This window comes from Enhydra lutris, unplaced genomic scaffold, assembly GCF_002288905.1.
Source record: "Enhydra lutris kenyoni isolate GAN:26980312 unplaced genomic scaffold, ASM228890v2 scaffoldscaffold48, whole genome shotgun sequence".
Classification (NCBI taxonomy): Eukaryota; Metazoa; Chordata; class Mammalia; order Carnivora; family Mustelidae; genus Enhydra; species Enhydra lutris.
Window position 1 is genome coordinate 4,488,416 of NW_019154132.1, and position 72,089 is coordinate 4,560,504.

Genomic DNA, 72,089 nt, shown 5'->3' on the forward strand with positions numbered 1-72,089 from the left:
ACCAACCAAACAAAAACCCCAACTAACCAACCCAACAAAGAAACAAGCCAACGAAACCTCTTGGCCTGACAGTGAGAGGCCGTCTGATGGATACTGAGGGCTTGCATCACTATTACGGAGTCATGGCCTCTTACCCATTTCCAGGGACAGTTCAGAGACACAAAACAAGGAATGTCCTACCCTTGAAGAAAGATGCTGCAACAGCGCCATGAGTGCACAGTATTCATCTTTCCTTTGGCCATCCTGAAAAGGGGTCTCTGGCCATCATGAAGTTAACTATCCTGTCATTGAATTTTGGCTCTAGGCTAATGTGGATGTCTGGGGGCCAGGAACATCCCTGTGGTTTGCCAGATAGACAGGGACATATGAAGTTTATCTGACAAAATGTTTTGGATCAAGTATGTCCTACTGAGTTCCTTAATGCATTCTTGAAGTCATCTGTAGCTATTGCCCTAGGGCCTGGGCTGTGTATTTGAAATAGACATTGTGTCTCTAACCTGAGAAGTCAGGGTTATTATAGCAGGAAGACCCAAGTGGAAGCCTATGAAACTATCCCTCCTCCAACTAAAATAATCAAAGGGAAGATATCACCCAAGAGGAAGTTTCAAAGATTAGCACTTGGAAGATGCAAGAGCGAAGATTCCTATCACATCCCTTTTCAAATCACTGTTGGTCTGTGTAGAAGAGAGATCTAGGTCTTGGAGAGCAAGAGTGGGCCATTGTAAAATCAATTAAATGGAGATTCTAATTGCAGATGCTATCGTGGATATAGACTATTTATTGGAGCAAATCAACTTAACCGCAAGAACCTGGTATATAGCTCTTATTGATCCAGAAAACACTTCTTCCTTCTACTATAAACAGAGAATACCAAAACCATTTTTATTTCACCTAACAGAGATAACAATACACTTTCACTGCCTTACTCAAGACTATATCCCTTCTATGCCTCTGTGTCATGTTCAATCTGTAGAGCACTTCACCACTGATCCACTACATTGATTATAAATGCTGATAAGACAGCAGGAAATAGCAGGTGCCTATATACCTTGATATGATATATGTGTATTGGAAAGTGGGAGATAAGCTCCATAAAAATATTAGAGTAGGGTGTTTTAATCAAGTTTCTGATGTATGGTATAGCATTCTGGAACATGATAGGATATCCCCTTTGAAATATGAGATGTGAGTTCTGTGCTTTGCATCCCACCATTAATAAAGAGGTACAAAGTTTTGTATCTTTCTTTTATGAAGATAACCTTTCCAAATATAGTTGTACTAATCCAACTCAGGTATTGGGTAACCACAAGGTTTCCCATTTCAAGTGGGGAAGAAAAATATTTTCCCGCTGGTTAATGCCACAGTACAAGCAACTTTGTCACTTGGGACTTATGATATAGTATCTCAGAATGTCTGCAATAGAACACTGTTGCATCGAGCCTGTAACAAGACCTGGTGGAGGAAAGTATCACAGGTGTTTAGAATAAGTTCTAAACACCCGTGGGTTTAGAACAAATTCACATCTGTCCTTTTGAGAAGCAGCTTTTGGCTTCCTGCTAGTACCTTTTAGAATCTGAATGCACATGAAAGTTGAGCTGCACATCAACTTGCTTTGACTTATGAATCTACCAGTTAGTCATGTCCAAAAGTACTTTGCCATCAGTAGCAGTGAAATATCCAAATTGGACCTGAGCTAGTCCTGAATGTATAAGTGTTTTGCATTCACAAATGGCATTTTATCCCATGGTATCAGGTCCCGCAGTATCCTTGCCCCTCTTTCAACCTACAACTATGGCCTCATGTGATATAATGTAGGACCAGATGACTGAGGAGGAAAACTCAACCTTAGTCTGCAGCTAATTCTGCATGATGTGTGGATTATGGTCAGAGGAGGACCACTATAGCATTATATCCCCAGTTAGAGATGGCCCTGAAGCACAGTGGGGAAGAGAAGTTATCTCAAAGGCAGAATGTTGAATGGTGCATTTGATTTCCACTTTGCCTGAAAGGAAAGGTGGCTGGATATACAGATCCACACTAGTTTGTAAGCGGTACCTGAATGCTTAGCCAGATGGTCAGGGACATGGGAGCTCAAAATAAGAGAAATACTGACAAAGGATTTGGGGGACAAATACTTTGTATTTGTGGATGGAACTCTCAGAAGGGTCCCAGAGCATGGAGAATCTTTTCTCATGTGATATTCACCAAAAGACCCTTCAGTAGAGATAGGTAGCATGGCCCATTCTGTGGGTCCCATTCAGCCTTTCTCTAGTCATCCATTCCTGGGAGGAACAGCCAGTCACCTGGCAACAAGTTGATAATATTAGACCCCTTTCATGATGGAAGAAGTAATATTTCTTCCTCATGAAAATAGATACTTTCAAAATATGAACTTGCTTTTCCAACCCTACTTTACTTCTTCCAAAAACATCATCAGGGGACTTATTGAATTATGTAAAACATCATCAGGGGACTTATTGAATTATGTTTCATCTGGCATTCCACTCAACTTTGCTTCTGACCAAGAAATTTCAGTTCACACCAAAAGAAGAGAAGTGAATTCCCAAGGAATTCACTGGTCTTATTCTGTTGCTCAACACCCAGAAGTAGCCAGTCTTAGAGAATGTAGAATGCAAACTCACAGCATCATGTGAGAGACAACACTCTGTGAGTTGCATTGCTGCCCCAAGGGAGGTAGGAGGTGTCTTGAACCATTGATCAATAGAGCCAGAACTCTGTAAGTGGGAAAGCAAACCTCACTGCTACTCTTAAAGACCATTTGCAAAGGAGTCATATCACCAGATCTCAGACCCTCACACATAAGGTTTTCACCAATCCTACAGGTAAAGAATCCCAATAAACTGATTGAAGACCAAAAAGAAAAAAAAAAAGTTGAATGGGCAGTAGAGGAATTTATACATACCTACCATGGTCTTCTGGTCCACTGTAAAGATGTATGTTGTAGTAACTGCTCATGTAGGGTTTACTTGTTTCTCTGATAGGTATGAACTAACCAACTATATGCATACCAACTAACCTTCCTTTTCCCTTCACTCTTTCCTCTGTTATTATACATACAGTATATTGTCTGTTGTTAACTGTATATTTTGATATTTGGGTTTTGTGAAATTAAAATAAAATTGGAATTAAATCAGAGAAGGAGAGAACATCACCACATGCCAAAGGCTGTCAGGAGAGGAGTTGGGGTCTCTCATTTTGAGGAAAGGATGAGCACGCTTCTACATGCATAGTCGCATTATGTGAAGGAAGCGTGTTACAACTCATGTTGGTAAGAAGTTCAACATAGAAGGGATAGTGTACAGGGATGTTAAGTTGCCCAAGAGAAGGACTGCAATGGGTACCACAGACCAGCTCTCTCGGCCGCCATTCAGGTTTCCTGAAGGTGTGCCAACCCAAGCTGCAAAGACCAGAGAGATAAAAGTTGCATTTCCCATTATTGCATTGCCACTAGGATTTGTCAATTTGATGTATTCAGGCCAGACTTGAATTGGAAACTGAGAAGAGTAGAAAGAGAGGCAGGTGTGAAGCATCCATCTGGGATATGGATCTTGGCAGGTCTTGTTATCAGCAACCTGTTTGAGCAGCTCCCTTCAGTTTGCCTGTTCGCTGCAGGGGCCAACGTACTGACCCTTCACCTTCTGCGGCCCCAGTGGCAAAACTCCCCTGCACAGCAGAAGCTACAAATACGAGTTTGGGGGCCAAGAGTTGTTGGGACTTCCACGTAGAGCCCTAACAGCTGTGCAAACATTAAGTACTGGTACCAAATCCACTTCTGCTTAAGCTAGCTAGAGGATTCCTCTCTCTACCATGAGCCCTGGCTGATACTCTGGGAGAGGGTCAGTGTTGACAATAGAAGCTCCAGAAACAAAAAAACTGATTTCTATTCATTGAGGCACCATGGACTATTTATGGACACTTATGAGAGCTAAAAAGAATATACCAATTGTAGAAGCCTATTATGTAAAGGACATTTTTCAAAAGGCTTTGGAAAATACATCGGTCTAGTGAGTCATTATGACCCTTCACCTCTGAAAACAATTGTATGTTAGGGCTCAAAACACACACTGTATTTGTATTCAACAATGTGAGAGCACTGCAGATATAAATGGGCCCTCATGGCTAAGAGGCAGCATGCCCAGTGGTTTGTGTGTTAGCGCAGGTGGCCTGGGTTCAAATAGTATGTCTGCTGCTTGCCATCTATGGGATGTTAAGCAAGTTGCTTACCCTCTCTGGGCTTTATTTTCTTCTTCTGTATATTGGGGATAATTATAGTATCTGCATCACAGGGGTGCTGCGAAGGTAAACTGAGTTAGTGTATGTAAAGTGCTTGGAGCAGTGTCCAGGGACTAGTAAATAGTCCACCTATGTTTGCTGTTGCCGCTGATGTTGTTATTATTACTACTCTTACTATTATTATACATCAACATGCTGGTTTCTGGACTTAACCCTGGTAAACTTGGACTTAAACCCTGGACTTAACTTTCTGGTAAAAGGAAAATGCAGAAAATATGAGGACAGAAAGAAAAAGATATACTACACTTTATTGGAGACAGTATAATACTTTCAGTGTCAAGTGTCCCCTAGACATCATTATTTTATTTTATTTTATTTATTTGACAGAGAGAGAGATCACAAGTAGGCTGAGAGACAAGCAGAGAGAGGGAAAAGCAGGCTCCCTGCAGAGTAGAGAGCCCGATGCGGGGCCCGATCCCAGGACCCTGAGATCATGACCTGAGCTGAAGGCAGAGGCTTAACCCACTGAGCCACCCAGGTGCCCCCTGGACATGATTCTTATAGGAGTTCCTGATATTGGTTTGTTGGCCCTCGAGGCTGCAGTGCCTAAGGGAATCCTGCTTTGTGGAGAATTTGTTATTTCCATGAAATGCTGCTGCAACCAGGAAGGTCTCTGCCTGGAATCAGCATACCTGTGGGTGAGGCCTGTCTCTCCCAATGCCAGCTACTCACTCTGAGTGTCACACACTGGACTTCAGTTCTAGTCTCTATTCAGTGAATCCATTATGTGGATTCCACCTCCAGGATGTCATCAGGTTCGGTGTAATTGTGGGAGTGAACATCTTCTGTGAGACTTCAAAGGACATGTGAGAATAAGGGGCATCCCTGACGCTTATGGCCATTGATCAGTGTTGGCCTATGCACTGTCTAATAGAATGGCCATCAGCTTTATGTGGCTATTGAGTACTTGCAGTGTGGCTGGTATGACTGAGGGACTGGTTTTTACATTTTATCTTTTAATTGGTTTAGATTTAGGTAGCCACATGTGGCTCATAACAGAGCATTGGACCACAGAGCTCTAGATTGTTAGCTCCAAAAAGTCAGGAAATGTGTCTGTCTTATTCCCCACTATGGCCAGGGTGCTCAGGTCCCTGATCATGGCCCCCCAAAATAATGTCAAGTAAATTAATGTTCAAATGACAAAACATCTGCCTGCCATCATTTCCGTATACATGAGAAGTTGAGGATTCTGTTTCTGTCAGTATTGTCCAAAATGAGGATAACTCCTCAGGACAATGTAGCACAGATGGGAAAGGGAAGAAAGGCAGATGTTATGTCTACTCTAATGGATGCTATCTCCTTGGGTCTGCAAAGGAGAACTCACAAAGGTCATTGTAAGGTCACATGTACAACCTGGCAAGTCAACTCTGGAGAATGACTTTGTAGAGCATAATGTCAGTGCTCTGTCTGATCTCACTGGATCCATTTTGAAGGGCAACCCCACCCCCTTGAGTGTGCTATTGCTTCAATAGCCAGCACCAATAGGTCTTCTTGGCAGGACTGACCTCAGATACCTTTGTTCCACCCTACAGCCCACAGAGAGCTAGAAGTACCTAAGAACCACCAGTCACTTCTCACCATTGAATGAAGGCTACACAAGCATGAAGACTCAGGTCCCTTGCTGTAGGTTGGGAGACTGTGAGATGTAACCTACATTCCAGGGTTCCCTGCAGGGCGCTGAAGCTACACTGAGTAGACTTTGCCTGAAAGTGCATCCTTTATGACTTCCTCCCCTTCCTGGTTTTGCTGCCCCTACTCCCTTACTGCTCTCCCTGGGAATCCTTCCTTGAAAATGGGTTGCATACAAATCCATCTCCAAATATCTACTCCGGGGAATCTGACATAAGAAAACACTTTGCTAAACAAAGTCAAAAAAAGCTAGGTAATTAGTAAGATCACCAATTTGCTAAAAGTAGTATCTCAAGGTATAGCATTTACCACTGGCAAGTACTCTCAGGAAACCAAGCTGAAGTTTAAATGTCACTGGATGAGTCAGAACAGTGTGTGGGAGGATTTCCAGTGATGTTTCCATTTACACCAGGTACTCTGGTAGCTCACCAGTCATCATGAGAGAAATATTATCCTGGGATATTGGTCTGAAATTCTCCTTTTTGATGGGTTCTTTGCCTGCATTTGGGGATCAGGGTAATGCTGGCTTCATAGAAAGAGTCTGAAAGTTTTCCTTCTGTTTCTATTTTTTGAAACAGCTTTAGGAGAGTAGGTATTATTTCTTCTTTGAATGTTTAGTAGAATTTCCCAGGGAATCCATCAAGTCCTGGGCTCTTGTTTTTTGGGAGGTTTTTGATCACTGCTTCAATCTTATTACTGGTTATTGATCTATTCAGGGTGTCAGTTTCTTCCTGTTTCAGTCTTGGGAGTTTATAGGTTTCCAGGAATGCATTCATTTCTTCTAGGTTGCTTAACTTACTGGCACACAGCTGTTAATAATAATTTCTGGTGATTGTTTCTATTTCCTTGGTGTTGGCCATGATCTTTTCTCTTTCATTCATCATTTTATTAATTTGGGTCCTCCCTCTTTTATTCTGGATTAGTTTGGCCAGGGGTTTATCAATCTTATTAATTCTTTCAAAGAACCAGCTTCTAGTTTCATTGATGTGTTCTACTATATCTCTAGTTTCTAACTCATTGATCACCAAACTGTGGAAAGAGCCAAGATGCCCTTCAACAGATGAATGGGTAAAGAAGATATGGTTCATATATACAATGGAATATTATGCAGCCATCAGAAAGGATGAATACCCAACTTTTGTATCAACATGGACAGGACTGGAGGAGAGTATGCTGAATGAAATAACTCAAGCAGAGAAAGAATGAAATAAGTCAAGCAGAGAAAATTCTCTTTCTCTGTAAAACCTGTGGTTTCACTTACCTGTGGAGTATAAGGAATAACATGGAGGACATTAGGAGAAGGAAAGGAAAAGTGAATTGGGAGAAATCAGGTGGGGAGATGAACCATGAGAGACTGTGGACTCTGAGAAACAAATTGAGCATTTTGGAAGGGAGAGGAGTGAGGGGATGGGCAAGCCTGGTAGTGGGTATCAAGGAGGGCATGTATTGCATGGAGCACTAGGTGTGATGCATAAACGATGAATCTTGGAACACTGAAAAAATAAAATTAAATTTAAAAAAAAAGAAAGAAAGAAATACTATCTTGGAGAGATGGTACTAGAACAAGCCTCCTTCCCACGGGCAGGTCTCTGTGGGGACAGACACATTCTTTGGCTCCATTCAGGGTATGTGCCCAGAAGACCCCACCCTTTGTGTTGGATGACACAATAGAATGTCACGCTGTGACCACACACTTAAACTGCAACAGTCAGTTTTCTTACAGTCTCTGCATTCCAGGCATGTTTTCTTAAGGCAACACCCTCATCTTCATGTTAGTCAGGATCTGTAGGGAAACAACCAATAGGATATATAGATAGATTGATTTATTTTAAGGAATTGGCTCATGTAATTGTGGGGGCTGGCAAGTCTGAAATTTGCAGAGCAGGCAGCAAGCTGTAGGCCCAAGGAAGAGTTGACATGTAGCTCAAATCTGAAGGCATCTGGAGGCAGAATTCCTTCTTCCTCAGGGAAAGTCTGTTTTGTTTTGTTTTGTTTTGTTTTGTTTTCTCTTCAGGCCTTTAACTAATTGGAGAGGCCTACCCACATTTTAAAGGGTAATTTTCTTTACTCAAACTCTGCTGATTTAAATATTAATCTCATCTAAAAAAACAATGTCTTTATGGCGGCATTTAGACTGATGTTTGACCAAAACCTAGGTGCCATGGCCAACCAAGCTGAAACATAAAATTAATCATCACAGCCACCTGGACTGAATTGCGTTTTGCACTTAAATTTAGGATGTACTCTGTCCTCCCTAATGGAAATGTGGACAGCTCCCTAGTGTTCCCAGTAAAAAGCTGTCACTCCATGTGGTTGATCTCATTCATCTTTTGTTGGGTCTTGTTGACTTCATCTTTCTGACCTGATTCCCAAATTTGCAAGTCAATATATTAATATATTATCTTACTGATTTTAAATATTGCATACCAAAGAAGTTCATTAGAGACTCAGAACCCCAGAATTTTATTAGGGAGTGGTCATGTAGCCATCCTCAGATGGCCATTTGAGCTTTTTAAATGATGCAAAAGCAATTTAGTGGAGAGAGGGTAGTGTTTCAACACATGGTACTTAAAAATTGGACATCCATAAGCAGCAAAATGAACACTCACTTAATCTCATGTCTTATTTAAAAGTTAACTAGACTTCTGGTTTCTTCTCCAACATCGAAAGAGTTTAGAAGTCATCACTCCCACCCCACAACAAGAAAAATGTTGAGCAAACTGAAAATCCACAACTCTTCTGAAATCTCTCAGAGAATTGGGATCATGGAGCAAACCAGTGCTCTCAAACTGGAGAAGCAGGTAAATACAGATCATAGCTTGAATACAGAGAATTATAGCTTACTGGAAGCAGAAGCCACTGGAGCAAGTAACTAATGGACAGGATAACTTAAATGGTAATTGACTAATTGCTTGAGGCTGAGTGTGGACTAGCTTGAGATCCAAAAACTCCTTGGGGCCTTTGGTGGCCGGGGTAGGGGAGAGGTGGTGGTGTCCACAGTTTCATGAATTTTACCTCTAAAAGCCTCACCAGATTCTCATAGAAGAGAAAACTAACCATATTACTGGCTAGATCTCTTCTTAACAAAAGATTTCCCTCAAAGGTAACTATTTTACTGGAGACTTAACAAATATGGGGGAAAGGAAATATCCAACTCTAGCCCCTCTAGCCTTCCTGTCTCACTTCAGACAGATAAAGAGATGAAAAGTCCTTGTGAAGGCTACAGCCCAGGGACACAGCCTCACTAAAAGACTGAGTCCTAATCATAGGATCCATGACACCTTACCACCAAACTGACAGGCTCCTGTATGTTAACAAGGAATTATAGTTGGAAGAACTACAAGGCTAAGGGTCTAGTTAAGAAGAAGTCTCTAGGAAAACTCCAAGACAACAGAAAGAAATGTAAAACAAGATCACTAGAGGAAATTGAAGACTTGGGTAACTACGGGTATACTACATTAAACACAAAATAACTTCTAGCCAGAAAAACATAAATTTTATATTAAAGACCTTTTTGCCTCAGTTTCTATAGCCAATACACCAGGTCTGGTTTTCAAAATAAAATTAAAAGCATGCTAAAGGGCTTTTTTTTTTAAGTCTAAGAGACAAAGCAAGCGTCAGAACCAGATTTAGATGTGACACTAGTTTTTGAATTATCACACCAGCAAATTAAAATAAATGAATAATATGCTACAGGCTCTGATGAAAAAAAATGGACAACATGCAAAAACAGATGGTTAATGTAAACAAAGAAAAATAAACCCAAAAGTAAATGCTAGAAATCAAAAACACAGTCACAGAAATGAAGAATGCCTATGATGGGCTCATTTGGACACAGCAAAGAGGACACAACAAAGGAAAGAATCAGTGAGCTTTAAGCTATGTCAATAGAAATTTCTAAAACTGAAATGTGGAGAGAAAAAAATAATTAAAACAAAAAGAACATAATATGCAATAATTGTGGGACAATTATAAATTATAATCATGTGTTAACATATACATAATGAGAATACCAGAAGGAGAAGAAAAAGAAGAATGAGAAGAAGAAATATTTGAAGTAATAAAGGTGCAAATTTTCAAAAATTAATTTCAGAAATCAAACTATGGATGCAAAGGGCAGAGAACACCAATTAAGATAAATACCAAAGAATCTATTAATAGGCATAGCATATTTGGTCTGTAGAGAAACAAAGACAAAGAGAAAATCTTGAAAGAAGTCAGGGTTGGGGTGGGGGGAGATATTTTACCTCTAGCAGAGCAAAGATAAGAATTACATCAGACTTTTTACACAGCTGACATGATCATCTAAATAGAGTATCTGAAAGAACTGACAAAAAAAAACCTCTGGTACTAGTAGAAGATCATAGCAAGTTTGTAGGATACAAGGTAAACATACAAAAGTCAATTGTTTTCCTATATAATAGCAACAGACGAGTAGAAATTAAAATTTAAAACCCAATACCATTTATATTAGCATCCTCTAAAATAAAATACTTCTGTATAAATCTAACAAAACATGTACAAGATCTATATGAGAGAAACTACAAAACTCTGATAAACAATTTCAAAGTAGAAATAAATGGAATGATATCCCATAAATGAAGAGATATCCCATGTTCATGGATAGAAAGACTCAATATTTTTAAGATACCAGTTCTTCCCAAATTGATCTATAGATTCAATGCAAAAATCCCAATAAAAATCCTAGGAAATACTTTGTGGATATTGAGGAACTGACCTTAAAGTTTATATGGAGAGGGAACAGACCCAGAACAGCCAACACATCATTGAAGGAGAAGAACAAAGTTGGAGGAGGGACACTACCTGACTTCAAGACTTACTATAAAGCTATAGTAATCAAGACAATGTGAAATTGGTGAAAGAACAGACAAATAGATCAAAGGAACAGAATAAGGAGCCCAGAAAGAAACCCACACAAGTGACAAAAATGCAACAGCAGTAGAATAGAGCAAAGATAGTCTTTTCCACAAATGGTGCTGGAACAACTGACTATTCACAAGCCCCCCCCAAAAAAAAAAAAAAAAAATCTAGACACAGACTTTTATGGTCCTTTTACAAAATATTTACTCAAAATCCCATATCTAAGTGTAAAATTCAAAACTATAAAACTCCTAAAACAAAAAATTGGTGAAAACTTAGTTGACCTCGGGTATAGCAAAGACTTTTTAGATACACTACTGGATGCATGATCCATGAAAGGTTGAAGCGATAAGCTGGATTTTGTTAAAATTAAAGAGAAAATGTCAAGAGAACAAGAAGGTAAACCACAGACTAACAGAAAAATGCTTACAAAAGACACATTTCATAAGTACTTCTTTCCAATTATACAAAGAACTCTTAAAATTCAACAATAAGTAAGCAAACAAAAATTGGGTAGAAAACCTTAACAGAAAAAAAAAAAAAGAAAACCTTAACAGATGTCTCATCAAAGATGATATATAGTTGGCACATAAACATATCCAAACATTGTATGTCATCAAGGAAATAAAAATTAAAACATCAATAAGATACCACTACACACTTAAATTAGAATGTCCAAAGTCTGAAACATTGACAACACCAAATTCTGGTGAGGATGTGGACTAACAGGAATTCTGATCATTGCTAGTGGAAATGTAACATGGTACAGTCATTTTGAAGGCAATTTGGCAGTTTCTTACAAAATTAAAAAAAATGCTACCATATGATCAGCAATAGCACTCCTTGGTATTTACCCAAAAAAGTGGAAAACTTATGTCCATGCAAAAACCGACACAAGGATGTTTAGAACAGCTTTATTCATAATTGCCAAGACTTGGGAGCAACCAAGATGTCCTTTAGTAGGTGAATGAATAAATAAACTGTGCCACATCCAGACAATGAAATATTATTCAGCACTATGAGCTGTGAAATCATGAAAAGACATGAAGGTCCCTTAAATGTATATTAGTTAGGGAAAGAGGCCAATCTAAAAGGGCTGCATACTGCATGACTCTATGACATTCTGGAGACAGTGAAAAGATTGGTGGTTGCCAGGGGTTCGTGAGGGGTAGTGGGGAGAAGGGATGAATAGGTGGAACACCAAGATTTTTTAGAGCAGTAGAAATACTCTGTATGACAGCATAATGATGGATATATATCATTATACATTTGTGCAAATCCATAACATGTACGTCGCGAAGAGTGAACTACAATATAAACTATGGACACTGGGTAATCATGCTGTGTCAATGTTGATTCATCAACTGTAACAAATATAGCATTCTGTTAAGGAATGTTGATAATGGGGGAGGTGATGAATCTGTAAGGGCAAGAGGTATATGGGAAATCTTTGCATCTTCCTCTCAATTTTACTGTGAATCTAAAACTGTTCTAAAAAAATAGTCTTATAAAAAACACATTGCTGTTTATGGGATTATAAACTAAAAATGAAATAGGCCTAAATTTAATAAAATATTTACAGGATCTATATAAGGAAAACTACAAATCTCTGGCAAAAGAAATTTTAAAAAGATCAAAATGCATGGAAAGATATCCATGTTCATGGATAAGAAGACTCAATATTGTTAAGATGTTGATCTTCCTAACATGATCTACAAATTTAATAAAATCACTATCAAAATTCCAGCCAGTTATTTTGTGGACGTTGAGAACATGAGTCCAAAGTTAATATGGAGAGGTAAAAGACCCAGAAGAGCCAACACCATATTAAAAATAAAAAAAAGTCAGAGGACTAGTGCTACGTGACTTCAAACTTACTATAAAACTACAGTAATCGAGACAGCATGATATTGGTGAAAGAAAGGACAGACTGAGCAATGAAACAAAATTGAGAGCCATCAAACAGACATCACAAATATAGTCAATTAATCTTTGGCAACAGAGCAAAGGCAGATTGATGCAGAAAAGCTAGTCTTTTCAACAATAATGCAGGAAAACTGGATATCCATATGTTAAAAAAAAAATGCTGGGGGGGGGGTAGAAAGTAGTATCTAAATGAAAATCCTCCCAAAGTTTGAATTACTGGTATTAGAGGCTTTCTTGAAACCAAATTTAGAAAAAAATTTTGTTATGTTTGGGTGGAGGAGGGGATGGGGACATCTGGGAAGACGGTGTCATTGGAATGAAAAGGAAATGCAAAGATTGGAGACCAAGGTCCCTGAAGAAAGGCATTCACCCCATCCTACCAAGGAGCACTTCTCCCTTACCTCTATCTTTGATGACATCTTTCATGCATCCATCAATTCCAGAAAGCCTCACCCTAGAAAACTCTCCCTGGTACCCCATTTGTCTGGGTGAGCCGGTGAGACACAGTTCAGCACCACAAGCTGGGAATCCTGGTGTTGCATCCCTGGCTGGGATGTGCTGGGAATTCCCAAGACTCCATCCCTTCCTGGTTGAATGTAAACCCAGAGTGCCTGGCTCCTGCAGAGGAGTCTGCATGACCTTCCTGGGCTCCTCTTTGCCTTCTTGGAACCTCAAGCTGCTCCTCTTGGAGCAGGGTCTGCCCATGGGCTCCACATCTGGGTGCCACTGATGGATCTTTGGTATTCAGGTTAATTAATCTCATCAAAGTGTTCACTTTTCCTCAGAGAAGTATTTCTCGCATTTGGGTTAAATAGAACATCAGGTCCAGGAGAAAAAGGCAGTACAAAAAAATGTCTATTTACCCACCTACCAACTGCCTTTCCCTCCAGAAACAGTAGGCTAACAGAGATATCGCCTGCTGTCATTCTGATTCCTTTAGTCCTGAGGTCATGAATAATAATATATTCAAATAGGCCCCCTTCCCTGCCATTGGTCAATAATCTATTTCCAAATAAAATCTTACCTGGAGGCTTCCTCTCAGCCCCTAGTGATCAAATCAGGGTTCTAAACCTTAATTAAACCCTCATTGTTCTGGGTGGTATCTCTGCAGGCAAGACTGTCCTTTGAAATTCAGATTCCTTGCGCAAATAGCATTCTGGCGTGACACCCCCCACCGTGAGTTTACTAGTCCAGCTATCTGAGACTAAATTATGCATTTGTCCAGGTTACAGAAACTAGTAGAGAGTCGGTTTTCCATTTAGTGCCGGTGTCATTCAACTCTTCCTGCACCAGAAATCAACTCCAATTCATTATTTGCATTTATAGATCACAGGGCCAACACAAAGTTGTTAGTTTCCCTCCATCCCCTTCTTCTAAAAAATTTGCCTGGAAGCCTTCCGCTGATGTGACAAATGTGAAAAAGCTGGGGGCATGCTGAAGTTTAAAGTTGGTGCTGGCTTTCATCATGTTTCCAAGCAGCTTTTGAAGCAAGAGGAACTAAGTTTTCTTGACAGAGTACATTTCCCACAGAGAGGTCACCCTTATAACTTGGATGTTGAAACTTTGTAGTCCTGGCTCCACACACATGTTTCCACAACACTGGGTCCTGGAGCTGGGCCTAGTCTGGGGCGCTTTAACAGCCGAAGGGCTCAAAGTTTGAGGACATTCTTAATATGGTACTATTTCTTTCAAACCAGATGAGCTGGCAAGTTTTGTGTTCCTAACATTGTGAGAAGCCCCAAAAGAGATGAAAATAAAGTGACATTTTGTTTAGGTACTATTTTTAGACTGAGGTGACTGGCACCACTATAGGTGGGGCCTCACATGTTGAGGGGCCCACTCTTGCCTTCTCCCAGCTGTGTCCTTCCTCACAAGGCCAGGCATCCCAGGAGTGGAAGGGAAGTTCCACCTGAGGACAAGTTCCCTTTAATAAAGACTGTGTCCAAGGGGTGGCTGTTTGCAGGACAGTAGGGGTAGGAAAATCAATACATATGCTAGTGAAGCTAGAGGTATAGAGAAGAGAAGGGATGCGAGCTACACATCAGGGTGGGATGTCCCTCATTGGGGGGTAGGCCTCTTGAATTCTACTTCTAATGAAATGCCTCTTTTGAGTTGAAAATAGAGACCTTATGACCCAGCAGTTGCACTACTGGGTATTTACCCTAAAGATACAAATGTAGTGATCCAAAGGGGCATGTGCACCCGAATGTTTATAGCAGCAATGTCTACAATAACCAAACTATGGAAAGAACCTAGATGTCCATCAACAGACGAATGGATGAAAAAGACATGGTATATATACACAATGGAATACTGTGCAGCCATCCAAAAAAAAAATGAAATCTTGCCATTTGCAATGACATGGATGGAATTAGAGGGTATTATGTTTAGTGAAATAAGTCAGTCGGAGAAAGACAACTATCATATGATCTCCCTGATATGAGGAAGTGGATATGCAACGTGGGGAGTTTGGAGGGTAAAAAGAATAAATAAAACAAGATGGGATTGGGAGGGAGACAAACCATAAGAGACTCTTAATCTCACAAAACAAACAGAGTGGCCCGGGGGGAGGCGGGTAGGGAGAGGGTGGTTGGGTTATGGACACTGGGGACAGTATGTGCTATGGTGAGTGCTGTGAAGTGTGTAAACCTGGCTATTCACAGACCTGTACCCCTGGGGCTAATAATACATTATATGTTTATAAAAAAAGAAAAAAAGAAAAAAAAAGAAATGCCTCTTTTGAAAACAGTAAGATCACATGAAATAAGAGCTATATCAGAAAATGCAGGATAATGGGCACCTTTAACAGCATGAGGCTTTTGAACCAAGGGTGCTACCAGATGGATTTGGAGGGACAAGTCCAGGCCAATCCTCCACAGAACTGCAGGCCAAGTTCAGCATTGCCATCCTCCCATTTTCTCCCTCAACCCTCCTCTCTCTGGGCTCCTTGGCTGCCAACAGCTTCTCTTTCTGCTTCTCCATCCCCCACCTGATTGTCAGAAGTTCCTGCTGAAGTGTTCACTGACCACTGAGATATTGATAGATTCATGTCTTATGAAGTGATGTCCTGGCAATCTTTACATTGAGCAAGGAATACTTGTTCCACCCCAGAGTCTAATCAAATGGGTAAAATGTAAAATATTAAAAAAAAATCATTATCCCTCCTTACAAGGGAGTGGAGAGCCATCCATGGGTCTGAGGGAATGTCTCAGCAGGTCAAAGGTGAGGTTGGTAGGGGAACAGATGCAGATGAAGGTGCATGTAGAAGGCAACTGTGAGACTCAGCAGGGGCCTGCTGGCGGGCTAGTGACTCATCAGAGGAGAGGGTCCTCCAACATTCAACATGAGTGAGGGTGAGGAGCTGGGCAAGTCATATGGGTACCATCTCCTTCAGAAAACACCATCTGCCTTGATAAAACAAGTAAGAAGATCTGTCAGGTGAGCACCAGAAGAGGGATCTCCAGGTGGGCTAGAAGAAGAAGGACCTTTTGTGAAAGATGGATCCCCATTCCTCTAAAATGCCTTGCTGCCACCACCATGCCCATCTCCCGACCAGGGCCAATGACTCTCTCAGTTTTCCATAGCAATGTGGCTGTACTCTTAAGAATGCTTGTATCGTGGTCTTGGGGTCCTGGGATGGAGTCCCACGTCGGGCTCTCTGCTCAGCGGGGAGCCTGCTTCCCTCTCTCTCTCTCTCTGCCTGCCTCTCTGTCTACTTGTGATCTCTCTCTGTCAAATAAATAAATAAAATCTTTAAAAAAAAAAAGAATGCTCGTATCAGAATTCACCAAATCCTAGGGCTGTGTTTCTCAGAGTGTGGGCTTTAGAAGAGCTGTGTCAAAACCACCTGGGGCCCATCCCAGACTTCCTGAATCAGAAATTCTGAGTGTGGGACTCAGAAATCTGTGTTAGTAAGCCATCCTGGGGATTCTGATATGAAGCAGTGGTTTTCTCTAGGGGCAAGTCTCAGCCATTTTAAGGAGCTCCCCAGGTACTTTTTGACACATAGGTCAATTCAGAAAACATGGAAATTAGAGGGAAACAAACAAAGTCCCATGATTCTACATAAGCTGACTCAGAGATATAGATAGGTTATTCTCTGTGCTGACAGTCCCCTCTATAGCCTTGCAAGATGGATCTCTTCTCACCCTGTCCTGCATTCACTTGTGAGATGCCATCTTTAATACCCTCACTAAAAAAGAGTCCTTTTAAAGCTTAGACCCTCTGGGTCTACCCCAAGAAAGACCAATCCTTCGCTTATTCCTAACTATGGCCTTCCCTCCTTGTTCTATTATTTCCTGACTATAAATCGCATTCCAAATGAATGATCCTGGAGATAAAATAGTGTTGGGATTTGTTGGATGGAGAAATAGCTCCTCACGCAGTCTTTGTGTGAAGTCTCTGTCATAACTGTGTTTTCTAGTTTCTGTATTTGATACTTAGACACCTTGGGGCCTTGGTGACCCTGGAGAGACTGTCCCTCCCAGGACTAGCCAATTAGAGATACTAAGACTTACCTATGAGTGTGCCTTTCATATACAAACCAACCAGCTGGAGCCCACACACCCACCACCTCCTTTATCAGGTTCTCACACTTGAGGCCTACCACCCCCGAGCCAGTTACCAGACCACTAGGGACAGCCCCTATGTCCCAGAGCCCCTGAAATTATTCAGTCTAGTCAACCCTAAGCCTCTTCACCTTGCCTCACTCATTCCTTCCCACAGAAACCACAAAAGAGGCTCTTGCCACCATAATTTCTCCCACTCCCTCTGCTTTGAGACCGAGCCTGGTGTTTCTCTATGTGGCCCTATGTCATGGCCTGCCCTGAAGCCTGCAGCTATCTCTTCACTGGCCATCATCTGCTGATCTGTTGACCTCATCATACTGAATAATTATAAAGCCTACATTTTAAAGCACTCTCTACCTTCCATTTGGAAAGAAGAGGGCAGCCTTGGAGACTCCAAGCTTTGGACTGAGCCCTGAGCTGACTGTCATGGGGTATGGGAAGGGGCATTCCCTCCACCACACTGAAAGTACAATTGCATTGCCTGTCTCCCTCAGGATCACAACTTCCTCTCTCCCAGTGACTTCCCCGGAAGAGTCTTCCTTCTGTCCCCACAGAAGGGAAAGCAATGCAGGGGCATTAGCTGCATGAGCACTGGTAAGGGTGCGGTGGTTAAGTGGGATAATGCCAAGGACAGTCTGCCCAGTCCTCCACTAACTGCTGTGAGACCTCGCACCATTTACTTAAATCTGTTCATATCTCAGTTTGCTCGTCTGTAAAATGGGGTAAAACACTATCCACTTCATGTTAAGGAATAAAAAGGGTAATATACACATGGCTCCCAGAACTATGCCCAACCCGTAGGGATAGTCAGTGAATGTTAGCTGGGGGCAAAGTGCACCCTGGTCATGTCCCACTGGCCTCCTGCTTCTAGTAATGTCACCACCAGCAAGCCCTTTAACTTTAGAGACTTTGAGGAGTAAGAAACTTCAGTATTACATGAGGACAGGTAAAAATATGCTGTTGAATGATGGTGGTCATGGATAAATTTGGAGATGCAGAGGGCCCCCTGAGGTGGCCCCTTGGATGAAAGAGACTCAACTCCCTGCCTGACCCATTTTCCAACTTTCACTTCTTTTTCAATAGCAGTGGTTCTCAAAGTGTGTTCCCCAGACCAGCAGCATCAGTATCACCTTAAGACTTATTAGAAATGCAAATTCTTGGGGCTCCATGACAGAACCAGCCACTCTGGATTTGAGGTCCGGCAATCTATATTGTAACAGTTCCTGCAGGAGCCTCACATGCACGCTTAAGCTTGAGAACCACCACTCTGAGTCTAATCATCCATGTGCTGCTGGATCCAGAGACAGCTTAGGGACTAGGGCAACCTCCCTGAAGGGTTTGAAATCAGATTCCTAAAGCTTAAAACAAATAATGTGGCCACCTCTGAAACCTGCTGTCCCCAGGCCCACCCAACATACATCGGCCCTGCAGATGGTGAATGTTCCACCTAACACTCCCATAGCCTGACAGACCTGCTTCTGTTACCCAGTCACTTCTTGATTTTCAGCCCTCCCTGTAGACAGTCTTCCCCCACAGCACTCAAAGATGTGGAAGCTGAAAGCACCAGTGTTACCACTTTTAAATGTGCATCACATCCTGTCTTTCCCTGATCAAACTGTCTCGTGGCACCTTATTGCACATAAAATAGAATGTTTGACTATAGAAACAGACTCTTTGGCCTGGATTTGATGGTTCGTGGGGTGCCCAGACATTTGGTTAAATGTTATTTCGGGGTGTGTCTGTCAGGGTGTTTCTGGAAGAGATCAGCATTTGAATCAATGGCCTGAGCAGAGCAGGTAGCCCTTCCCAGTGTGGTTGGGCCTCATTCACTCTGTTGAAGGCCTGAACAAGAACAACAAAGGCAGAGTTAGGGAGAATCATGTCTCTGCTTGACTGCTTGATCTGGGACAACAGTCTTCTCCTGCCTTCAGACTGGGACTTAAAGTACACATTCATCTCTCTTGCTTCTCAGACCTTTGGTTTTGGACTGGAACTACACCACCAGCTTTCCTGGGTGGCAGCTTGCAGATGACAGATTATGAAACTTCTTAGCCTCCATAATCATGTGAGCCAGTTCCTTATAATAAATCTCATATTAGTTCTGTTTCCCGGGAGAACCCTGAAAGTACACTGGATACACAATGTGGCACCCAGGAACCTTACATGGCAATCATTTTTTAGGCTTCCTGAGCTCTTCCCTGGGAACTGGAGACACAAAGTCCTCTGCTCTTGGATCCTAAATTTATTCAGGTTATTCTACCCCACTCCCCACCCAACACCATTAGCCCCTTCTTAGGGACTCACACCAGCATCTAACCTTCCTCTTCACCTCTGCTCTTCATCCTCCCCTCAGTCCAGGAAAACGTATGCATGCTTAGAGGGGAGGAACCACGGGGGATACAGCAGCTCTGGTTGGTGATGTAGTCTTCCCAATCTATTGGCAGTCTTTAGGCTTTTGAAATTCAAAAGGCAAGAATTTTATTCTTGGCATTATCATTCTACTATTTTATCCCTTGTCTGAAAATTGGGTAGCTAGCTGATCAAGTAGGAGGATATACAGGGAGAAAAGGACACATCAGTTAACATTTCAAAGTATCTTTCTCACCTCACAGGTTTAATAATGTGGTTAAAATTAGATCTTAGTAGACCTGAATCAGAGCTAACTAATGGAAACTGTGGTCAAAGGTACAATGTGACAAAATGTTTGAGAGTGATAGTGATTACCTGGCCAGCATGGTGGTGGGTCACCTCCTATGACAACCCAAATGAAGCTAATGCAGCAAATACAGCCAAATTCTTCACAGCTTATGAGACTGCTGTCCCCAGTGCCTGAACTCCCTTTCTTCCATAGTAATACCATTTTTATCTGACACATGACAACTCAGAACAAAGACTATGCTTTTCAACCTTCCTTGCAGCTGAATGTAGCCTTGTTGGCTCTGGCCAGTGGAACATGAGCATATGTGCAGCCGTGTAATAGTTTCAAGAAACATTCCTTAGAAACAAGTGAGAGGGCACTTTGCCTTCTTCTCACTTCCCACCTTGTTGGCTAGAATGAGGACATGATGGCTAGAGCTAGACAGCTTTTTGGAACCATGATGTGAAAACCACACATTGATGAGAATGGAAGATTGGGAAAGAAGGAGTCTTGGTCCTTAGTGATAATGGAACTAAGCACATCAACCTTGGCCTCCCCATATTTATCTGACAGGGAAATGAACTTTTGTTTTGTTTAAGGTCCTGCTACTCTGGATTTTCTGTCTTTTTTAGCCCAACCTAATCTTAAAATACAATTTGGTACCAGGAGTGGGATTCTAGAGGTGATTTATTGAAAGCTGTGTGGCAAAATGTGATGAACACTCAGTATTGCAGGCTGGAAAGCTGGCAATTCCCATTATTTTAATTGCAAAATAGTTGGTGAAATTATCAACTGTGAGCAAGGCCCTGCTGAGCCACACTGGAGCCTGAGGCAAAAAGAAAAGTCAGCAATATTGAACTTGTCTTCATCTAAAATTTTGGGATACTTTGTCACAGATTTTTTGCATTAGGTTTTTTTTTTTTAATATCTCATTGAAATATTATTTATCTTTATCTTGATTACTGTGGAGGGGGATGGGTGCCCCTTAAAATTTTGTACTTGAGATGAACCCTTCACTCAACTCACGCCAGTCCCAGCCTGATCTCAAGGTTACCCCACATGCCATCCGAGGGTGTACCAGTAGGAGAGATGTAGAATACTTACATGCGTTGGCAACTTCTGACACTTTCAACAAAGTCCTACAAGAGAGCATTAATTCTGATTATAGGTAGCTTATTGGCAGAGGATTACTTTGCAAAGTGAGATTCTTTGCCTGTGTTCTGCCATCAAAATCCACTGAGAGTTCATCACTGAGACTTTCTGAACTGAAAATGTCAACGACTTCTGCACCCCAAACTTATGATATTATAAGCAGGGACTTCAAGGTGACAGCCTGTGGCCACAAGTTGTTTTTTTTTTTTTTTTAAAGCAACTTCCTAATTTGGGTTATCTTTGCTGAACAATAGGAACCTCTGCAGCAAATTAAGGTTTCTGTCTTCCCACTTAAGCCCATAGCATCAGATGACCTCGAGGAAGCCTCATTCCTATTGCAAGAGAAATAGATAGGCTGTTAATTGTCTTCAGGTTCAAAATTTGGTCTACAGAGATATTCATTTGTGATCATTTGTTCATGAAGCTAATTAAAGCCAAATAGATGGAAAGCTTAAACTTTTGAGAACACCAAACTACTAAGAAATCACAAAGTTGGCTAGAAATAGCCTGAATCTTTGAGCAGCAATCAGAACTCCAAACTTGGCCTGGCTGGAAGCATGTGCAACCCATAAAAGGGCATCTTCTCCAGTGCTCCCTTCATTGGTCCCGCTACCTGGCAACCCACAAAGAAGTGCCCCTTCACCTCTCCCTGCAAAAGGGCACACCCGGCCAGAGAAGGGGAACAGAGCATGGCGAGCACATGATCACAACCCATAGAGCAGAACCAGAGCTGAAAGGCAAAATGATTGTTCTCTGCTCTACGTAGGGTGTCTCCTTGAAAATATAATAAGTCCAATAAGAGGTCTAAAGTTTTGGTTTTGCAATAGAAGGTCATGGGCCTTTTGACCTTTGGGGCTATAAATACCTACTTCCAATATAAACTTCCAAGTCACCCAAGGGGTTACCGGAGACAATCCCAGTAGATAAGAGATTTAATATTCTTACTCCTACTTTCTGTATAAATGTGTGAGATTCAATCTAGACTTGCCACACATGTGTTATATTAATGCTTACTCAATGTTAAATTGTGTTTTCTCTTTTATATTGTTATGGAGTGCCTTCTGTTGGCTGGATTGGTTTATTCCCCCAACAGGAGCTGCCAAATGGACTAACCAGGACACACACTCTCCTAACGGAAGAGAATCTTTCCACTCTGTCTCCAGGGATTGATACTGGTGTTTCCTGTTCTTTCTTTATTGAAAATTTTTACTGAAATTTTTATTGTGATTATACAAAACACCCAATATACAATCAGCGTTGTATATTGGGTGTGTTGGAGGGGGGAGCTATTTTCTCTTTGGCTTACAGGTCACTGTTTAAATCTATAAAAATGTAAGTATTTATCTCCTTTAATTCGCTGATATTTTCAGTTTTCTGACACTCAGCGAAGAACCCAAGTTAACTAATAAAATAACCTAGATAAAGCCAAGATGTCTCGGGGACCATCTTACGATGGCCCTTAAGTATTGCCTTTGGTCACCAGTTTAATATCCAAAGCAATTGCAAAGTTACTTAAGCCTTTTAAAATAATCTCTAAAAAGCACCAAAGTGGACGTTTATTCACAACCTGCAGCACACTTGTTAAAATCTTCTTTTCCTTTCTCTTACATGGTAAAGAGAGCCGCAACCCCAAATCCAACTTCCTGTGCTGTCCTCTCTCTCAATTCTTCCCCAATTCCTTCTTCCCTACCTGATTCTGCTCCAGTAGTTTCTGGATCTATTTTTTTTCCCTTTGTGTAAGGCTTTTTGCTCTTTGAAATAGAAATAAATTAATTCAAGTTCCTTTCAATTTGATATCACCGTGTTGACCAACACAACAAAAGTCATTGCCCCAAAGCAACAACAAAGAACTCTTCCTTTAGAAGAGAAGCAGAAGAGACTGTCTTTTTTCCACTGTATATTTTTTCCTGTTTTGTCGAAGATTATTTGACCATAGAGTTGAGGGTCCATATCTGGGCTCTCTACTCTGTTCCACTGGTCTATGTGTCTGTTTTTATGCCAGTACCATGCTGTCTTGGTGATCACAGCTTTGTAGTAAAGCTTGAAATCAGGTAACGTGATGCCCCCAGTTTTATTTTTGTTTTTCAACATTTCCTTAGTGATTCGGGGTCTCTTCTGATTCCATACAAATTTTTGGATTATTTGCTCCAGCTCTTTGAAAAATACTGGTGGAATTTTGATCAGAATGGCATTAAAAGTATAGATTGCTCTAGGCAGTATAGACATTTTAACAATGTTTATTCTTCCAATCCAAGAACAAGGAATGGTCTTCCATCTTTTTGTGTCTTCTTCAATTTCTTTCATGAGTGTTCTGTAGTTCCTCGAGTACAGATCCTTTACCTCTTTGGTTAGGTTTATTCCCAGGTATCTTATGGTTCTTGGTGCTATAGTAAATGGAATCGATTCTCTAATTTCCCTTTCTGTATTTTCATTATTAGTGTATAAGAAAGCCACTGATTTCTGTACATTGACTTTGTATCCTGCCATGTTGCTGAATTGTTGTATGAGTTCTAGTAGTTTGGGGGTGGAGTCTTTCAGTCTTTTCAATAAATGGTGCTGGGAAAACTGGACAGCTATATGTAGAAGAATGAAACTCGACCATTCTCTTACACCATACACAAAAATAAAGTCAAAATGGATAAAAGACCTCAACGTGAGACAGGAATCCATCAGAATCCTAGAGGAGAATATAGGCAGTAACCTCTTCGATATCACCCACAGCAACTTCTTTCAAGATATGTCTCCAAAGGCAAAGGAAACAAAAGCGAAAATGAACTTTTGGGACTTCGTCAAGATCAAAAGCTTCTGCACAGCAAAGGAAACAGTCAAGAAAACAAAGAGGCAACCCACGGAATGGGAGAAGATATTTGCAAATGACAGTACAGACAAAAGGTTGATATCCAGGATCTATAAAGAACTCCTCAAACTCAACACACACAAAACAGACAATCATATCAAAAAATGGGCAGAAGGCATGAACAGACACTTCTCCAATGAAGACATACAAATGGCTATCAGACACATGAAAAAATGTTCATCATCACTAGCCATCAGGGAGATTCAAATTAAAACCACATTGAGATACCACCTTACACCACTTAGAATGGCCAAAATTAGCAAGACAGGAAACAACATGTGTTGGAGGGGATGTGGAGAAAGGGGAACCCTCTTACACTGTTGGTGGGAATGCAAGTTGGTGCAGCCACTTTGGAGAACAGTGTGGAGATTCCTCAAGAAATTAAAAATAGAGCTTCCCTAGGACCCTGCAATTGCACTACTGGGTATTTACCTCAAAGATACAGATGTAGTGAAAAGAAGGGCCACCTGTACCCCCATGTTTATAGAAGCAATGGCCACGGTCGCCAAACTGTGGAAAGAACCAAGATGTCATTCAACGGACGAATGGATAAGGAAGATGTGGTCCATATACACTATGGAGTATTATGCCTCCATCAGAAAGGATGAATACCCAACTTTTGTAGCAACATGGACGGGACTGGAAGAGATTATGCTGAGTGAAATAAGTCAAGCAGAGAGAGTCAATTATCATATGGTTTCACTTATCTGTGGAGCATAACAAATAGCATGGAGGAAAGGGGGAGTTAGAGAGGAGAAGGGAGTTGAGGGAAATTGGAAGGGGAGGTGAACCATGAGAGACTATGGACTCTGAAAAACAATCTGAGGGTTTTGAAGGGGTGGGGGGTGGGAGGTTGGCGGAACCAGGTGTTGGGTATTGGAGAGGGCACGGATTGCATGAAGCACTGGGTGTGGTACAAAAACAATGAATACTGTTATGCTGAAAATAAATTTTAAAAATTTTTAAAAAGCAAAAAAAAAAAAAAAAAAAGAAGAAGAGAAACAGAAAGCTTCTGCAAATACTCATGTTAGCTCTTTTTTCCCTTGCCAGTCTTTGCTTAAGGTTGGTCAGTTTGGGAAATTATAGATCCCCTGAAAGCCTACCCTAGCTTGAGTAATGCTGTATTAAAAGTAAAAGGTTGTAACTTTAAGTCATTACTTAATACCAACATGATCATGGATGTAAATGTTGCTTCTAAGGTGCTTATCCAGATAATCTGAAACATGTTTCCTTTATCATAACCAAAATAAAATCACAAATTTTAAATATTCCCATAAAGTTCTCTTGAATGGTGCAGAATATATCTGCATACCTGCAGGGGCCTGAAACATTTAATGAAGAAACGCTAGTATTTCATATATTTTGCAAGTTTGATCTCATTTCCAAGACTTAGAGAAAGGGAAAAACTTCCTCAGGAGTTTTAAATATCAGCTACCTTTCCCATAAAACAGAATTAATGATAGCCACATAGTATTTATCATTGAATTAAATGAGAAAATGTGTATGAAAATGCTCAGGAAATTTCAAAGCTGGTGCAAATATAAAGTCACCTGGAAATCAGCCCCCTATACAATATATTTTGGAAGAACTAAAAAAAAAAATCACAACAATAATTTCTGGTCCACAGACCAGCTATTTCGCTGTTTGATAAACTTACCAATACAGTAGAGCTTATTGATACTGCTTCTCTGCTAAGTAGAAATATTCTGGGAACAGATGCAGAAAAGATAAATAAATATGTGGGTCTGGTAGAAGGGTTGAAACAAATGTGAAATTAAAGAACATCAAAACAGAGCCAATAATCATCTCTGAGACTATGATGATTCCACATATGCCAATTAAGCATCCTGAGATGCATCAGATCCATTAACTATCACTGGTCAATTCAGAACGCACCAATTCTGGATACCTGCCAACCTAATTGGATATTTTTGTTTCTCCGAGAGATAATTACAATGTGCTTATCTTGTGTTATGTACATATTGTGATTAAGTTTATCTGAAAAGATACTAATAAGTATCCTGGGACTCACTCAACTTGGAGAACATTTTCCTCTATAAAAATGAGGCACATTCAGGTACAAAAATTATATCCCTGACTATGGTCCAGATAAACAAACAAAGGCATGTTGAGATGAAACTAGGTGGCCCAGTAGCAAACCTGAGTATTTTACGACACACCTCTTGGTTTGATTGTCTAGGATTTTGCATCAATATTAATCAGGGATATTGGTCTGTAGGTATGGCATGAAGACAAACTCTTGGGTGACAAAGTTATGATGCACTGGTAATGCATCAAGGAGAGGGGAGGTGAGCATGCAGGGCAGGTAAAAATGGGAGGCTGCACATATTGCATGGCAGAGATGGTGGAGTCTTCCAGGTCGTCTAATCTACTGAACTCGCTTGGAAGTTATCCATCTGGTTCTGTAGGTGTCCTGTATATTCACAACAGAAGTGTCCTGTATATTTCACAATCTTGACTCTCTTTGGTGGATCAGGGACCTTAGAGATTAATGTTGTCCAAAGAAGAGGACATGGGTCCATATAGTGCATAAGACAATCCATTGAATTTGGGGGAAAAAAACTAGGCTTTCAATTAATATCAACTTTAACACTGAAATGCATGTAACACAAAATGCATGAAACATAAATGCATATAAAATAAAATGAAATGTATTTAACATAAAATGCATGTAACATAAAATTTATGTGAAATGCACGTAACATAATATCTACCATTTTAACGATTTTTAAGCAGATGGCTGAGTGTCACTAAGTAACTCTCATTGTTGTGCCACCATCATCACAATTGGGTTCTGGAGCATTTTTATCTTCCCAAACTGAAATCCCATCCTTATTAAACACTAATTCTGGCAACCACCATTCTTCTTTCTGTCTCTATGAATTTGACTACTCTATGTACCCCATGTAAGTAAAATCATACATTTTTCCTTTTGTGGCTGGCTCATTTTACAAAGCATAACCTCCTCAAGGTTCGTCCATGTTGCAACATGTGTCAGAATTTCCTTCCTTTCAAGGCTGAATACTATTTCATTGTATATGTAAGCAATGTTTTGTTTATCCATTCATCTGTTAATGCACGCTGGGTTCCTTCCTCCTTTTGGTTATTATAGATAATGCTGCTATGAACTGGGTGTACAAATACCGGTTTGAGTCCCTGCTTTAATTCTTTGGGAGTATACACCTAGAAGTGGGATTACTAAACTGTATGGCAATTCTATGTTTAATATTTTGAGAAACCACCATACTGTATCCTACTGCAACTTAATCATTTTACATTCCTACCAATACTGCACAAGGGTTTTAATTTTGCCACATCCTCATCAATACATTATTTTCTGTTTTTTTCTAAATAATAGCCACACTAATGTGTGCAGTAGTATCTCACTGTGGTTTTGATTTTATTTACCTAGTTTCTTTTTCATGCACCTACTGGTTTTTGTGTATCTTCTTTAGAGAAATGTCTATTCAAGTTCCTCACCCATTTTAAAATTGAATTTTTTTCTTGTTTGTTGAATTTTAGAAGTTCTCTATATATTCTGGATATTAATCTCTTATCAGATATATAATTATCAAATATTTCTTCCCATTCTGTGGGCTACCTTTTTATTCTGTTGTTACTTTCCTTTGATGTACAAAAATTTTTAATGTTTGATGTATTCTAATTTATCTATTTTTTTCTTTTGCTGTCTGTGTTTTGATGCCATATCCAAGAAATCATTGCCAGATCCAATATCATAAAGATTTTCCCTATGTTTTCTTCTAAGAGTTTTATAGTTTTATTCTGTATGTTTAGGCTTTTGACCCACTTTGAGTTAATTTTTGTGCATGGTTAAGGTAATGGCCCAACTTTATTTTTTTGCTTGAGGGATATTCAGTTTTCTGGCATCATTTGTTGAAAAGACTGTTCTCACCCCATTGAATTCTGTTGGCACCCTTATCAAAATTTATTTTTTATGGTTGAGTAATATATATATATGTATATATATATATATATATATATATATATATATAGCCACATTTCCTTTAGCCATTCATCCATGGATAGATACTTGGGTTGCTTCTATACTCTGACTATGGTAAATAATGTTTCAATAAACACAAAAGTGCATGCATCTTTTTGAATCAGTGTTTTGTTTTCTTTGGATAAATACCTAGTAGTAGAGTTACCAGATCATATGGTCATTCTCTGTTTAATTTTTTGAGGAACCTCCATACTGTTTCCCATAGGGGTAACATCAGTGTGCATTCCCACTAAGAGTGCACAAGAATTCCTTTTTATCCATATCCTTGCCAACACTTGCTATTTCTTGTCTTTTATTTTAGCCATTCTGACAGGTGTAAGGTGATATTTCATCATGGTTTTGATTTGCATTTCCCTGATGTTGAGGGAAGTCCAGCTTCACTTTAGGATTTTTTTTTTTTAACATGTAAGAGAATGTCTTCTACAAACAGATAGTTTTACTTCTTCCTTTCCAATTTGGATGCCCTTTGCTTTTTATTCTTGGCTAATTACTTTAGCTAAGACTTTTAGTATTATGTAGGTTAGAAATGGCAGAAGTAGGCATCCTTGTTTTGTTCACTATTTTAGAGGAAATCTCATTTTTCATGATAGAGTATGCTGTTAGCTGTGAAATTTTCATATATGGTCTTTATGTTGAGGTAGATCCTATTTCTAGCTCCATATATGGCTTTTATATTTAGGTACTTTCCTTTCCTTTTATTTCCAGTTTGTTGAGTGTTTTTACTATAAAATAATGTTGAATTTTGTCAAATGTTTTCTGTGTGTCAGTTGAGATGATCACGTGTGTTTATTTTTTTCTTCCTTTTATTAATGTGGTGTATTACATTGATTGAGTTTCACAAGTTGAACTATCCTTGCATCCCAGAGGTAAATCTCACTGGGTCATGCGGCTAATCATTTTCAAGACATCTTGCATTCAATTTTGATCATATTTTGTCTAAAAGGATTTTTGCATCAATATCCATTAGGGATATTGGTCTATAATTTTCATTTCTTGTAGTGTTTTTCTCTGGTTTCTTTTCAATAATGGCCTCATAAAATGAATTAGAAAGTGTTCTCTTATCTTCAATTTTTAGGATAGTTTGAGAAATATGTTAATTTTTCTTTAATGGTTGATAGAATTTACCAGGGAAACCATCTGATCCTGTGCTTTTCTTTATTAGGAGGTTTTTTTTTTTTTTTATTACTGAGTCAATCTTCTCACTAAAGTCCTCTCTCATCTTACTGATTTTCTGCATGGTTCTGGTTGCTCTACCCATTACTGAATGTGGGGTATTGAAGTCTCCTACTATTACTGTAGAGCTATTTATTTCTCAATGCAATTCTATTTTTTTCTTCATGTATTTTGGCGTTCTAATGTTTGGTGTATATATGTTTACAACTAATATATATTTTTGGTGAATTGACCCTTTTATCTTTATATAATATCCTTCTTTGTCTTTCATAACAATATTTTCCTTAAAGTCTCTTTTGCCTGGTAGTATAGCCATCTCCTCTCTTTTGGTAACTATTTGTATGGAACATATTTTTCTATCTTTTTACTTTCAACATATATGTGTCCTCAGATCTAAAGTGACACTCTTGTAGGCAACAGATAGTTAGACCCTGTTTTTTCTGTTTTTTTTTTAATCGTCCTGCCATCTTAATGTCTTTTGATTCTGAGTTTAATCCATTTACATTTAAAGTAATTACTGATCAAGAAAGATTAACTTTTACCATTTTGTTATTTTTTTCAATATCTATTATAGTTTTTTGTCCTTCATTTGTTTCATCACTGTCTTTTTTGTGTTTAGTTGATTTTTGTAGTGCCATTTTTATGTCCTTCTTGTTTTCTTTCATGTATAGTCCATAGATGTTTTCCCTTTGTTTCCCATAGGAACTGCTTATAACATCCTAAAATTGTAGTGATCTATTCTAAATTGATAGCAATGTCAGTTGATACAAAAGCTGTACTCCCTTACAGCTCCACTGTCCCTTTCTTTATGTTATTGATAACACAAATTATATCTTTATATATTATGTACCTATTAACCTAGATTTATAATAATTTATATGCCCATATCTTTTAAATCCTATGGTTAATAAAAAGTAGAGATATAAACTAAAATTATAATAATGGTTTTTGTATCCTTCCGTATATTTACCTTTACCATAGAACTTTATATTTTCATATGGCTTCAAGTTTCTGTCTGACATTTCATTTCTTATCCTTTCATTTCAACTTTAAAATCTTCCTTTAGATTTCTTATAGGGCAGGTCTAGTGGTAATGAATTCCTTTAGCTTTTCTTTAACTGGGAATGTCTTAATTTCTCCCTCATTTTTAAAGGATAGTTTTGCTAGATACACATTTCTCATTTGATATTTGTTTTTTCTTCAGCACTTTATTTTTTTTTTAATTTTTTAAAGTAATCTTTATTCCCAACATGGGGCTTGAACTCATGACACCAAGTTTAAGAATTGCATGCTCTAGGGACACCTGGGTGGCTCAGTAGGTTAAGCATTAATCATCCAACTCTTGATCTCAGCTCAGGTCATGATCTCAGGGTTATGAAATCAAACCCTATGTCAGACTTTATGCTCAATGGAGAGTTTGCTTGAGATTCTCTCCCTTCCCCTCTGTCTCTCTCCCTCTGACCTTCCCCCTTCTCTCTCTCTCTCAAATAGATAAATAAATATTAAAAAAAAAAGAGTTGTATCCTATATGCCTAAGCCATTCAGGCACCCTCTTTTAGCACTGTAAATATATCATCACACTGCCTTCCATCATGCAAGATTTCTGCTGACATTTGCTAATTATCAGAACATGTTCTGAGCATGGGGATCAGCCCAGAGTGAAAGCCTAAGGTCTTATTAGGTTTTTCTTCTGTGGCTCCATCCTGTGTGGGCCTGTGTGAAGAGTGGAGGGTGGAGGATTTTTCCCCCTCCATATACATGACTATTTTTAAATACCTTGATTTCCCAGAATCTCACCTCTAAAGCTTCTTCTTGAGGCTTTAGATGCTCTGTTGCATTCTTCTATCTATATCTCTTGCCACAGGCATCTGAAGATCTGCATTTCTCCTGCAGCTTTCACATCTCCCAGTATCTCCCATTGCCTTCTCTGGCCTTTCCTAAGCTGTGATTCAAGTCATGCTACCTTTGCTCATAAAACTTCAAATCAGACAAAACTGAAAACAGTCCTCTGAGCAGAATTGCAGACAGGTTTTACTCTTCTCCTTCCATCTCAAGGGAAGCAGGAACTGGCTGCTTATTCCTGATCATGCTGGCAAGAAGTGGAGCAAGAACAAGTAAAAATGCCATGAAATTCTTTACTGATTTGGGTGTGGCTTTTTAAGAATTAAACTCTTTTTTCTGTTGCTGCAGATTTTTTACTTATTTCCAGAGCTTCTATAAAGTTATTTTAGCCAGTATCTAGTTTTCATTTTGTTTTAATGTTTCTGTGGATAAATAAGAGCCTGAAGTTTCCTAGTCTACCATCTTGTTGATATTATTCTCTTATATTAATTTTAATAAACTTTTTAGTTTAGAATAGTTTTAGATTTATCCCAAAAAATTGCAAAGAGAATTTCCATATGCCAGTTTTTATTCTCTGACATTACAGAGGTTTGTTTGGATCTGGATACTAAAGGAAGTGATACGAAAGATTGGAGGAATAGTTAGAGAAAGGGAAGAAAGCATAAAATACTACAGCAATAAGCAAACCTGAATTCTCAGTTGTTTTAAATCATAAAGGTGTACATAAATCAGGCGGAGCACTCTGTCCATCACTAATGAGAGCTCATGGTCCCAGATGATAGGGAAGCCATCATCTCAAATGTTGCTGGTCATCACACAGGGAGAAGAGCAATAAGGCTTTTCATCATAAAGCATCTTTTGGCCATTTCACTGGCCAAGGGAAATCCTGCAGCCATACTTAACTTCCATTGAAGAAGGAAGTTCAATTCTACCATCTCAAAAGAGCCAGAAATATTAGAGTTGGAGCTATTGGTAATGATAAGGTCTAGGGTATGTGCTTGGGAGTAAAAAGAAAAGATAGGATGGAGGAAAATAATAATTGAGAGACAGTGAAGGAAATGAGTGTTTAGAGTGTGCAATAGATTATGTGCATATTGAAATTACTAAGAAAGGAGGCAATGGGAATGTTGAATAAAGTGACAGAAAACCAGGAGCTTAAATTAATTAGAAATAAGGTGAAGTAAATTTAAAGGTTAGCAGACAGCTTTAATCATGAGGGCTAGAAGAGACAATACGATTTTCAAGGCTGGAATATTTCAGGGAGAGGGAAGAGAAGAGAATGGTCTGAGAATGATGAGTGGCAGAGAGGATATTCTGCCAGATCCAGGGGTTAAAGCACTCTGGAAGAGAAAATAGCAATCCTATAAGAGGGCTCTAAGAGAAGTACGATATGCTCAGAGAAAATCCAGGTGTCCTCAGAGCGAGAAAGTGAAAACATGTCCAGAGGAGAGGTTTAAAGTATAAAAGATTTTGCCGAATGGGTTACAGAGGGCACAATGCCAGGATTTCGTATGGTGGGGAGTCATGGGAAATGGGGCAAGAAATGGTGTGCTGAGCTATGTGGGGATTCAAGTCCAGGAGCTGAGGAGTGACCCAGGGCCTGAGACCACTGATGGAAGCAGAGATAAACACAAATATAGGTCATTATGAGATTAGCCTGATGAGGACTAAAGAGGGACAGATGTCATGGTTCCCTCTTTCTCTCTGTAGATGGAGGCAGGAGGTGGGCCCTTTCTTGACACTTGTGGACAGAAGTAGCAAGGTCCTCATTTAAGCAATAATGGAAAACTCTCTCCCCACAGATGGCTCACCTGCACCTGGCTGGATGAGTACAGAGGCTGTATCAAATGTGGATACCACTGCTTCTAAAAGAAAAAAACCTCAAAAGACACACTCAACAAAACATAGGTAAAAACATTTGTACATAGTTCCATAAAACTTCTGCTGAAATTTTTATATTTACCTGTGGTACCTAAAGTTCTCTGACTGCTGCATTCTTCTCAGTGGAGCAGAGAGCAAGTGCATTCACTGGAGAAGAGAGAGAGTAAAAAACTGTCGAAACTCTCTCTGATTCACGAACATTATTTGACTCTCCATTTGTTTCCCATTTCTTTCCCAGTAAGTTTTAAAAATTTTCTCTATAAAAGTCCTGCAGACCTTTCTCACGCTTATGCTGAGGTAATTTATTTTTGTTACTACTGTCAGTGTATCTTTTTGAAAATGGCTTTTTCTATTTATTGTTGGTTTCTAGAAGTGATTTGATTTTTATATATAGATTGATATTCTACCCACCTTGTTAAACTCTCATTATTCTAATAATTTTTCTGTGAGTTCCTTTTTCTATATAGATAATTATATTACCTGAAAATAATGATAGTTTTGCTCCTTCTGTTCCATTGTTTATATCTTTTATTTCTTTTTTTAAAAGAACTTGATTTTTGCTGGCTGTGTCTCCACACAATGCAGAATGGAGGCAGTCATCATCCACTGACTTTTAACTTTAATGATATTTTTCATTTCTGTAAGTTCTAGCTGTTTCACCTTATAATCATTCTATAATGGTAGTTTTGCATTCTTATTCTTTCCTTATTTTTATTTAATTCCTCCTCTTAGAGCCATTGTATACTGTGTATCAGAAAAGTGGAAAATACCTTCTGTCCTCAGGAACCTAAATCTAACATTTATCATATTCGTTTATTACTCTCCTGTCTCGTAGCTTGTTTCCTTGTAATTTGGTCATTCTTTTAGTAGGAGCTTCCACTCAAGTGAACATAACGTATGGGGATCCTGGTGGCCTAAACTGGGAGTGCCTTACTCCCAAGATATTTAAGAAACCTAACTTAGTTCAAGATCCCTCATTTTGGCACAAACTTAACATTTGCTCTGCTGACCATAACTGCTGTTATTTGTATTTGCTGGGTAACCTTGACTTTCAAGTTCGCTTATAATTTGTCTTCTGGTTTTAAAACACTGTTTTATTTATTTACTTTTTAAATGAAACATCTTACTTTAAGATAATTGTAGATTCAGATACAGTTCTAAAAAATAGTACAAATATCCAGTGTACACTTTACTCAGTTTCCCCTAATGGTAACATCTCAAAACACCACAGTGCAATACAACAACCAGAATATCGATACTGATACATTCAGATACAGAGTATCTCCATCACCTCCAGGATCCCTATGTTGCCTTTTATAGCCACGCCCACTTCTCTTTCATTCTTATCCCCCCTTAATCCCTAGTACTAATCTGTTCTCCATCCCTATGATTTACTTATTTCAAGAATATCATAAAAATAGAATAGTATGGGGGCACCTGTGTGGCTCAGTTCGTTGAGGACTGACTCTTGATTTTGGCTCAGGTCTTGATCCCAAGGTCATGAGATTAAGCCCCGCATCAAGCTCCATATTCAACAAGGAGTCTGCTGGAGATTCTCTCTCTCTCTCCCTCCATCAACCCCTCTCCACTCTCTAAATGAATGGATGAATAAATAAATAAATCTTTAAGAAATGGAATCATACAGTATGTCATTGAGGGATTGGATTTTTTTCAGGATAATTCTCAGGAGATTCATCCAGATTGTTTTGGGTATCAATAGTCTATTCCTTTTTATTAGTGCATAGCATTTCATTGTGTGGATGTATCACCACTTGTTTAACCATTCGCCAGTTGAGGAGCATCTAAACTATTTCCAATTTGAGGCTATTACAAATAAAGCTGCTATAAACATTCATGTACTGGTTTTTGCGTGGATTTAGTTTTCATTTCTCTGGGACAAATGCCCAAGAGTATAACTGTTGGGCCACATGGTAATTGCATGTATAATTGTTGTTGTTTTTTAAGAAGCTACCAAACTGTTTTTCAGAGGGGCTGTACTACCTTGTATTTATATTCCCACCAGCAATGTGTGAGACACCAGTTTCTCTTCATCTTTCCTAGAATTTGAGATTGCCACTATTTTTTTATTTTAGTCATTCTGACAGGTGTGTCATATCTCATTGTGGGTTTTTTTATGTCTATTGTTTTATTATAAAGGATATGAAAAAAGATACAGATGATCAGCAAGATAAAGAGGTAATAGGGCATGGTCTGGGAGCATCCCAAGCACAGGGACTTCTCTTTTGTAGCAACAAGGACAGGACTGGAAGAGATTATGCTGAGTGAAATAAGTCAAGCAGAGAAAGTCAATTATCATATGGTTTCACTTATTTGTGGAGCATAACAAATAGCATGGAGGACAAGGGGAGATGGAGAGGAGAAGGGAGTTGAGGGAAATTGGAAGGGGAGGTGAACCATGAGAGACTATGGACTCTGAAAAACAATCTGAAGGGTTTGAAGAGGTGGGGGGGTAGGAGGTTGGGGGAACCAGGTGGTAGGTATTAGAGAGGACACGGATTGCATGGAGCATTGGGTGTGGTACAAAAACAATGAATACTGTTATGCTGAAAATAAATTTTAAAAACTGATTTAAAAAAACAAGGAATACTGTTATGCTGAAATTAAAAAAAAGAATATGAAAATGTAATAGTTTTGTAAGGCAAATTAGTTGTCTCTCAATTCATTGTGGTTTTAATTTGTATTTCTAATGAATAATGATGTTGACCAACTTTTCATGTGCTGATTTGGCATCTCTGTATCTTCCTCAATGAGATTTCTCATCATATCTTTTGACCATTCTCTGACTGGATTGCTCGGTTTTGGACTGCTGTGTTTTGAGTCATTTATATATTCTAGATTCTAGTGTTTTGTCAGGTATGTGTTTTGAAAACATTTTCTCTTAGTCCATAACTTGACTTTTCATCCTCATAATAGGGTCTTTTGCAGAACAAAAGGTTTTAGTCTTGATGAATTCTAGATTATTGTTTTTCCTCTTATAGAAAGTGCTTTTGATGCAAAGTCTCAGTACCCTTTGCCTAATCCTGAATCCAGCAGGTTTTTCTCATATTAATTTTTCAAAACATTTCATAGTTTCACATTTTACATTTAATTTCATGATCCATGTTGATTACTTTTTTAAAAAATGTAAGATGTGAGATTTAGTTACTTTTGTTCCTTGAAAATTTCCCAGGCTTCCTTACAGGCCTAGTAATGCATCAGAAATAATCTGAGAAGGGGGAATTTATGCAAAATCTAGCTATATTATATAAGAAGGTTACTTTTTTTTTATTATGTTATGTTAGTCACCATACAGTACATCATTAGTGCTTGATGCAGTGTTTCATCATTCATTGTTTGCTTATAACCCCAAGTTCTCCATGCAATCCATGCCCTCCTTAATACCCATCACTGGGCTCACCCATAACCCCCCACCTACCTCCCCTCTAAAACCTTCAGTTTGATTCTTGGAGTCCATAGTCTCTCGTGGTTCATCTCCCCCTCTGATTGCAACCCCCCCCTTCATTTTTCCTTTCCTTCTCCTGATGTCCTTCATGCTATTCCTCATGTTCTACAAATAAGTGAAACCATATGATAATTGTCTTTCTCTGTTTGACTTATTTCACTTAGCATAATCACCTCCAATTCCATCCATGTTGATGCAAATGTTGGTTATTCATCCTTTCTGATGGCTGAGTAATATTCCATTGTATATACGGACCACATCTTCTTTATCCATTCCTCTGTTGAAGGGCATCTCAACTCCTTCCACAATTTGGATACTGTGGGCATTGTTGCTATGAACATTGGAGTGTACACAGCCCTTCTTTTCACTACATCTGTATCTTTGGGGTAAATACCCAGTAGTGCAATTGCTGGGTCATAGGGTAGCTTTATTTTTAACTTTTTGAAGAACCTCCATGCTGTTTTCCAAAATGGATGCACCAACTTGCATTCCCACCAACAGTGTAAGAGGGTTCCCCTTTCTCCACAACCTCTCCAACATTTGTTATTTCTTGTCTTGTCAATTTTTGTCCTTCTAACTGGTATAAGGTGATATCTCAATGTGGTTTTGATTCAGATTTCCCTGATGGCTAGTGATGTTGAACATTTTTTCATGTGTCTGTTACCCATTTGTATGTCTTCTTTGGAGAAGTGTCTGTTCATGTCTTCTACCCATTTTTTTACTTAATTATTTGTTTTGGGGTGTTGAGTTTGAGATCATCTAAGCAGAAAATTAACAAAGAAACAAGACCTTTGAATGATACACTGGACCAGATGGACCTCATAGATATATACAGAACAATCTACCCTAAAACAACAGAATACTCATTCTTCTCGAATGCTCATGGAACTTTCTCCAGAAGGCTACATACTGGGTCACAAATCAGGTCTCAATTGATACCAAAAGATTGAGATTATTCCCTTCATATTGTCAGAATATAATGCTTTGAAACTGAAAGTCAATCACAAGAAAAAAAAATTGGAAGAAATTCAAACACTTGGAAGCTAAAGACCATCCTGCTTAAGAATGTTTGGGTCAACCAGGAAATCAAAGAAGAACTTAAACAATTCATGGAAACCAATGAGAATGAAAACACATCAGTCCATAACCTATGAAATACTGCAAAGTCAGTCCTAAGGGTGAAATACATAGCCATCCAAGCCTCACTCAAAAAAAAAAAAAAAAAAATCCTAAATACACAAATTAACTTTACAACTTAAGGAACTGGAGAAAGAACAATAAATAAAGCCTAAGCCATGCATTAGAAGAGAAACACTTAAAATTAGAGCAGAGATCAGTGAGTTAGAAACCAGAAATAAAGTAGAGCAGATCAACGAAACTAGAAGACGGTTCTTTGAAAGAATTAATAAGATCGATAAACCACTGGCCAGACTTATCCAAATGAAAAGAGAAATGACCCAAATTAATAAAATTATGAAGGAAGGGGAGAGATCATGACCAACACCAAGGAAATAAAAACGGTTATTAGAAATTATTATCAACAACTGTATGCCAATAAATTAAGCAATGTGGAAGAAATGGACACCTTCCTGGAAACCTATAATCTACCAAGACTGAAATGGGAAGAAATTGACAACCTGAATAGACCAATAACCAGTAATAAGATTGAAGCAATGATCAAAAACCTCCCAAAAAACAAGAGTCCAGGACCTGATGGATTCCCTGGGGGAATTCTACTAAACATTCAAAGAAGAAACAATACCTATTCTCCTGAAGATGTTTTAAAAAATAGAAACAGAAGGAAAACTTCCAAACTCATTCTATGAGGCCAGCATTACCTTGATTCCCAAACCAGGCAAAGACCCCATCAAAAAGGAGAATTGCAGACAAATATCCCTGATGAACATGGATGCCAAAATTCTCAACAGGATCCTAGATAATGGGATCCAACAGTACATTAAAAGGATTATCCATCATGACCAGGTGGGATTTATCCCTGGGATGCAAGGGTGGCTCAATACTCGCAAACCAATAAATGTGATAGAATACATAAATAAAAGAAGAGACAAGAATCACATGGTCCTCTCAATTGATGCAGAAAAATCATTTGAAAAAATACAGCATCCTTTCCTGATTTAAATTCTTCAAAGTGTAGGGATAGAGGGAACATTCCTCAATTTCATAAAAACCTCAATTTCATGAAAAACCCACAGCGAATATCATTCTCAATGGGCGAAAGCGAAGAGCCTTTCCCTTAAGATCAGGAACACAACAAGGATGACCACTCTCCCCACTATTGTTCAACAAAGCACTAGAAGTCCTAGCAACAGCAATCAGACAACAAAAAGAAAATAAAAGGTATTCAAATTGGCAAAGAAGAAGTCAAACTCTCTCTCTTTGCAGATGACATGATACTTTATGTGGAAAACCCGAAACACTCCACCTCCAAATTACTAGAACTCATACAGCAATTCAATAATGTGGCAGGATACAAAATCAATGCACAGAAATCAGTTGCTTTCCTATACACTAACAATGTAACTGTAGAAAGAGAAATTAGGGAATTGATTCTATTTACATTAGCACCAAAAACCTTAAGATCCCTTGAAATAAACCTAACCAAAGAGGTAAAGGATCTATATTCTAGAAACTACAGAACACTTAGGAAGGAAACTGAAGACACAGAAAGATGGAAAAACATTCCATGCATATGGATCAGAAGAATAAACATTGTGTAAATGTCTAAGCTGCCCAGAGAAATCTATACTTTCAATGCCACCCCAATCAAAATACCAATGGCATTTTTCAAAGTGCTAGAACAAACAATCCTAACATTTGTATGGAAAATGGAAAAGACCCCGAATTGCTAAGGAAATGTTGAAAAAGAAAAACAAAGCTGGGGGCACCACATTGCCTGATTTCAAGCTTTACTACAAAGCTGTGAGCACAAAGACAGCATGGTATTGGCACAAAAACAGACACATAAATCAGTGGAATAGAATAGAGATACGGACCAGATATGGACCCTCAACTCTATGGTCAACTAATCTTTGACAAAGCAGGAAAAAAATATCCAATGGAAAAAAAGTGTCTTCAATAAATGGTGCTGGGAAAATTGGACAGCTACATACAGAAGAATGGAACGTGACCATCTTCTTATACCATGCACAAAGATAAATTCTAAATGGATGAAAGACCTCAATGTGAGACAGGGATTCATCAAAATCCTAAAGGAGAACACAGGCAGTAACCTTTTCGACATTGGCCACAGCAACTTCTTTCAAAACATGTCTCCAAAGACAAGGGAAACAAAACAAAAATGAACTTCTGGAACTTCATCAAGATAAAAAAAAAAACTTCTGCACAGCAAAGGAAACAGTCAACAAAACAAAGAGACAACCCACAGAATGGGAGAAAATATTTGCAAATGACACCAGAGATAAAGGGCTGGTATCCAAGATGTGTAAGAAGAAGTTTGCTTGAATGTCCCTTTAGAGTATCCAATTCACCAAACTCTGTATCTATTTTAATTCCCAAAATAAGTCAGTTGGGAGCCTCGGTGGCTCAGTTGTTGAGTGCCTGCCTTCAGCTCAGGTCATGATCCCAGGGTCCTGAGATCGAGCTCTGCATTGAGCTCGCTGCTCAGTGGGAAGCCTGTTTCTCCCTCTCCCACACTGCCGGTTTGTGTTCCCTCCCTCGCTGTGACTCTCTCTGTCATATAAATAAATAAAATCTTAAAAACAAACAAATAAACAAACAAACAAGTAAAATAAGTAAGTCCCATTATTGCTGAGCGTTGAGGCTAACAGTATCGTTCCTGCTCATGTGCGCATTGCATATGGCCCACCAGCTCCCAAGACAGGGGAAGACCTTCATGTCTGGTGATGGAAGAAAGTTGGGAAAACTCCCTTGTCTTGTTGGTATCAGAATCGAAACTCCTTTTGCACTTTATGTGACTGATTACATGGGTGCATCCCCTTCTTTAATATAGAGAATTACATTGAATATGCATTACAACCTTTTAATTAAGCTCATTTTCCTAAGATACAGCAGTGACTTCTAAAGATTCCTACCAAAACAAAAATTCCTTTGGACTAAAGATAATACTAATACTGTAAGCATAAATGGACAGCAAGATAGTGGCAGAATTGGCACCTCTTCTCCTGGCCTGGGCTCTAAATAGCCCCACTGTGAGTAAAAGTAGTGATAATACAATATAATTGAACAAGGGCCTGGCCAAACATCTTCAAGACAGCTCCCTGTCTTGTAAATGTAGGTTGACATTTACTATTATTAAACAGGAGCCCTGTTCTAAGCATATCTTGTTCCTTAGGATATTAGCTGATCACAGCTGTTTACATGGCTTTGAGATGAAGGAGCATTCAGCTGCAAAGAGCAGAAAATCCAACCACAGTGGCTGAAGACAGAAGATTATTTTCCTCTTGTAACAAGAAGTCTAGAGTTAGGCAGTCATGGGCCATTGTCAATGGCTTCCAGCAGTTATCAAGAACTCAGTTTCCTTCTGTCTTCCAGCTCTACCTTTCTTACTTACCAAGTAGTTTCGTCTCAAGATTGCAGGACTGCTGTTGCATCGCAGACAGGATCTCTATTACTAACCTCTCAGCTGCATTGCAAAGAGGGAGCATATGGTGGTAAGGGAGATACAAATCCAAGTTTTGAGCAGCTTTTCTTTCCCCCATGAAATTTTCTTGTTTCCCATTTTTTACCTTCCTTCTCATAGGAATTAAAAACCAGAGTCTCTGAGGATGTATGCTCCAGGCTGTACAGGAGAAACGCTGGACTGCCTTCATTTTGACATTTAAAACAACCCAGCCATGCCCTGCTGTGGAGATCACTAGCCACTGGGTATCATTGTGTCAACTTGTCATTGCTAATGAGATAACATTAGTTTTTTTAATTCTTTTTTTGTTTGTTTGTTTGTTTTAATTTATTTATTTATTTTATTTTCAGCATAACAGTATTCCTTGTTTAAGTTTTTTAATTCTTAATTTATCATAAAAACTGTATCTCTACTCTCCTATCAACCAAAACATATCAACAATGGGAAAATGTTAACACTGATGTAAGTTTGTCCTTTAGGAATATATGTGGTTGACCTCTGACCTCTGAGTTTCTTTGAGGCTGTGATTTGTAGGCATTTCTCCTCCTAGAGAAGAGAAAACTACAAGTGTCATTTCTGGCAGGATACCCTGAATTCTGTGGTGTGTGTGTGTGTGTGTGTGTGTGTGTGTGTGTGTGTGTAAATGTAAAATATAAATAACTACATGCATATGCATATATGTGGTGGATATTACAGCCCACATTTCCAAATGTGCAAGAAATAGAACATTCTTTAATTTCTTGTGCACTTTACTTCCTGTTTGGCTACTAAGCTATTAAGACAGTTAACCTGGTTCTTCGTGAGTTTGTGCCTCTACCACATCAGCCAAAGTCGTGCATGGTTTCAAAATCCTGTACAGTGGCAAGGCCTGGGGAGTTAGAGGAAATCCTTTCCTTTGCTGTCTGTCCACAAAGTTGCCATGGAGAATGTCCACCTTCCTGTCACAGCAGTTCCTCAAGGTCCAGGTCCACATCTCTCAGTCATGTTTGGGACACTGGAGTCTGCTCAAGGCTGCCCAACTGCCTCAATGCCCCCCTCAGTCTCCTTTTCTAAGATCTTGCCATGCCCCTGCAGTTTTCCTTTCTGTTCACCTCTCTCCTAAGCTCAGGTAAATCTTTTTTTCTCCTGGAGATGGACAAATTCTATGTTCTCCATAGTTTCATGGGGCATTTTGTCTGTGCTCCAAATCTTCTCACCTGCTCTGAGTTCAGACTTTTAGAAAGGAAAGGTAAAAAAGACACATAGGTTATTTTTGATGTTTGTTTGTTTGTTTGTTTTAGTGAGGGTCAGGGGCAGAGGGAGAGGGAAAGAGAAACTCAAGCTGGCTCCCCGCTGAGCTCAGAGCCCGACTCAGGATTTGAGCTCATGACCCTGAGATTACGAGCTGAGCTGAAACCAAGAGTCGGTGCTCAACTCACTATGCCCCTCGGGTGCCCCTTGTGCTTTTGATCTTGACACAACGCTCTCATCAGACAATTAACCAACTCTCAATGAACCAAGTATCTGATTGAAATGGTAAAAAGGAAAAAGAGTAACATGGATAGGAAATAAAAGTTACTGTGTGAAAAAACAATTTCCTATTAGCCAAAGTTAATATGTACTGTAACAGAAAAAATTTTTAGATTATGAGCTATGTTTCTGTTAATGCGTTCCACTCAATGGCTTTTGCCTCTTGTTTTGTATTTGGAAATGGGGAAATAAAATATACTAAAGAAGTATAAATTCACTTCTTTCCCCCAAAATGTCTTAATTGAATTGAGATTTAGGTTATACAAGTGTAAGGATACATATAAACATAAACAGGAAATTACAACAATTCAACATATACAGAATTATATGCGGATGTGATCTAAACAGCATATGGTAATGTTGAGCAGAGAGACTCACAATAATTAACATTTGTAAATTGCTTTCCATTTTACTTGCATGTATAATTTAATTTGATTCTTGCAATAGCCCTGAAAAGTATGTTGTGATTATTATTTCCGTTTTACAGATAAGGGGAAAAATAATACATGAAAATTAAGTAATTTCTCCAAATTCACACAATTAGTTGGTAGGAACCAGGAGGGGGGTCATGTGAAAAATATGCCCAAATTATGGGCTCCAAAAGAAAGTGAAAGATAAAGAAGATCTATGAATACATTATATAGAGATATATTTTGCATAATTGAATGTTTTATGTAAAACTCTATACTGGTAAATTGAATTGTGTAATTCAGTGGCTCTAAATCCAATTTAATCAGAATCTCTGGGGATGAGTCCCAGGGATTGGTGTTTTGATACAGGTGGTCCCAATCAGCAGCTAGAGTTGAGAACCACTGGGGTTTTGTTGCTGTTGTTGTTTCATGGGCATAGAAGTATATTAAGTGACAGAGGGAGAGAGAGATAACCCACCAGAGAAAAGAGGAGATGGAGAGTAAAGATGCTGGACATTTAGAGCTAAGAGGGGGAGCCAACTTAAAACACGTTTTGTATAACTGTGGAAAGTCCTAAAATATCACTGCTGCAGGGTACAGTGAAAGATCAATAATTTTACTTTCTATTCATAATTCCAGGTATAACTGAACTTAAACTCACTCAACAATTTTTAATACTCTATTTTTTTCCATCCTTTGGGGTCTTTGTTCCCCCAAAAGAATAAAGTCTTATAGCAGTTTTCAGTTCTTGAGATGGCTAGAATAATAAGCTATTTACTTGTCATCAAAATTTATGAAGTAGAACCAAATAAAAGTGGTTCTGACGGTTTTCTCACCAAAGTATGGAATGGGCCTTTGATCACTGTCAGTGTTAGTATCACTAAGTCCATCTCTCAGGCAGGTGTACAGAATTGCACCTGTACCAACATTGTATAAGATATTACATTTCCCTGTATTCTTACCACACTTAGTGTTACTGGATTTTTTTAAATTGTTGCCAATTTGATGAAGTGAGCATAAGGAGATATGGGGACAAGGAAATATCTATAAGAATAAAAGGTGAAATTTCCCTGGGTAGGAGGATAGATAAAGGAACTCCAAATGAAATAGTTAAGAGAATCCCATGTGACAATTAACATCTATTAATCACACCTATCAGTTTCAATAAATCAAAATTTCAGACCTAATACTAAGCCACAAATCAAGTTGCAAAAGGATATACACAGCATGATGCCATTTCTGTAAAGTCTTAAATCACATGAAACACTATGTCTTTATGAAGCAACACATATATAATAAAAATACAAAATCATGCATAGGGAAATACACAGCAACTTCCATGGTTTCCTAAGGTAGGGAGTAGGGGAGAAATGTATGAAATTGGGACTTTAGCTGTTTTTGAAACATCTTATTTTCTATCATCATTACAAAAAGTGGTACACAATGCAGACATAGAATCATTAATATATTTAAATCTAGCAGTGCCTGAGTGGCTCAGTTGTTAAGCATCTGCCTTTGGCTCAGGTCATGATCCCAGGGTCCTGGAATTGAGCCCCCTCTTTGGGCTCCCTGTTTGGCCGGAAGCCTGCTTCTCCCTCTCTCACTCCCCCTGCTTGTATTCCCTCTTTCACTGTGTCTCTCTCTGTCAAAAAATAAATAAAATCTTAAATATATATATATATATGTGTGTGTGTGTGTGTGTGTGTGTGTTTAAATCTAGATGATAGGGATATATATCTATATCTATATATCTGTGTATATATCTGCTGTACTGTTTTCTGTTTTATCTATGTATTTCTATATAGTGAAAAATAGTTTATATATTTTTAAGTGTTAAGAAAGTGACAAGCAGAGAGCCTGGGTGACTCAATCTGTTAAGCATCTGCCTTCAGCCCAGGTCATGATCCCAGGGTCTTGGGATGGAGACCTGCATCAGGCTTCTTGCTCCTTGCTCAGCGGGGAGGCTGTAACTCCCCCTGCCTGCCGCTCCCCCTGCTTGTGCTCTCTCTCTTTCTCTGACAAATAAATAAAATCTAAAATAAAAAAATAATAAAAAGTAAGTGACAAGCATATTTTGACAGGGAGGATGAGCAAAGGTATTTTTGTTAATGAAAGTAGATTTAGAAAAACTGTAGAAATGTGAATAAATAAACAAGCCCCTTCTCTAATTCAGCCCTGATTGCCCTGCCAGGTTAATTTTTAAAAAATAAAGTTCCAATCATGCCATAGTTAGAAAAAAAAATTAGATTTAAGCATATCAACCTGAATTAATCTGACAAACATAGTTCTAAATTTTAAAAAGTGACAATGGTAAAATATAGAATGAGATTGATTTATCACAATACCACTTACTTAAATTAAAAATACAAGCAAAGGGAAGCTTTGCTTTTAGCCATGTTGGAGAACTGATATTAGACTCCCATCCCATTATAACAACTAAAAACACTGCACAAAAGGTAGCACAGAGCTATGATCCCTAAGAGAGGGGAAACATAGACATAAGGCTTATAATCACAAGAAGTTTCTGCTTGGATACACTGTCCATACCAAGAGATGGAAAAAAGGTACCCAAACAATGTAGGGAAGCTCTCTGATTTGAGGAGATAGAGGTCAGAGTTCAGAGTTCAGTTGTAATCGGCAAGTACCAGAAAAGGGACAGCTATACAGAGAAAACTGATTAGGGGTCCCCCTGAGTCTACAGAGAGTGAAACCCCACAAGGCCAGGTAAATAATTGCCAGGAAGCTATAAACTCAACAACTCCTGAAGCTTAGAGGAACGGGAGACACTGGAGTTCCAATAATCCAGAGTGGGGATTCTCAAATACCCACGGCATTCAGTAGAGACCAGGGGGCGGGGGGGGGGGGGGGGGGGGGGGGGGGGCTTATCTAGCCCTAGAGTAAAACTTGTTCTAGACCTGTTGTAACAAAACTTAAAAACAGTCCTAGAAAGGATCAAGCTGATTTGCAAACAGCTTAACAGCCTGACAAAACAAAGCCCAACAGTATTCATAAGAAAGCAACAAAACCCACACAATAAATACCCCAATAACACAGTGGCCATCATCCAATAAAAAAATTACTAGATGTTGAAGAAATAGTAAATGAGACCCACATATCCACAACCAAGAAAGCAAAATCATTCAATGGAATCAGAACTAGAAATGACAACATCTATCATAAAAATGCTCGGGGTATAAAATGAACCATGAACATAAGATATAGAAAAGTGGAAGAATTAAAAAAAAAAAAAAAGAACCAAATGAATCTGGAAAGCTGAAAAGTACAACATGTGGAAACAGGTGGAAAAAAAAAAATCACTAGATGCGCTTGACACCAGATTAGACTCAGCAGAAGAAGAGGTGAATGAACTTGAAGAAATAGAAATAGAAACTACCAAAAATAAAGTACAGACAGGAGAAAAACTGAATAAAATGAACAGTTCAGAGACCGTGGGGCAATAACAAATTATCTAATGAATAATCGGATTCCAGAAGGAGAAAAAGAGAAAAACATATTTGAAGATAAAAAGACTGGACATTTTCTAACTTTGACAAAAATTATAAACTCACAGTTCCAAAAAACTTGGTAAACCCCAAGCAAGAACATACGTGAAAGCATACCCTATGGTTTGTGGTGTTGGCACCGCCCATTGCTTACTGCCTGACCAGATTTATTAACTGGATGTGCAGCTAGCGTGCAACATTATGCCCAACCTCACTAGCAGGCCAGAGATGGGCCCCAGAGAACTTGACAGGATCATGGTCTGAGGGCCAACACTGGGAGATCGTAACGGAATTCACAATAAGGAAATCAGAAATTTTAAAAGCTAGGACCAAGTCAAGTTGAGGACAAGAGGATCCAATAAATTAGGTAACAAGCAGAGGAGGCTTGAGTCATTGGGAAGCGCAGCTAAATTTCCTGAATCAGAAGGATTCGTTAGTTTTTAATTAGACTGGGTTTTTGTGTGGCAGTTTAGGGTCATAAGCACCAAAAATGTTCTTCCTGACTTCTAACAGAAGCAGGGCTGAACAATATTCTTTGTGGCTCAAGGTTTTGTGTAAATTCCCTTGCTTCAAACAAGACAACAATGCTCTTCTCTCTCTTCCCACTGAAATGGCAAATTTCTGGTCTAGGGTCTATGATTTGCTCACCAAATTTCTAAGAACAGAGAAACCAATTAACAAATCACTTCTAAATAGAAAAGTCTCCCTGGGAGTTCTTAGACAGAAAAGAATGCTCCTTGTATTTAGGACAGACTAAGGTATTCTATATTTAAGAGGGAGGATTAGAACCTGTGCAAAGGGGTGATGAGTAGCTAATCTTTAGACAGCCACAAGGAATATGGTAGGATATTAAAATTCACCTGGTATCTAGACTAGAACCTATAATTTAGCTGATTTCAAAAGAATCTATTTCTTTATAGAACATGTGAAATAAACCCCAAAAAACAAAATAAGATTTGGTTTACATATTTAAAGATCTATTTTGGGAAAACATATAATAAAATTATAGTGTAGAAGTGTTCTGTCAACTAATTCTCTTCAGTCATGAAATTTTTCCTCATTCACTCAATAAGTATGCATTTATTTTCCCCATAAATTTAGGATCATACTCTTTATATTCTTTTTTAGCCACTATTTTTTCACTTAACAATGTATCATAAACATTTTCCCATGCCATTCAATCTTTCATCCATTGGCTCAAAAACAATCAATAAATACTGTAAGATAATTTTGCTTCATTCGTAACTGTAGTTATGTCTCTTTTTTCTTATGATGCTGGCCAATTATAATGGCAAGCATCTCTGCTCGTTCATGGCCCTGATGAGCATGCTCCAATGTTTCACATATAAGTCTAGGGCTGGCTATAAGTTTGAGACAAACAATCTTTATCACTGTAGTTGTCTTTCTATTTCTAGGTTACCAGGAAGTTTGATTGTTTGTTTACTATTTTTGAGTTGTAAGTGGGTTTAATTCTGTCAAATTCCTCTTTGGGATTCCTGGGAGTTCAGTTGGTTAAGCATCTGCCTTCAGCTCAGGTCATGATGCCAGGGTCTTCAGATGGAGCCCCACATCAGGCTCCTTCCTTGGTGGAGAACCTGCTTCTACCTCTCTGCCTGCCATTTCCTCTCCTTGTGTTCTCTCTCTCCCTCTCTGACAAACAAATAAATAAAAATCTTTTTAAAAAAATCCTCTTTGGGGCACCTGGGTAGTTCAGTCATGAAGCATCTGCCTTCAGACGCTTGAGACCCTCCCAGGGTCCTGGGATCAATCCCCACATCGGGCTCCCTGTTCCATGGAAGGCCTGCTTCTCCCTCTCCCACTCCCCCTGCTTTATTCCCGCTCCGTTGTCTCTTTCTAATATATCAAACAATTACATAAATAAATCTTTTTTAAAAATCCTCTTTGGCACCAGTTAGGAGGTAGGTTGTGTGGGGAGACTGGAATTGGAAATGCCAGTTGAGGAACTATTTCATTGGTCCTTATTAGAGGAATGAGGACTAAAGCAACAGATGTGGAAAAGGAAAGAGAGGTCTTTTATCTACATAGTAAAGGGAGCTAAGAAAAGGAAAAAACACAGATATCTGTGAGATTTTGAGCTGGTTTCCTGGGAAGCCAACCCTGGGAGAAGCAGAGGAGGAGGAGTACATGACAGAGGAAAGAAAATGTGTTTCTTAATGGTGTGATACCTGAGACATTCATATGGAGGTGCACAGTTGACAGATGAAAATCTGAATCTTTAAGAACAAGAAAGAAGAAAACCTAGATTCATAACATACCTGCAGAATCACATCAAGGTTACAAGAGGATGTGAATTGGCCAAGGGGAGAGCACACAGGGTGAGAAATAATAACTTTGAGGGTCAGGGGCTTTTAAGAAGCTGTTAGTGACTCCTTGATGGTTACTGTGTTCATTTCCTAAAAGCTTAAATACTACTTAACAGAAACAGGGAAGAGAAAAAAAAATAACTTGGTTGGGTTTTGGGGAGTATCTAAAATAGAAAACAAATTTTTCTTTTAAATAAGAATGGTAATTTAAATAAGAATGGTAATGATCTACATAAAGCAGGAAGAGGAAAGAATGCATGCATGGAGAGTTTACATTGGATGATTCTGATCCTTTCCATAAAGTAGACAATGAGGTTTCCTGCTGAAAGGAGGGGCATGAGGGTAAGTTTGTGGTGTGAGCAAAGTAACCATAAGAAAAGCTATGGTGGGGGGTTTGTAGGTGATTGACTGAAAATGAAATAACAGACAGCAGATTCTGGAAGCTCAACAGTGCATCCGTAGCAACAGCATTGGAAGTTCGATCAGTTTTCATCCCTTAACTTTTTCCAGAAGAGCTCAGCAATTTGGAATTCAGAGGTAAGGAAGAAGATGGAGAGTGATAAGAAGCCATGCAATGTAGAAACGGGTTAAGTAGGGAACTGCAGGAGTACATTGTTCGAATTCACGTGGAGGTAGAGAAACAAGAGTAGAGTCTCAGTAGGAAACAGTCGATTAACCACCCACACTTTTCCAAAGTGTGTTTTATGGAACACTGGAGTTGTGAAACACACTTCCTTAAAAATAATAATAATAATAATATTTTGTCAAATTATTGTGGAAAACCTTAGAGCTTTACAAGGGACAGTAACATTTAAAGGGCTTACTAAGTCCGGGAAGCAGGGGAAACCCTATTTTGTAACCTAGAACTTCCTAAGCTTATTTGATCTTGAAGTGTTTTTTTGTGTAACTCATCTCAACAGCACTTACAAGTATTTATATTAGTGAGGATAAGCTAGGATATGTTGTTGTAACAAGTCAATCTCAAGATCCAGTAGCCAAACACAGCCAAGGTGGGTCCAAATAGCCACTCAGGATCTCAAGTTAATGGAGGTTCCAGCACTCTGTGACCAACTCAAACATGTAACTCCAAGATTTGCTAAGGCTGGAGAAGAAAGCACATGGAAAAGTGCTCACTCTCCATGCTCTGACTCAAATGGTGAACACCCCTTCTACTGACCTCTCATGGTCCATAACTGGTCATATGGGCCCACCTAAGTTAAAGGGACTGGGAAACTGGGAAATACAAGAGTGGGGGGGGGGAGGAAGAAGCCTCCCCCCAGCAGTGTTATTCATATAAATACTGTTCTGTTTTCAGAATTTTGCTAAGTGCTTGTATGACATGCCACTTGTTATATAATTCCCACAACAACACTCTCAATAAGGTAGTTTATTATCCCTATTCTCTGAATCAGATAATTGAGACCTGAAAAGTTTAGCTGAATTGTCCAAGGTCATGGAGAATTAAATAAAGGAGGTTAGATTCAGACCATCCCCTCTAGGATGGCAAAGCCCATACCTATCACCACTGTGTCCATCTCTCTAATGCTTCTATTCTGTGTTTTTGATGGCCAGGCCCTTTTACTCACAACTTCTTATTTCATCCTCAACAGCCCTGCCAAGATAACCACCTGTGCCTTTGTTTCTAATGAAGAAAAAGGGATTTGAACCCAGTTCTCTTTGACTCTCAAAGCCCCAGTTGGTGCACTTCCCCCAAACCTCTTTTTCTACTATTTTAGTCACTGCATACAGATTATTTGATCTTCCCCTGGCTAGATTTGGTTTACACACAATATTCTGGACAGACTTAAGACATAACTTTGTTTCATTAGCACTGGAATGATGGTTACAGCTTTATCTAGATCTTCCTAGTGGTGATATCTGGATCTATTGACTGTAAAATCTCCTTCATACTGGAAGACTTGAAGTCTTATACCTTAAATGCCTACCCCCCCCCCCAATTACACATTATTTTGTACATGCTGCTTCTTTCTCTGGGAGTATCATGGGGTTTTCCTTATAGTTTTCCCTTATAAGTTTGATATTCACTACTTAGGAAATCTTGTGTCTATTGCAAATTGGAAGATTTAAACATATACAGTTAAGACTCAAAAGCAACCCTCTTTTAGGAAGGAAATCTCAGGAGTAATAGTTTCCCAGCTGTGTGGTTCCTCTGGGTCCAAATTAAAGAGTCCATGAAAGCATCCTTCAGAGCTCCCCAGTCACAGTGGGCTCAGCCAACAGTTTGAAGACCCATCTGGTTGACATCGCAAGTGGCTAGTGTACCCACTTGCTTGCTTTCAGGTAACTTAAAAGATTAAATAGTCTCATGCAGAGAGCCTCAATGACCTCATGGAACTGGGAGCAGCAATAGTAAGAGTGGAGGTTGAGCTTGCCTCTCTAAGAGGTCAGTCAGGGAACGGCAAACAAGAAATCCATACTGATCAATCAGCTCACAAGCCAAATGATGCCAGCAATGTGAATGCAAGATTATACCAAAAACCTATATATCAGTAACTTAAACAATATTGGATTTTGTGTGCTTGTTTGTTTTCTTTCCCACGTAAAAGTAGTCCAAAGGTCGGCAATCCATGGCTAAAATGCTGGTTCTGTGATGTCACCAGTGACCCTGACTATTTCTAGCTTTTGGCTCCCTGTTCATGGCATCCATCCATGGTTACAGAATGGCTTTTACAGCTGCAGTCCATGTTCTGGGCCGCAAGAAGGAAGAGCAGAGAGCAGACACAATGACTTCTGCCTAAATCTCATTAACCAATCCTATCCACAAGGGGAGACTGGGAAATGCAGTTTTTCAGCTGGATACCTTGTTGCCTTCCAAAAATTCAGATACTGAGGAAGAAAGGGGAAATGGGTGTTAGGTCCTTCATTATTGTCACTGCCCCACAAGGAATCCAGTATACTGCATACATTACAGGCAAGTCTTGGAGGCCAGTCTAGACTGTGTGAATGCTTATTTTCACTGTAAGAGTTGTGCTCTGGGAGGTGGTCCAGAACCATGCCCCCTCACCACACACTGCTTCCATAGCATATCTCATCACTGTCCCCAACAATTCTGACCAGCTGGCAGAAGTCCACAGACTGAGGCTGGACGTATGCTGCAAGATATTTCACCACCACTTTCTGCCTTGGGTCCACTCTTTGCATCTTGCTGACCCAGTTAGCTTAATCCTAGAACCAGAAAGTTGTTGCCTTCGAATCTGAGAGCATTGTGCTCACCGATACCCAAGGGGAACAATGAGGATGTTTCTCTTCTGTCTTTTGCCTTTTATTAGGGACGCCTGACCACTGAAGAACAATGATTAGATCCCTCCCACACCCAGCACCTCCAATGGCAGACCATTCATCAAGGATTTTGTATCCAATGCCCAAAAGTCTGTTACTGGAGATGATGAAAGCCATCATGGATACAGCTGATGCTGAAAATCAGGTGGAACTTGAGAACAAAACACAACTTATTAATCAACTGCTGGAATGTCAACATGCACTTGAAGATCTGTGAGCAAGGGTAGATGCAGTTAAGGAAGAAAATCTGAAGCTAAAATCAGAAAACCGAGTTCTTGGATAATATTTAGAAAACCTCATGTCAGCTTCTAGTGTTTTTCAAACAACTGACACAAAAAGCCAAAGAAAGTAAGGGATTGACATCCCTTCTGTTTTATAGGATTGCTGCTGATCTTTTTTTGTTGTTGTTGTTTAAAACTTGGATAGATTCAAAAAGTTACAGTTTTTTTGTTAGTGGCTTAATTGAATATTTATGAAGATAATGTCAGATCTAGGCAAAATTAAGAGCATAACAGAAGATATCCATGAGTTTGTGTGATACATGTTAGTCTATGTAAACATGCAAATGTCTTGTAGAAACTTTATAATTAGAAATGCGTATATTAGGACACCTAGGTGGCTCAGTAGGCTAAGCATCTGCCTTCCGCTCAGGTCATGATCCCAGGGTCCTGGAATCGAGCCCCACATCAGGCTCCTTGCTCAGGGGGGAGCCTGCTTTTCCCTCTGCTGCTGCTCCCCCTGCTTGTGCTCACTCTCTCTGTCTCTGACCAAAAAAATCTTAAAAAAAAAAAAAGAAAAGCATTTATTTATGAAACTTGAAAGTGAATGTTTTATCAAATTTGCTTTGATTTATAGGTTTAGCACTTTCTTCTTTTTAACTTTATTTATTATTATTATTTTTTCTACTATGTTATATCAGTCACCATAAATTTTAGCACTTTCTTTTATTGTAGGTGCAGGAAGAGACACAAGAAAATAGCCATCATGTTGTGAAAAGTGACCAAAATCACGTACCAAACATATAGCTGTATATACCCTGTCCACCATGTGGTGCCTTTTCTCCATTTGCTTCTTCCTTCTCATTTCCCCTCCCCTAAGGAAAAAATTGGTTTTACATTTGTAGAAGTAATTTTAATGATTAGTCATCTGTGAGAGTAACCTGAGCTTGAACTGTTGAAACTTAACCAAAATAAGATACTTTTACAGTTAGGGCTTGCCTTAGTATTAAGACAGGATTGTTGGTTTCTCTTTACTCAATTGAAAACAGAGACTACACATATGAAGACTTTTCTTTGCCACTGAATTGCCAAATTGGGAAGGTTTGTTGATAAAAACTCCCTTTTGCACAAAATAACCCACTTGGTATCTAAAAAGATAAGCTCTGGTTATATATTTATAATAGGAAATTTTGAGAAAAATGGAAATAAGATAGGAAAAGTACTTGGCATACAGTAATAACCAACTCCAAATGTTTTTACTCCAGATTTGCATGATCTCTGGCACAGACTAGATCTTTTGGGGAATATATATATATATATGAGAATAGATTAAATGTGACTAATCTTATGTCAACCACATCTAAAAGAGAATAGTTACAAAGAGTTTAGTCTCAAGGTTTATCTGCAGTAGCCAGCAGATCAACTTTTGCAAAATCCCTTTAGAGTATATTAGTATCGAAATCATGAATAAAATGCCTGCATACTAGCTGATACTTTCTCAGTATTTTCTGTCACTAATTCTCTCAGAATTTTCTGTTAACCTAACTACTTGGTTTGTAGTGTTTAATCACTTTTACAGTTTCTAAAAATTTAGTTTGTAGATTCCATTTGGTAAGAAATTTAGTATCAAAAAAAAGGTTAAAATGTTAAATAGGATAAGAGATCCACTAATATCACTTTGGTTGTTAGATTTGAGCTACTTTTAATCATGGAATACTTACTTTTGTATTGGTATAAGATATGATGGATGACTTTAGCTGCATGAATATAATAGTTATACTGCAAACATTTTGCACCCCTTTTGTGACCTAATTTACAAACACTTAAAATTGTGTTGCAACTGTGCTTTACTATTTAATAAAAAGCTATTTTGGAGAAAGAAAGGAAGGAAGAAAGGAAAAGAGAAAGGAAAGAAGGAGGGAGGGAGGGAAGGAAGGAAGGGAGGAAGGGGAAAGAAGGAGGGAGTGTGGGAGGAAGAAAGGAAGGAAGAGGAGGAGGGAGGGAGGAAGGAAAAGGAAAGGAAGGGGGGGGGGAGAGACGGAAGGAAGGAAGTAAATGGGAGGGAGAGAGAGAGAAAGAAAGAGAGAGAGAGAGGAAGGAAGGAAGCAAGGAAGGAAGGAAGGAAGGAAAAAGAAAGGAAGGAAAGAGGGATGGGGGAGGGAGGGAAGGAAGGAAGGGGGAGGGAAGGAGAGAGAGAAAGAAAAGAGAAGAAGGAAGAAAGAAAGAGAAGGAAGGAAGGAAGGAAAGAAGGAAGGAAGGAAGAGAGAGAGAGGGAGGGAGGAAGAAAGGAAGTGAAGAGAAGGGAAGAAGGAAGGTCAGGAAAGAAAAACAATGATTAAGTAGCACTATGTACCAGGTACTGTGCTTGGTGTAGAGTTAACAAAGGTGAAGGGTATCTCTCTTCTTGAGAATTCAAAGACTAGTGGGAACAAGCAAGTACACAAAGAAATTGCAGTGTGATGGCAGTGTTACAGTAGACATGTGAAGGAAGCCCAGGGACTCTGAGAAGGTCCGTGATGGCACACCACTTCTCTTAGTCCACTGGGGCTGCATTAAAGAAAACAACAGACTGGATGGCTTATAAGCAGCAGAAACTGTTTTCTCAGCTTTGAAGGCTGGGAGACCAAGATCAAGGTGCCAGCAGATTTGGTGTCTGGTAAGAACATGCTTCTCTGTGTCTTCCCCTGGTAGAAAGTGCAGTGGATCTCTGGGTGTCTCTCTTATAAGGACTCTATCCTCATGACCCAGTCACCTCCCAAAGGCCTCACTTCCAAATATTATCACCTTGGGGATTAGCATTTCAAGATATGAAATTGGGGGACACCAACCTTCAGATCATAGCAGTGATGGATTCCAAGCCTGAGAACACAGAAGAGTACCTGGGCAGCTTATGAGAGAGCAAGTTCCCATCTATTGTCCTAGGGGTTCCAAATATTATAGACTTGAAATCTTGATCTCCAGATTTGCCTAGCAATCTATTCTCCTCTTTTCCCCCACAAAAATCCCAGATAATGGTGATGCAGTAGTGGATCCCACTTGGAGAAATTCTGTTCTACCGGGTGAGGTGGGGTACGTATGCTGGAGAAAGAAGACTCAGAAGCAATCGTTTGTGCTTTAGGCAAGGTGCTCTGGGGGAAGAGGTGACTCAGGTACACAAGACGAGCAGGATTTGGTTTGTCCAAGAAAAATAAGACACAGGGACCAGAACATGAGCCTGGAGAGCCTCAGGAGGTGTCAGAGCCACAAAGATGTTGAAGCCAGACTATATTTATAGCACTTCATACAATAAAGTTTAAACAGCTTTCCTTCTGTAAGACAAAGCTGCAAGCTGGGGAGCCAGGAACCTGAGCTCTGGGTTTCCCGGTGCAGGGCTGGCAAAAAGAAGCACAGTGCCCTTGTATTGGTCTAGACCAACCACAAATCTGTTCCAGCTCCTTTGTCTGCCCTTTGTTCCCTCCTGCCCCCCTGCCTCAGCTGTGCCTGCCTACCACTGTCTGCCCTTGGCTCCTCTGAGAGCTGGTGTTTTCTACTGTGCCTCTCTGGCTTAGCTACCTTTCAGGGGCTGTTTTTGTTTCTAATGCTTGACAGTGTAACACCTAACAGTTTTCTCAAGTTTCCATATTAACCTGCCTCACAGGGAAGATGAAGGCTGTCCTCTCCATGGAGCCAAAGGGGAAGCATTGAGCTCCGTGGCCTGGACCAGGACTTGCTCATCCCTCTACTCCAGCTTTCTTATTGTTAAGCCGCGACAGTGAGCCAGTGTTCCTCAAATGGGGGTACATGCTTTCTGGAAAATCTGAACACTTTCCAAAAGATACTCAGGCAAGGATAGCTATAACGGCATCCATGCCCCCAGGCATTCTTTGCTAATGGTAATCTGCTTGAAAGGAGCTTATGCTTAGAATGTATCTTCCTCAATTTACAAAAGAAGGATATATCCCTTGCCCATCCCAAATCTTGTTTTAGTTCTTTGCTGCAGGAGGGCCCCTGAAGCAATGGGATAAATTAAAATTAATGATGAACCAAGTCCCTTCAGCTCATAAGGCTTTGTGTCCTTCCCTGTCTTATACATATTTCTGCATGTTGGCCCATGGGGGGCTCATCATTCAGAATATCAAAGAAGCATAAGCTCACGGTGTTGATGTAGTTTTTGCAGGGCAGTTGGATTTTCCGAAATACAATCAATCAAACACACAAAAAAAATTTCACCTGCTATCCTCGAGCTATACAGGCTTTATTCAGTAAAGTAATGAAAATTTATTTTATCCAATAATATAAAATATTGATTCAAATGATAGTCAATCCTCATCTCATTTCAACATATATAATAGTTAACTTTTCCTGTCTCCTATTAGTAAAACCTATTTTTAAAATGTGTGAAAAATTTTAGATGTCAATGTAAAAATGTATGGATGAGTACATAGATTTTCAAAATTCTTTTACAAGGTGTATAAGCCAACGTTTGAAGATCCTGGAGTAGGACACTTGCCATCAAGGATCATGGTTATTCTTATGCTATTTCAAGGTATGCTGACTTTCTACTATGTGCCGGGCACAGTGAGCCTTCTTCGGACTAAGAGCATCTCTCTGTGCTCCAGAAATGCTCAGTCTCCTGGTGGTGGATGACCTGGTCTCAAAGAGCTCTGCTGTCAGCCTTCCACACTGAGAAGTGTATGCATCAAACTCCAGGAGCAGAAGTTGTGACTCATACAGAAGGTCATCCTGAGAGGGAAGTAGGCATCCAGTCACACATTCTGGGCCTTGAGTGTTCTGGTGTGTCTGGGTGAATGAAAGAAGTGTCAGCTCAAGAGGGTCTGCAGTGTGGGGTGCGTGTTCTCCTGGGAGTACACCGGGGACCCAGAGAGCCAGGACACAGCTGGGCACACACAAAGGTCACAAGTTATGGAATATGCATACACGCTGGGATTGGTGCTCGGACATGTCATCCCACAGGTGTGTGAGATACGGAAGTTGTGGCCTCGGGGCCAGCTGTGGATCAGTGTGGGGCATCATCCACAGAGCCACCGTGGAGGAAGCTGGGCTTGAGCAGGACTTTGAATGATGGACAGGATATGGGGAATTGGAGAGAGGTAGAAAGGTGCCCAATCAGCATCAGACGTGTGTTGAGCAGCTGGTCTGTGCTCAGCAACTGTCAGGACCCTGAGGAACTGGGGGAGGTGGACACAGATTTGATAAGGGAACCCAGGAAAATTCAGGTCTCCCTGCAGGGAACTATGTGATTAAGGCCTTGGTCCCTGAGCAATGAGAACTCCAGGAATTTAGAAGAGGGAAAACTCGGGGCGCCTGGGTGGCTCAGTGGGTTAAAGCCTATGCCTTCTGCTCAGGTCATGATCTCGGGGTCTTGGGATCGAGCCCCGCACTGGGCTCTCTCTTCAGCGGGGAGCCTGCTTCCCCTTCCCCCTCTCTCTGCCTGCCTCTCTGCCTGCTTGTGATCTCTGTCTGTCAAATAAATAAATAAAATCTTTAAAAAAAAAAAAAAGAGGGAAAACTCCCACTGGATCTGATGGGTTAGGCAAGAGGGGTGGCCTTGGAGAGGAGAATGAGCCCAGTAGGAAGGGTAAATAGGATGTGGATTGTGGGGAAGAGGTAAGGGCATCCCAGGTAGAGAAAACAATGGTGGCCTAGGCTTGGCCTAGAACCATCCTGCCATGTTGAGCAAACAGCTAAATGAAACACTCAAAGACTGGGCTGCTAAAGCCATCTCTCCGTCAGTGAGCAAACATTTTCGAAGCACCTGTCTGCCAGACACTTCAGGTAACCAGTGAGGAAGACCCACTGAAGGATGGGGAAGAGGGCTGGGAAGAAGAGGTTCAGATCACAGGGAAGCTTACAGCAGGAGGTCGCAGCAGGTCTGGGAAGCTGGAAGGGGGCAGGTGGCTCAGGGAGTGAGTGGAGTGAAGGAGGCTTTGGAAAACAGGATTGTGACCGAACAGGGAGGGTCTCGAAAGCCAAGGAAAAGCAACTGCTCTTCACTCCCAGCACGTGTCACATGATGGAGCTCGAAGCCGTCACATGTCCTTCTCTGCGGAGACGGCTTATTGCTGGTTAAGCCCCAGGAGGACGCGAGCGACGGCAGCTTGCAGGACGGGTTTGCACCGAGAGGGGTTGGACAGCAGGGAGCCAGTCAGGGACACAGTCACATTATAATAATATAATAATGCACAGCCTGCATTATTCGGTCGCGGGCCCCCAGGGAGGACAAACACATCCATGCAGTTGATTTCAGGAAAGATTTACACCACAGCTGCATAGATTGACCTCGTTGTCATTATTGACATTCTTCCAAGGGAGAGCTTTACACCCTGGTTGGGGGGAGAGGGGAGTGGGCACACATATATAAATTTTGCTGGAAAGCAAAGAGGAGACCATATTATCATTCCAAAAATATGATCCGATTTCCCGCATATTCATTACCAGCTATCAATCTGCTTCCTCCTCTCTGTATTCTTCTTGCTCTCTTTTAAAAAAAAAAAAAAATGTTAACGTTCTTGTGGTACTATGACCATTATATCCATGGTATTTACAAGAAACCCTCACTACAACCGCAGCTGTTAGAATCATGCCCCATTAGTGAAGCAAGGCCCAACAGCTCAGAGAGGAGGAAACAGGGTTGGGTCTTCAACTGCCCAGTAATCAGACCACAGCCCGGGACCATTTGGTCACATTCCAGTCCGGCCCTTAGCAAGACCGTGTGTTTTTATGCAGCCGTTTCCAGGGCTCTCGGTTACAGGGAACATCTGGGACGCGTGTGTAAGCCATCTTCACAAGGCAAGGCCCAGGGTGCAGGGGGCGGTGACAAGGGGCGGAGCTCTGTGCACACACTCCAGCCCCAGAGCAACTCTGCTCTGGGGGGCAGGTCTGTTTGCGGACGCATTGGCTCCTATGGAGCAGTTAGACATGTGGGTCTGTGGCTCCTGCCAGGAAAACTGACGTCACGAGTTTGATTGGTGGGATTGGTAAATGGGTCAGTTAGCTTTGCACAGAGGCAAACTTTGTTCTCTTCACTTAGCTACGCCCCCAACCTGGCTGGCCCGAGACAAATGGCAACCAGGTGACGGGAGTGGTGCTCTCCCCAGGGAAAGCAACTGTGAGGTCATCCTCTCGGAGGGTGGGTCAGGAATGTCATCCTCACCCATGGAGAACGGTTTATTGTTTATGCAAGCACCCCATGTGTAATATCTTCAGCTGCCCTCCCAGGAGCCACGCTGTAAATACAAAATATAATCTCATTTACACTTTAGGCAGGCAGCAAGATACATCGGGTTGATCAAAGCCTTGGACACAGGAGGAGCCAAGATTTGCTTCCCATCTTTGGGTCAGAGCATCAGTACTTGGCATGAAAAAGTACTGAAAGCCAAGGGAGAGTTGATGTAAATCATTTAAACCAGAGGCTCAAGGCAGCAGATTGGGATAGAACGCTGTCCCTTTCCCCAGGGGAACATAAGCAAACAGAAACTGTTTCTACAAAGGGTCTTGAGCAGGAGATGTTAAAAGGCAAATGCTTATCAGTAACCTTTGATTTCAAAGATTCCTGGCTGTTGAAACAGTGATTCTGTCCCTCTTACCACCCGCTTAGATTTGACAAGCGAGTTGAACCCTTCCTTTTTACTCTGAGACGTTCAAAAATGTGTGTGCAATCTGCAGCCAAGAAGGTTTTCTTTCAAATGATTCTCCGTCTACCTACAGGAAAGAGAAGACATGAAATCGTTGCAGAGCCAGATGGTGTGGCTTTCTCTGCATTTGGCTACGAATGAGACACAGCCCATTCTGAGTTGTCAGGCGTGCAAGGTGCATCCCTGCACCTACATCACCATCACTCTTTCCTTAAAGAGCCTCTAAGCTACCACAGTAAAAGTAATCCCTCCAAATGCTTTCAGGCTACAGTTTTCATTTTTATTTTTTCCTTTAAGAGGTCATTGCCCATAGGGAAGATGCATTATTTTTTTCTCATTTTATTATTATTTTTTAATTTTTATTTATTTTTTCTCATTTTAACTGGCACCTGTAATTCTTTCAAAGACATTTCCTATTCTATCTCTAAAGTTGATGCCAAGCCGTGATCTTCCTCATATAGGTATGTCATTCTGGACTCAGATCTGAGAGGGTGGAGGAAGAGAAGGAAACGCAAATAAGATGCTAAAGCAAAAAAAAAAAAAAAAAAATCAGTCCATGGACTCATTAGCATGCTATTTTCATTACTCGAATACTTTCCAGATTACTGGGTGCTCATTTTGGAAATAAAAACATCTATATCAAAACATCAACAAAAATATTTATAGCCATATATCTAAAGATTAATATTCTTAATGCATTTGAAAAAAAACTTTGAGCTGAAAGTCAACAAGTTTTTGACCCCCAAAAAAACGTCAGTTGCCTATGGCTCATCAGAATACTAAAGCTTTAACAGATAAATGGGCCCAGACTATTAGTAGAAAATATAAATGGCTTCAAACACATGAAAAACCATGTAACTTAATAACCAAAAAAATGCAAATAAAAAGCAAAACCAATCTGTTTTCAGCTATCATAAATAGCAGGAATGCTTAGTAAGACTGACTGTGCAATGCTCGGCATAAAGAAACAAGAATGGTGCTTGAGGGGATTCAAGTTGGCATAACCTTCTTGGAAAGCAAATTAGTAATAATGTAACACAAAATGTGGGTTTTTGAATGTTCAAATCTTAGTTCTAGTAATTCCAGCTCTGTGAATTTATCTGGGGGAAAACTGTTCTGTCCAAAGACATACATTGCAGTATTTCTAACAGTAAAAATGTGGAAGCAAGCCCCATATCCAAGAATAGAGAAATTAGGCAGTAATCAGAAGCAAGGAAAGTAGCCTTAAACAAACTTGTCTATAAATCTCTCTTTGGCTGTTTAATATTGTGTGATGTCAGACACGTTACGAAAACTCTGAGCCTCAATATTTTTTAGCAATTTGCATCATTGAAAATAATTCCTACTTTGTTGGGCTCTTGTCAGGATTAAATGGGAAAATGTATATAAATTGCTTAAAACTGTGTCTGGAATGCAGAAAATATCAGCTTCTCTGTATTATTATTATTTGGCCATCCTCAATATTCTTCAGCTGTTGGAAGAATATTTAAGCATTATTTGTAATAACAGGAAATTTCACATTATGTTATGTGAAAAATCAGAGCATAGAACGAAATAGAGATCATGGTCCAGACTCTGTAAAATATGCATAGAAAAAGAAAAAAAATGGATGAAAGAGAAGTCAAAATTTAATGGGTTGACTGGGTCTTAGAATTAGGGGCGATTTTCCTATGGGCTTTCAACTTCTGTGTCATTTCCAAGTGAGCTATAATGAGCATGCATTATTTTTATCATCGAGAAAGGATAAAATATATTTCTTAAAATACATCACCAGCCTCTGGTGTTGGTTTCCAGACAGAGCAGGTAGTTGTTTTTATCCATGGCTCCCAGGCAGGAGGGACGGGTAGCTAAGAGGCAGGAACAGAGGTCTAGATGAAGAGCTGGCACCCCGGCTTTGGGGTCCTGGATTTCCACTTACCCTGCCGTCCTGGCTGTCGTGGGCTGTGCTGCTATGGGGAGAGCATCCAGGGAGATCTGCTTCACTGCAGAGCTGGTGGGGAAATGCCTCCTTACTCCCACACTGGGTTTCCTGTGGAGCTCTCTGATACAGTTTGGTTCCCTTCTCCTGATGCTGGTGGGATGGAATAATTTGGCCAAGATATTCTTTCAGCTCATATCCCTGTGATGGGGTGAATTGTGTCCCCCTAAAATTTACATGTTGAATTCCTAACCACCGCCCTCCCCCCACCCCCACTGCAGGATGTGACCTTATTTGGAAATAGGGTTGTTGCCAAAGTATTGGGTTAAGATGAGATCATCTGGGTGAGCTCTAACCCTATACAACTGGTGTCCTTATTAAAGGAGATGTGGACACAGAGACAGGCAGAGTGTGGGCACATTCTCCAGGCAGGGAAGGCACCCCCTGAAGGCTGGAGTTACACTGTCATGAGCCAAGGAACCAGCAGAAGCTTGGAGAGAGGCCCAGAGCAGATCCTTCACAGCACCTTCCAAGGGAGCATGGCCTTGCTGACACCTGGGTTTCAGACTTCTGGCCTCTGGAACTGTGAGGCAAGAAATTTCTGTTGTTCAAACTCCCCCTCCCCTTCATTTTGTGGTACTTTGTGAGGGCAGCCCCAGCGAATGAAGATGGTGCCCTTTCCTTCAGCCCACATCGCCTCTTCCTCCTTCCCTCCCTTCCAGTGACAAAAATAAAAGACTTCTGAATCAAATGAGTGTTCTGTCACAGTCTATTGGACAGAATGGTGCCCACTACCCTCCCCCAGGGCTCTGCACAGTCTTTGACTCATTGAAGTTGCTCAGTGAACCAGTCATGGTCCAACCACAGCGGCTTTCTGGTCAGTCACATGTGGCGAGTCATACGTAAACTCTGCCACCTGCCTCCTGCGGGGCTGTGTATATGTATGTAAGAATCTGTGTATGTCCTCACAGAGTGGGTCTTTATCTCATATACCATAATGATGATGAGAGAAAATATTATGTGATATTAGTAAGAACAAACCTAAAGTACTGTATTTAACATGTCATAAATTTGTTTGAATGTGAAAGAAGTGGCTTAACAAGTTAGAAACACACGTCTCTCTCCTGTAGAAGCCCAAGGTGCCATGGGGCCTTGGCTTGTGAGGTTTCTTTATGTTATGGACAGAACTTTGCATCCCCTTCAAATTGCTATGTTGAATTCTTACCCCAGTGTAATGGTATTGGGAGGTGGGTCTCTGGGAGGGAATTAGGTTTAGATGTGGTCATTAGTGTGGGGCCCCATGATGAGATTAGTGTCCTTAGAAGAAGAGAAAGAAAAACTAGGGTGCTTTCTCTCTGTCACATGAGTAATAAGGTAACCATCTAGTGGGACCTTCATCTTAAGCTTCCCAGCCTCTGAAACTGAAGAAAGGTCTGTTGTTTAAGCTGTCTATTCCATGGTATTTTGCTGTGGCAGCTTAAGTGACTAAGACAATCAATCTTCTTGCTCTGTGAGCATTTCCCTTACCACTATATCACACCCTCATTTCCAAAAGGATTCTCTGTCACATTGACATTCCTCTCAACAGAGAAGAAGAAAGGGACAGGGAGAGCCTAGTCTGTCCCACTGAGGCAAACTGCACACAACACTGCACCCTGTGTCCCACTGGCCAGGAGTTGATCCCATGACCATTCTCAAAGCAAAGGGAGTGAGAGAATATAATCTTTTTTCCTGGGCAGACAGTGACCAGGCTAAAAAACCTATTTTTTTCTTTTTCTGAGTATCTTTTTTGAAGTATACTTGACACACCATGTTACCTAATTTTAGGTGTACATCGTCATCCAACATCTCTATGTGTTGTGCGATGCTCACCACAAGTGTAGCTACCATCTGTCACAATACAACACCACTGCAATACCATTGACGATATCCTCTAGGCTGGCTCTTTTATTCTGGCTTATGCAGTCCATAAATGGAAGACTCTATCTCCCACTCCCCTTCACCCATTCTGCCCATATCCCACCAATTTCCCCTCTGACAACCATCACTGTATTCTCTGTATTTATGGGTCTGTTTCTGCTTTTTGTTTGTTTGTTTTGTTTTTTAGATTGCACGTATTAGTGAAATCATATGGTATTGTTTTTCTCTGTATTATTTCACTTTACGTAATACCCACTAGGTCCATCCATGTTGTTGTGTATGGCAAGATCTTATTCTTTTTATGCCTGGGTAATAGTACTGTAGATATATACACATCCTCTTCTTTATCCATTTATTTATAGATGGGTACTTGGGGTGCTTTCATATCTTGGCCATTGTAAATAATGCTATGATAAATACAGGGGTGGACGTATCTTTTCAAAGTAGTGCTCTCACTTTCTTTGAGTAAATACCCAGTAGTAGAATTACTGGATCATATAGTTTTCTATTTTTAACTTTTTGAGGAATCTCAATACTGTTGCCCACAGTGGCTGCACCACTTTACCTTCCCACCAACAGCGCAGGAGAATTCCCTTTTCTCCATATTCTCACCATCGCTTGTTTCTTATCTTTTTGATTCTAGCCATTCTGACAGAGGTGAGGTGATAGCTCATTGTGTTTTTGGTTTGCACTTCCCCAATAATGAGTGATCAGATCTTTTCATGTGTCTGTTGGCCATCTGTATGTCTTCTTTAGAATAATATCTATTTGAGTCCTCTGTCCATTTTTTAATGGGATTATTTGGGGGTTTTTTGAAAAATTTTATTTCTGTGGGAGAAGGGAAGACGACTTTTTGGGAGTAACCTGCTCTGCTCTTTCCCTCAGCAACCAGATAGATTTTTGTGACGTGACCTTTTTGCTAAGGTGGGAACACCTGAGAAGTACATAGTTTCCCTGGCACTGGGGAAATCACTGAACAATGTATTAACTGGAGAGAGATGGAATCCTGTTTGCACTGTAGGAAATGGAGCCCCTTGGGCAGAGTGAACCATTATACCTACTCTTCTCTTGCTCCTGTGTTTACATCTAATGAGCATTTGTTTCTTCTGGGATCCACCCTCAAGTTACCTGTCAGCCAAGAAACTGGCCTGTGGGTACATTTACTTCCTTTCAGAAGACTGAGGGGGTCAGTGGCTCTTCTGAGCTACTGGGTCCCATCATCCATGTAAGACAACTACTAAATGTACAGTGACCTGGGCACTGTTAGAGCCACCAAACTCTGCCCAGAAAGGACTGAAGGAAAGTAATTTTGATGTTTTGTGTCTTCTAGAAATTTAGCATTGTGAAGGGAGCTCCAGGAAGGAACTCAGAATGGAAGATTCTAATTTTAGTTTTGCTGGTTTCAAGCTTGAGTTCTAGGAACCATGGCATCCTCACTATAAAATGAGACACTGAGATTTACTATACAAACAATTAGGTGTTTCTATATGCTATGAAACAGAGATTCTATGCACGCCCAATGAAGCAGCATGAACTGAATTCCCCTCAGGCTCAGGAAACAGTGGGCTGATATAACTTGAATTATTTAAATTGAAAAAGAAACACAGGTAAACTTACAGTGTCCACAGTTTAGACAGCAAGTTTTTATTCACAGGAAGACAAGGAGTAAGGTGACATCCATATGAAGAAACATGGATTACCATTTAGCTTGGAGTCATGAATCCAATGGACAAGTGGTGGAGTCTGGAATTACCCTACGAGGTAGAGCGGAGCCCAGGTGTCCTTGACAGTCCCACTGATGGCTGGGAGTGACCTTCCCTCACCCCCACCCACCTCCATCCCCTCAGTGCCAAATCTCAGGGTCAGGGCAATGTTAAGAAGCAAATTGTAACTAGCAGGAGGAAGAGGAAAATTATGTGTTTATGGTGAAAAATTTTAAGTGGAAGCCCTCATGATAAGTCATGTGTGTGACAGATCAAGAGTTTACCTCTGCATTTGTGAAGGCAAGTCCTTCTTTCTTTCTTTCTTTCTTTCTTTCTTTCTTTCTTTCTTTCTTTCTTCCTTTCTTTCTTTCTTTTGTTTAAGATTGTATTTATTTGACAGAGAGAGAGCAAAAGCAAGGGGAGTGGCAGGGAGAGGGAGAGGGAGAAGCAACCTCCCCATGAGCGGGGAGCCTGCTCAATCCCAGGACCCTGCTGAAGGCAGACGGTTAACTGACTGAGCCACCCAGGTGACCTGCAAACTATCATTCCAAAAACACTGCAATTACAAGAGGTAGGAAATACAGATGATCAATCCACCTGATAATTAAATTTTAAAAATGTTTTTGGGGGAACAAATTGGGTTCTATGTTCAGAATCAGTGGCTTAGAGATGTGAATTACCTATTAATATAAATCCACTTCATCTAAGTTTTCACCACCGTAACTTTCCCTCTGTTTTGTTTCCATCGCCATAGTATTGTATTGTTATGACATTATGTATGTACAAATAGAAATGTCTGTCAATATCAAATAAAAGATATCTTTAGGCTCTTTAAATTTTTCAATTACTTTCTTCAGTGTGTCTTGACTAATTCTGGACTTTCCTCTTCGGGCTCCTTCCTGTTTTCTTTAAATTTCCGTCAGTGATTCACCACCATCTAGTTCTCGTTTCCAGTATATAACACTGTACTGGCATAGAATAGGCATTTGATAAATATTTGATGAACAAATGAATCCGTATTAGTGGTTCTTAATATTCGGAATAAAGACTCCTTAGGGAATATGATGAAATCAGTGGATTATCTCCCCAGGTAACAGAACTCACAATTTTGCATGACGTTTTCAGGGCTCATAGCGCCCATCCTCTGACCTAAGGGCTCTTCAAACCCCAGACATCACATTACAGTGTGAGCATTTTTGAAAACACTAAAAGCTATTTGCTATAGGTACCTGATCTAAGAAGGGAAGATGGTTTCCAATATTAAATTTATGACCCGGTAATTCAAGACACTGTTTCCCACTACTGGTCCCAGAGGCACTGTCTATAATGAAGAAAGTCTGGAGAAATCGGTACCTGAAGCATCCACAAAACTAATTTAGCATAAATTGCCCAAAGGGAGGCCATCTCTAGGTCTCCTGCCCAGTAAGCACTGCCTCTGATTGAAAGCATTGCTGAATGCTGGCATGATAGAGGCATGTGAAGGATGGAGCACGCTCCTTTTTCACCAGCTTAGCTCCCTTTCTCAATCAACACTCACATTCTAGCCCAGATCTGCCTTCGCTTCAAGTGTTTCATTGTTATGTAAATGAGTCTTTTAAACTCACAGGCTTGGACATTTGTTTGTTTGTTTTCTCCCACATTAGGGATATTTGAAATGTTTTGGCTAATCTTGCTTTAGGGAAAGTGCTGAAAAGTAGGTCATGGTTCTTTCCCTAAATAGAGTTCAGGCATACAGCTCCCATGCAAACTTTGGTGTCTATCTTACAAACTCGGAAGCCAGGCTTCCTGTTAGTAGGGGTAATACTTTGGTCTATGCCAGGATTTCTCAACCTTGACACTGTTGACATTTTGGGCAGAATATTTCCTGTGCATTGTAGAATGATTAGCAAGATCCCTGACCTCTATCCACTGGATGGGTAGTGCCCTCCACCCAACTCCCACTCCTCCACCCCTAGCATTAACAGTCAAAATGTCTCCAGACATGGCTACACGTCCCCCAAGGGGCAAAGTCACCCCCAGTTGAGAACCACTGATCTATATGTATCCTTGGTCCTTTGAGTATCATAATTGTAAAGTTGAGAAGCACAGGATTTTAAAAGTCCTAGGAGCAAAGCCACTTCCAGGAGATTTACTACGGACAGACCACAAATGAGTTGCTTTTTCCAAAACATGTACACTTCCCATGCCTGGCTTAGGGTCCTCACTGAGACTACAGAAAGGGAAAGAGAAAGCAGCACTTCCTTTGAGGGAGTGGCTAGAGTTTGATGCCCTGGCCTTTAATTCACATGAAAATTCGTTCTACCAAACTCACAACTACTCCATAGGAGAGCTTCTCGGCAGAGGAGAGAGGGAGCCCACTGCGCTGCTTGGCAAAGGAGACATAGTCTCTTCAGGGAAAATCACCATTTACTCCCAGAAGACATGGCACAACAAAAGGCTTGGGCACAGTTGTCATGGGAGACATGGCTCCCATTGCACCTGGAAAGAGAACACAGGTGTACTGCCCAGAGTGGAATGAAACACATCTTATTTGTCAAGCACAACTAAGCCAAAGACCAGCTTCCTTAGTGTTTCTCAGGGGCCCACTACAGGGACCCACTAGCTCATCATTCCTGCTCTTTCCTTTTCCACTGCCCTCCCCCAACACACACATACACTCCCAGAAAATTTGGGAGGTAAAAGCAACATGACTGCCTTCCTGCAGTCTCCCACCCCTGGAGCACAGGCCCAAGGCCCTACCGGCACCTCCAGAACTAAACATCCTCAGACTGGATCCAAGACCTCCTCACAATGCACCAAACTCAGCCCCAAATGACCAAGCCTCTAGTGAGCTCTGACTTCCCAACTGCACACAAAAGACCAAGTGTTTGCCCTGAAGCAAGCCAACCACCCAGGTTAAGCCCAAACCCACAAACACACAAAGATCAATATGTTTTAAATCACTTTATTGAACTCATTGCTATAGGCAGCTTTCATGCCAACCCAGGGCAGCCTGTTCAGCTACCAGATCTCCTAGACAAAGGGAATTCTCTCTCTCTCTTTAACTCTGCAGTCATGGACCCTCTGACTCGTCATCCTCCCACTCCACCTTCCTACTTAATCCCAGCTCCTTTCCCCTCCTTTCCCTCCCCCTTCCCCACAGTCACATCCTTTCCTTCAGGGACTGTTATGCAACTATGGTAATGGCATAACCAAATCCTTGTGTTGAGCCGTTATTGTGCAAGGCTGGGTAACCTGGGATAAATGACATCCTCATGTTCATGAAGCCCCATACCAAAGCACTTTAGCAGTATCTTTCCCCAACAAATGCTTGTTGGGAGGAAAGCTGTGCCCAAATAAAAATTGATTTTATTTTCCAAATAACCCATTCAGGTTGAGATGTTTTCCATTTTTGAATGATTTCTTTATTGGCATCTTGTCCTACCACTTTAACTAGCTCTGCCTCAAAATTTCAAGTGAATAGTGAGCTCTGAATAAGCACTTAGATATGCTGGAGTAAATTCATCAAGATTATTTATAATAGAAAAAAAAGTGGAAGCAACCAGAGTGTACAAGGGAAAACAGTAAATAAATTGAATCCATATTCACACAGGCCGTACTATGAGCCATATTCATATTCTCAAAGAATTCTTAATCTAATAGAAAAGCTAAAAAATTCTATATTGTGGTCCCATTATTTAAAGAAAAATAAAAATGATAATAAGGTTTATATTTTAGGGCAGAAATGATATTGTAATGAGTGGGTTTAAATCCCCCTTTTTGTACATATCTATAGCTTCCAGATTCTACCCCATGAACTTATACTATTTTTACGTTCAGAAAAGGAAACACTATTGTTTTTTTTAAATTTTTACCTGACGTTAATGCTGGGGTAGGCAGAATTCCATGATGACCCCAATATTTCCACTCCCCTGGCGCACCTGCCCTGTGCAATCCCTTCCCCTGGAGTGTCAGCCAGACTTGTGAAATCACCAATACCAATGTTATGGTATCTGGTAAAAGTGAAAGTATTTTGCAGATGTAATGAAGTAAGTCTCTAATCAGTTGACTTTAAGTTAATTGGAAGAGAGATTATCCTGGGTGGGCCTGACGTAAGGAGGTGGACCTTATTTTGGAAATAAAAGAAGAGGAGCAGCAGAGATGTTCTCCTCCCTCCAGAATCTCTGGTTCTGAAACTCAGTCAAGACACAGATTCTAGGGGCGCCTGGGTGGCTCAGTGGGTTAAAGCCTCTGCCTTCGGCTCTGGTCATGATCCCAGGGTCCTGGGATCGAGCCCCGAGTCAGGCTCTCTGCTCAGCGGGGAGCCTGCTTCCTCCTCTCTCTCTGCCCATTTGTGACCTCTGTCTGTCAAATAAATAAATAAAATGTATTTTTTAAAAAAAGACACAGATTCTACCCCTTGTGGCCCTAGAAATGACTGGAGAGCTGTCCTGGGCTCTAGAAGAGAAGACAAAGGCCAAGAAGAGCGTATAGAGAGGAGAAGGAATCAGAGAGAAGCCCAACGTTTCTGTCCCATCACTGGCTCTGAGGAAGCAAGCTGCCATCGGTTATGCCGCTGCGAAGGACTGAATTCTGCCAACAAACACCTGCACTCGGCACAGGACTCCAGCCCCAACTGTCACCTTGATGACAGCCCAGTGAGACCCTAAGTATGTCTGGACTCCTGACCTACGGAAACAGATGATACATGTATGTTATATAAAATTGCTGTTTGGGGCGCCCGGGTGGCTCAGTGGGTTAAGCCTCTGCCTTCGGCTCAGGTCATGATCTCAGGGTCCTGGGATCGAGCCCCACATCGGGCTCTCTGCTCAGTGGGGAGCCTGCATCCCCCCCCCCCCTCTGCCTGCCTCACTGCCTACTTGAGATCTCTGTCTGTCAAATAAATAAATAAAATCTTTTTAAAAATTACTATGTTTGTAGTAATTTCTCACAGAAGAAATTCACAATAGGAAACTATTAACAAACATTGTTTTGAAAATACAAAGGGAGGTGAACCATGAGAGACTATGGACTCTGAAAAACAATCTGAAGGGTTTGAAGAGGTGGGGGGTGGGAGGTTGGGGGAACCAGGTGGTAGGTATTAGAGAGGACACGGATTGCATGGAGCACTGGGTGTGGTACAAAAACAATGAATACTGTTATGCTGAAAATAAATTAAAAAAAGGATTAAAAAAAACTCAGAAACTTTACAAATGGCAAATAAGCAAAAAAAAAAAAAAAAAAAAGAAAGAAAGAAAAAGAAAAAGAAAATACAAAGTAAATCCGGTAGCCTCGCCATTACATTGGCACCTGCAGTCATGGTTGGGAGCAGTCAGGGGAGCAGCATCTTATTGAGCGTGCAGGAGAAACCAAAGGGTGCTGTCACTAGGTTTCCTTGAGGGACCCCACACCTCTCATCTATATACTTGACCCCATAATCCAGTCAGCCCCCCAACTTTTTATTAAAACTGTTAAAATCACCAAAGATGCACAAATTCCAACCTGGGATGAAGCCCACCATCTCTCCATGCCTACACCTGTGCCTCCAAGCCTTGTTGGTGGAGACAAAGGCATACCTTGACAGTCACAAGAAAGACATGACCATCATCCTCAGATGGACACACAGGGCTGCCCTAAACTCACAACACTCTCCAATAAGTGTGTTCTCTAACCCCCAACCCCGTGACTATCTCAGATATTCTGAAAACTCCTCAAAAGTGTGACCCCTCCTCCTTACCTCAACCCTTGCCACTCACCCTCAGCTCCTACCTGCTTAAACTCAATTGAGAAAATGAAATCTATCAGCTAAAAGTGCTCTCACTTTCCCATAACTAATTTACAAAGCCACTCAAACCGCCGTCTTCTTGTTCATCCCTCCTGCTAAAATGGAGGGTGCATTGCTCCTTTTGTCAATGGCTAGTCCTTCCTCACACACAGCTCCGTGGCACCGTAGCTTTCATTTACACCCTGCCCCACCCCAATCTAACCTCTTCCTCCCCACCTTATTAAAGCTGAGCCCTTCTTCTCTACTCATATTTTCTCCTGTGATTGCTTCTATTCCTATGGCTTTAAATACCAACCCAAGTATCAATGTCTCCCAAATGTCTGTCAGTGGCTCAGAACTCACTTCTGAGTAATCTTTAAATCTCCTATTCCTCTACCACTCATAGCCAAGGTACCTGCTAAGCTGCTATTTCTGTCTCTGAAATGCATCTCATTTATCTGTTCATGACTTTGCTTCTCCTGGTCATAACCCCAGTACACCTCACCCTCATAATGTCTACTGAATCCTTTCTTGAACCTCCTAGATTCAGACAAGTCTCAAATTTTGCTACCCATTTGAATAACCTGGGGAGATTTATAAAATTCCAGGCTGCACCCCAGTCAGAATGTCTGGGATGCATGAGACCCAGATATCAGTATGATTTTGCACTCCCAAGGGATTCCAATCCACAGCCATATCTGGGAACCCGTGTTCTGATTGGGCATCCATGTGTGCCCCCTCCTGTCCATTTTCCCCATTAGAGCCACAGGGATGAGCCTAGTGCTCCCTGCTTAAGAGCCCTTGGAGACTCCTGATTTCATGTGGAATAAACTCAAATTCCTACCATGGCCACAGGCCTCAATCTGGCCCCACCCACTCCTCCCACTCACCTTATGCTGCTCTTCCTTCCTTCTCTC

General features: G+C 40.3%; 1 pseudogene; it reads left to right on the top strand.

Annotated features, from left to right (window-relative positions):
- Positions 1-52,082: 52,082 nt before the first annotated feature.
- On the top strand, positions 52,083-52,388 carry LOC111156673 (annotated as a pseudogene).
- The last annotated feature ends 19,701 nt before the right edge of the window (positions 52,389-72,089 follow it).